Source organism: Primulina tabacum, chromosome 14, assembly GCF_025594145.1.
Source record: "Primulina tabacum isolate GXHZ01 chromosome 14, ASM2559414v2, whole genome shotgun sequence".
Classification (NCBI taxonomy): Eukaryota; Viridiplantae; Streptophyta; class Magnoliopsida; order Lamiales; family Gesneriaceae; genus Primulina; species Primulina tabacum.
In genome coordinates this window covers 24822236-24894324 of record NC_134563.1, presented here as the reverse complement: position 1 = coordinate 24894324, position 72089 = coordinate 24822236, and the positions used below count along the sequence as shown (strand labels likewise).

The 72089-nt window shown below is 36.8% G+C and overlaps 1 protein-coding gene, 2 non-coding genes and 1 pseudogene across 3 annotated transcripts; 2 read left to right on the top strand and 2 right to left on the bottom strand.

Annotated features, from left to right (window-relative positions):
* The window catches only part of LOC142524916 (uncharacterized), a 23576-nt pseudogene extending 21475 nt beyond the window's left edge, over window positions 1-2101 (top strand).
* A 31877-nt stretch (window positions 2102-33978) lies between these two features.
* On the bottom strand, window positions 33979-36154 carry LOC142523870 (uncharacterized). Its single transcript, XM_075627601.1, has 3 exons — window positions 35880-36154; window positions 35360-35753; window positions 33979-34992 (listed from the first exon to the last, which is right to left on the bottom strand). Exons 1-3 carry the CDS (start codon window positions 36152-36154, stop codon window positions 33979-33981), a joined length of 1683 nt encoding a protein of 560 aa, XP_075483716.1.
* Window positions 36000-36105, top strand: LOC142525704 (small nucleolar RNA R71). Its single transcript, XR_012815153.1, has one exon. It is a non-coding gene; the product is annotated as a small nucleolar RNA R71 (small nucleolar RNA).
* A 6471-nt stretch (window positions 36155-42625) lies between the features above and the next one.
* Window positions 42626-42731, bottom strand: LOC142525719 (small nucleolar RNA R71). The gene has a single exon (XR_012815170.1). It is a non-coding gene; the product is annotated as a small nucleolar RNA R71 (small nucleolar RNA).
* Between the last annotated feature and the right edge of the window lie 29358 nt (window positions 42732-72089).

Below are 72089 nucleotides of genomic sequence, written 5' to 3'. Positions count from 1 at the left end.
AGTTGATAACTTTGTATATCCTGTTGATTTCATAGTTTTAGATACACAACCTATCGAAGCTTGTACTACAATTCCTGTAATTTTGGGTCGTCCATTTTTAGCAACTTATAATGCTCTTATAAATTACAGGAATGGAATAATGAAGTTGTCATTTGGTAACATGACCTTGGAGCTTAATGTTTTTAATCTTTGTAAGCAACCACATGACAAAGGAGATGAAAGTGAAGATGAAAATCTTATTGAAACTCTTGTGGAAGAAAACATTCAAGAAGAGAGTACTCGTGACCAATTAGATATTTTTTCAATTGAAAGTGTTAAAGAAAATATTGAAATTGATCTTGATGATTTTATCAGGTATCACTCGTTACTAGATCAGAGAAAGAATTTGAGGCAAAATATGAGAACAAAGACAAACCACCCATATTGGAGTTAAAACCCTTGCCAGAAGAATTGAAGTATGCATTTCTTGGAGAAGATGAAACATAGTCGGTGGTAATTTCTTCCAAACTAGCAAGTGATCAAGAAGGTAAACTAGTTGATATACTTAAAAAACATAAAAATTCAATTGGTTGGACACTAAAAGATCTCAAGGGCATTAATCCACTAATTTGCACTCACAAAATTCATTTAGAAGAAAATGCTAAAACATCTCAACAACCACAAAGGAGATTAAATCCACACATGAAAGATGTTGTGAAAACTGAAGTTCTCAAACTACTTGATGTTGGGATTATCTACCTTATTTCTGATAGTAAGTGGGTAAGCCCAACACAAGTAGTTCCAAAAAATCTGGCATCACAGTGATAAAAAATGAAAAAGGTGAATTGTTAATAAGTCGAGCCCCATCTAGTTGGCGGATGTGTATCGATTATAGAAAATTAAATGACGCCACTAGATAAGATCATTTTCCATTACCATTTTTGGATCAAATTTTAGAAAAAGTAAGCAGGTCATCCCTGCTACTGCTTTCTTGATGGATATTCAGGCTATTATCAAATTCTCATTGCACTCGAAGATGAAGATAAAACTACATTCACATGTCCTTTTGGAACATTTGCATTCAGAAAGATGCCATTTGGACTATGCAATTCCCCAGCAACATTTCAAAGATGTATGCTAAGCATTTTTCGCGACATGGTTGAAAATTGTTTGGAGATTTTCATGGATGATTTAACTGTTTTTGGGAATAAATTTGATAATTGTCTTGAAAATTTGGAAAAAGTTTTAAAAATATGCGAGGAAAAATGTCTTATTTTAAATTGGGAAAAATGTCATTACATGATTACTTCAAGGATTGTTTTGGGACATGTTGTGTCATCTCATAGGAATTGAAGTTGATAAAGCCAAAGTTGATGTCATTGCCAATTTACCCCCTACAAAAACCATTAAAGAAATTCGCTCATTTTTTGGACATGCTGGATTTTATAGGAGGTTTATAAAGGACTTTAGTTCAATCTCTAAACCCATTTGTAACCTCTTAACAAAAGACACTGCATTTGAGTGGACTCAAGAATGTCAAAATGCTTTTGATAAAATCATTCGACATTTATCATCAGCTCCTATCATGGAACCTCCTGATTGGTCTTTACCACTTGAAATCATGTGCGGCGCGAGTGATTATGCAGTCGGTCCAGTATTGGATCAAAGAAGAAACGGTAAGCCTTATGTGATATATTATGCAAGTAGAACTTTAAACAATGCTCAAATGAATTACTCTACAACTGAAAAAGAACTACTTGTTGTAATATTTGCATTAGATAAATTTCATTCTTATTTGATTGGATCAACGACTATTGTGTTTACTGATCATTATGCTATTAGATATTTGTTGACCAAACAGGATGCAAAGCCACGACTGATACGATGGATTTTGTTCGCTCCAAGAATTTGACATTGTGATCAAAAATAAAAAAGGAACCGAGAATGTCGTAGCCGATCATTTATCGAGACTAGTAACAGGATCATCTTGTGAAATGACACCAATTAACGATAATTTTCCTGATGAACATCTATTTTCAGTTACTACTACACCTTGGTTTGCTAACATAGTAAATTTTCTTGTGACAGGAAAAATGCCACCGCAATGGAGTTCGCAAGATAAAAGAAAATTTTTGAATGAGGTAAAAAACTTTTATTGAGATGATCCGTATCTGTTCAAGTATTGTCCAGATCAAATTTTTCGACGTTGCATACCCGACAATGAGGTAAGTAATGTAATTAAATTTTGTCATTCAGAAGCATGCGGAGGACATTTTTCTTAAAAAAAAAATGGCTGCAAAAATCTTGCAATGTGGATTTTATTGGCCCACTTTGTTTAAAGACACCCACGAAATCTGCAAGATCTGTGAAAATTGTCAAAAATTGGGTGCGATTTCAAAAAGAAACATGATGCGTTTGAATCCTATCATTGAAATCGAAATCTTTGACTGTTGGGGGAATCGATTTTATGGGACCTTTTCCACCGCCGTTTGGATACTTGTATATTTTAGTTGCAGTTGATTATGTTTTCAAATGGATAGAAGAAATTCTATGTCGAACAAATGATCATAAAATCGTTATCAAATTTTTGAAAGAAAATATTTTTAGTAGATTTGGAATTCCTCGAGCCATGATAAGTGATGGAGGAACTCACTTTGTTATTAAGCCATTTGCTTCATTAATGAAAAATATGGTATTACTCACAAAGTAACTACTCTTTATCATCCTCAAACAAATGGACAAGTTGAATTAGCTAATAGGGAGATAAAGCAAATTTTGGAAAAAACTGTTAACCCAAAAAGAAAAGATTGGTTTCTGCGACTTAATGATGCACTTTGGGCATATCGAACAACTTTTAAAACATCATTGAATATGTCTCCATATAGGTTGGTTTACGATAAACATTGTTATTTGCCTGTGGAATTGGAACATAAAACTTATTGGGCGATCAAAACTTTTAATTCAAGCATGGATGATTGCAACAAATTGTGCAAATTGCAACTTAATGAACTTGATGAACTCAGAAATGACTCGTATGAGAATTCAAGGATTTATAAAGCAAAAATCAAATCATTTCATGATAAAACAATTCATAGAAAATTTTTTGAGATTGGTAAAAAAGTTTTGCTTTATAATTTTCGACTTCATATATTCCTAGGAAAATTAAGATCAAGATGGATATGCCCATATGTTGTAAAACATGTATATCCTTATGGAGCTGTGGACATTGAAAATCCTAAAAATGGTGATGTTTTTAAAGTAAATGGACAAAGGCTTAAACCATTTTTAGAAAATGAAATCTTTCAAGAAGAGTTTATTTCCCTTTCTGATCTTTGATTTTTTTTTTGTGTTGTATTTAATTTTGTTTGTTTTTATTTGAGGTTTCCTTAATCTTTTTATTTTCTTGGTTAAATGGCGGATATCGGTACTCCGTGACTCTCATAGTCGGTTAAATCAGTTTCCCACAATTGCTGATACAAAAATAAAAAATATATAATTTCTTTTCTTTTCAAAATAGATGAAATTCTCTCAAAAATTTGTAAATATTTTCCCTTTGTTTATGAAAATGTTCTAAGAAAAATTTATGCAGATAGGTGTGAAAGATTGAGATTGCTAATGCAAAAAGGAATTCCAGAAGATATTCGTCTTATAATAGAAGCTAAGGTCTGATTAAGGAGAAGTTTCACAATCATTGTTCATTCGGTATTTGCCTAGATTAGGAAAAAACAATTATGCGAAAAAACGAAGGGCCAAAAGGTTAGGGGTCTGTCATAAGTGTGCAAGATGGACTTGTGACAAACGATGCATATCTTTGGGATGTGTTTCCAATAACAGAGAAGATATAATTAGTTTCATTAAGAATGGGCTGAGTAAGGAGTCTTTAGATAACATCTTATTGACTCTTGAGACGCATTATAGTGGACACGCGCATATTGAACTTCTCCGTTTCTGGAAACAATTCCAAGATAAGCGTCATAGTCTTGGGAATCCGACTAAAAAAGACCATGTTTGTCCAATTTATAAGAAAATTGGATGGGAAGCATATCCTTGACTCATAGAAGGCGTTGAAGCCGTTTCTGGACGTAAAATTAGAGGAAAATTGTGAGTCACAATCAGACTACTGTTTATATGCATGTGTATCAGTATTGTTTTTACTACTTATTCTGCTTACATGCTGTGACCCATAGTTTTGTCATGATAACATATTACCCTATAAAATCTCTCATCTTTCTCTCTATTTTCGCAGATAAAAAAAGAAAGTAAAAACATGGATGGATCCTCTGCACAAACATTGAAAAATATTTGTGTATTTTGTGGATCGAGTCCTGGAAAAAATGAAGTGTTTGTAGAAGCAGCGAATAATTTTGGAAAGATATTGGCTGAGAGAAAAATTCACTTGGTATATGAGGGAGGTAATATTGGGTTAATGGGATCTGTTTCCACATCTGCTCATCTTGGAGGTATTCAGGTTTTGGGTATTATAGCTGAAGGAAATATTACAGAATTTACGATTGGGAAGGAATTAAAAGTCTCTTCTATGTATGAAAGAATCACCAAAATGATGGAAAATTCTGATGCTTTTATCGCACTACTAGGTGGTTTTGGTACATTAGAAGAAATTTTTCATACTGTTTTTTGGGCACAACTTAATATCCATAATAAAATGTGGGCTTGTTGAATATCAATAAATATTATGACACTTTGTTGACATTTCTTGAGAAAGCTGTGGAACATAATTTCATTTCAGAATGTTCACGAAGGATGCTCATCTCTGCTTCGACTGCTGACCAATTAATTGATGATTTGGAAGCTTTTGTTTATAAGCCTGATCTGATGATAACAAAGATCAATTGGTCGCAATCAAATAGTAAGAAAAGAAAGTTGGATAATTGATTCAAAAGTCGTGGATTGGTTTACGTTTGTTTCAGTTTGTTATCTTCAATAAAATTCCTGGTGATATCTCTTTCATTATGTACTCTTTATTAATAGTTATTTTGACATTAGGGATAATGTCATATTCTGATTGGGAGAAGAACAAACTTATAAAAAAAAATTTATATAAAAATATTATTTTAAAATAAAACCATGTTTATTGTTTGTATCTTAGTAATTTTTGCAAAAATATCATTACATTACATGTTTGAAAGGTTTAAATTAGAAAATGTATTAATCTATCTAAGAATGTTTAAATTTTTATTTGAAAAAAAGTCAATTTTAATATTCTGATCACTATAAAGATATGATTTATGAAATTTTTTTGAATGATTAACCATTGTGATAAAATCAGTTATTAAAGTATATGGCCCAAGATATACCTGATAAAAGTGCCTAAAATTTATAAACTCACATATATTTTGCGAGTGAGTGGAGAGGATTGAGAAAACAGCTTGCGAGCCTTTATTGATCATCAGAGAGGCTATCTATTGTTTAGATCTTGAGTTCTTATTTTGAAAAAAAAAATGATATTTTCTGAAAAAAAGATAAAAAAAAGAAAGATGTTGAAGATCTATGTAATTTTTAAGTTATATGCTACGACCCATTTATCTCTCATAAAAATTTTAAAAAAAATAAAGAAAAAAAAGAGAGAAATTTATTGTACAAATTAAATAAATATGTGGTCAAGAAGCATAAACTTAATCTGATTCCATGATGTTAAAAAAAAAAGATCAAGAAAAAAATATATAATAAGAACAACTAGATTTTGAATCAATGGATTTCCTATCTTTTGATTAGTTTGGCTCGTTTGTCTGTCTGGATTCTATAAACCATTTTCCTGAGCATTTATCTGTATTCCAACTCCATGAGAGAAATTGTTCCCATAAATTGAAACATTTATTAACCTGTGAGGATATGGAGTTGAGACTCTTACTAGGAATTTCATAAGACCATGTACATTTCACTACCTGAAAATAAGCTTTGAATTGATCACTTCAGATTATTTCATAAATTATAAATATAATGATCTTGATATAAGTTTGACAGTTTTCAAATCTAATTTAAACACTTGGATAGTTCTGATAACATTTCTATTTAAATTAATCAATATGTTTTGTGTTGCTATTAACGCTTAAATTGCTAGGACTAGCAAAAAGCTGGTTGAGGAGTGTGATAAAGATAAAAAATTATATATCAATTAAATATTTTATGATATAAACTTATAGTTTTTGTTTTATTAAATGTTTAAATATTATATGTTTTATAATAAATTGTATAAAATATAAGTTGTTGTGTAATTATAAGTTTTTACTATTTTTACAGGTTCGATAAAACAAGAATAACCTTGGCGTTGCAAATGTGATTAAGATGATTCTTGGACCTGTAGAAATTTGATGTTAATATCTAAAATATTTGTGGCAAGCATGAGATAAAAATCTTCTCACAAATAAAGTTACCAAAGAAGTGACTGTTTTATCATTTGGTATTTTAATAAAGTTAACATTAATAAAAATTATTGAATTCCACTTAATAAAATGGTTCCAATAAATCAAAACTCCAACTTAAAAGTAGGGTGTAATAATGCTTAAAGAAATAAATATAACATAAACAATAAATAATGGTTAAATAATATAAAATATAGAATCTTACTTTTGAATAACCTTATTATCATACCAAGAGTTTCACCTTTTCATCTCAACTTTGGGAAGTTAGCTACTCATTATTCAAAGTGTAAAACTTTGAATATGAAATTAACATGCTAATTATATTTAAATGAAGAAATAAAAGAAAAACAAAGAGAGAAATATTATGAACTCAAAGGTTTGTTCATAAAATGAGGGATATCTCAATTCATTACAATGCACCCCTATTTATAGCCAAATTTGGGGAGACAACCACAAATAAAATATTATTTTTTTTACACATAAGTCTTCATTGGTGTTCCAAGAAATTATATTTTAATACACATTACTTTTGAATATCTTCTCATCTGAATTTTCTTCTCCACATAAAACAAAACATGTAGATAATTGAGTGGATTTCAATAATTTTCATTAATGTTAACTTTATTAAAATACCAAGAGTGATCCTTAATCTCAACTAATTAAATTAAAATTTGAACAATTAAAAATTACAAATTAAAGATTCAAACAATTAAACGAAAAAGACAAAAACGAAAAGACATTGTAGTGGACTTGTAATTACCTTAGCTTCCCTGCGGATACGATATTCGGACTCACCGAATTATACAACTTGTGGACAACCTGCTCTTGGGAGTGCAACAATCAAAGTCGCATCATTTACCGGGGTGGAGAGGTTCTCGGCCTACGTTCACCGTCTTCCAAACCCGTTCATAATTTGGTCACAAGACATTTAGCATAACTCAAAAACTTAAAATATTTTCTTTTGCATGTCGAACAAACTTACTTGACGTTGAGGGATTCGTTGGATCTCGCTTGGGGCCACTGCTGCACATACTAACATGAGTTCAAACACTTATCTTTCATAACTTAGACGTATTAGTCATGCTCACACCTAAAAATGACAAATTTCCTTATGACGTTCTAAATCTCTCGGGACTCGACCTCGTTTAATCATCGTACTAAATCATGACATCAAACCCCAAAACAATCCCTAAAAAAATATTAATTTTAAAATTTTTTTATGGAGGACAATGACCCTTGTGTAAGGGTTCGGGTACGGGTCCGGGTAGATGCTGGAATTCCACATTTCAAAGGAAACAAGGGCATGGACCCCGTGTCAGGATTCGTGTACATGCTGGAATTGTAAATCAACGGAGAAACACTACACTTATGGCTTATTCCTCTTAACTCGATCATACGGACAGTGAACCAACGCCTCGAGACCCATCCTAGGACGCTATGACAATGATTCAAACCCATACAAACGTCCCAAACGATGACGCACACCAAACAACGCAACACAACCCTTAAACACGACATTTTGACACCAAAACACATCATACGACTTCTAATGCAATCAAGTGCCTATCGACGCGAACTGACAAACCAAAAACCATCCCAAAATCATACTCAACATACTTAAATGCAGCAGCGATCACCTGTGATCCCCAACGAAGCCTGTAAAAATAAAACTTCAAGAACATGTCAAGAACACCTTTTCAGAAAATTGCAGTTTGATCAGTCCCAAAAAAACGAACATAACTCACTCATTTCTTATCCAAAAATTTCGAATATACTGTCAAATCGAAGATATCAAAAGTTCTACGTATTTTATGTTGAAAGTGTTTCCATAAAATCGACTGAAAAGTCGCAGTATTTAAAATGACAGCAAATTTTGAGTTTCCAGATCTAAAATCGTTTCAAAATCGATCCAACAAATTTTTGCTCAAACTTTGTACAACATACATGAATTTTTACACATAATAAATATAATAACATATAATAAAACAAGATCGATGCAGAAACAAAATATTATACATGCTTTTGATTTTGAAAGTTACCGAAACGAAGATACCGAAGCGGAACGAGTGCGAGGGTTGATCTGAGACGAATGTGACACGATTCCTTGAATAAAAGTGGACGAAAATATGCTGGAAAAATGTAGAGGATAGGGCGGCTGCTAGAACTCCAAGAACCCTAAATTTTCTTTTAAAATAATGAAATGAAAGTGAAATGAATTGTCTGTGGGTGTAAACCGTGTAAGTGTGTGTGTGTCTAACGTGTGTGTTTTTAGATTTAATTAGGGGTAATAAAATGCTTAATTAAAAATAAAAAATGTTAATTAAAAAGTTAATCCTCCCTACTTTTACAAAATCTCATAGTTAACAAAATAAAACACACAAATGCTAACTTTAAAAGTTTTAAAATTCCAAAATCACTAAAAAAATAATATAGGCTTTAAAATGCTAAAAAATTAATAAATCAATTAAAATGTCCCATTCTTAACTTAAAATAAAATATCATATTTTAAAATTGTCAAAATCGTCGCCGGTCTCTTTTCCTCAATCCCGCATTGAATAATCGCCTGAAACATGAAACTCAAGAAAACATTAATGTGCATCACATAAAATAAAAATTATTTTAAACATAATTAAATAATTTAACAATTTAAATAAATGCATGGGTTTTACGTGTACTGAATTTGGACTCTACAGTTCCTCCCTCACTTAAATAAATTTCGTCGTCGAAATTACATCTTACCAAACAATTCCGGGTAGTGATTTCTCATATCTGCCCCGGTCTCCTAAGTGGCCTCCTCCACTGATTGATTCAGCCACTAAACTTTGACCAGCTTGGTCACCTTGTTCCGAAGACTCCTGCTCCTGTCTGTCTAGGATTTGGACAGGTCTTTCCTCATACGACAAATCTGGAGCAAGCTGCAACGGCTCATAGCTCAAAAAATGCGAAAGATTCGCTAGGTACTTCCTCAACATCGAGACGTGAAACACATTGTGTACACCGGCAAGATTCGACGCTAGGGCTACACGATAAGCTAGTGTCCCAACTCTGTCAAGAATTTTGAACGGTCCAATAAATTTCGGACTAAGCTTGCCTCTCTTCCCAAATCTCATAACACCCTTCATAGGTGCTATCTTTACAAAAACGTGATCACCTACGGCAAACTCAAGATCTCTTCTTTTTTTGTCAGCATAACTCTTTTGACGACTCTGGACGGTCTTCATCCTATCTCGGATCTTGACCACCACATCTTCAGTCTGCTGAACAATCTCTGGACCAAGTTCTGATATCTCACCTACTTCATCCCAATGAATCAAAGATCTGCACTTCCTCCCATACATTACCTTGTAGGATCCATACCTATAGATGATTGAAAGCTGTTGTTGTAGGTCAACTCCACTAGAAGTAGCTTTGATTCCAAATTCCCGTGGAAATAGATCACACAAGATCTCAACAAATCCTCCAAAATCTGGATCACTCGCTCAGACTGGCCATCTATCTGCGGGTGAAATGCTGTACTGAATAGCAACTTCGTCCCCATGACTGCATGTAAACTCTTCAAAAAGGACGATGTGAATCTCAAGTCCCTGTCGGACACGATAAAAACTGGGATTCCGTGCAATAGAACTATCTCCCTTATATAGAACTCCGCATACTGCATCATAGAGAAAGTCGTCTTCACTGGCAAGAAGTGTGCCGACCTAGTAAGTCGATCCACTATAACTCAAATAGAATTGGATCCTCTGACTGACCTCGGTAAACCAACAATGAAGTCCATGGTTATATTCTCCCACTTTCACTCGGGGATAGGGAGCGGCTTAAGCATACCTGCTGGCCTCTGATGCTCTGCCTTTACCTGCTGACAAGTGAGACATTCAGAAACAAATCGCCGGATGTCTCTCTTCATACCTGGCCACAATACTGATTCTGCAAATCCTTGTACATCTTGGTACCTCCTGGATGAATTGAATACGGAGATGCATGTGCCTCTGTCAGAATATCCTCTCTGATTGAATCAACACTAGGCACCCACATCCTTCCTCTGTACCTCACAATACCATCGGACACTGCGAAGAGTACACTGCCCTTGGCTTCATCCTTCAGTCTCCATTTCTACAACTACACATCTGAAGGCTGACCTCTACGGATTCGGTCAAACAAAGAAGACTGGATTGTCAAATTAGACAGCGTAGGAGCTCAGCCCTTAGGATAAACCCATAACCCAAATATCTGAATCTCTGACTGCAGAGATCTTTGTACTGACAGTTGTGCTACGACTGCAACCTTTCTGCTCAAAACATCTGCCACAACATTAGCTTTCCCCGGATGGTAGCTAATCTCACAATCGTAGTCTTTCACTATATCTAACCACTGTCTTTGTCTCATATTCAGCTCTTTCTGCATCAAGAAATACTTGAGACTCTTATGATTAGTAAATATCTGGCATTTCTCGCCGTACAAGTAATGTCTCCATATCTTCAACGAAAAGACAAAAGCGGCTAACTCAAGAGCATGAGTCAGATAATTATTCTCATGCACTTTCAACTGTCTGGAGGCATAAGCTATGACCCGACCATGCTGCATCAACACTGCGCCTAACCCGAGCTTAGATGCATCGGTGTACAACACGAAATTGCCTTGCCCTGCTGGCATGGCCAGCACTGGTGCTGAAATAAGAGCTTGCTTCAACGTATCAAAGCTCTTCTGGAACTCTCCAATCCATATGAATTTAGCATTCTTCTTAGTCAATGAAGTTAGTGGCACTGCAATTGAAGAAAATCCCTGAATAAATTTCCTGTAGTAGCCTGCTAAGCATAGGAAACTACGGATCTCTGACGCATTCTTCGGCTCAACCTCATTCCTTAACTGTTGCCACTTTGGCTGGGTCCACCTCGACACCACTACTTGTAATAGCCAAGCTTGGTGAACGGTACGGTTTAAGATTTAATATATGTTTATGGACTATTTGGTTAAGTTTAAGTATAGTTTTGATGTTAAGAGTTGCGATTTATGGTTTATAGTATTGTTGGTTATACGTGTTATGTGGTTTTATTGTATCGTCGTTGCGATTTAATTCATGGTAATTTTTATACTGAGCCAATTGGTATGAGGCCAATTGTAGTGGTTAGATAAGACATAGAGGTTCAACTTTCATGTTGAGAGTGTTGCGGAATTATGAGGAGAAACAGCGTTGCGATTTGATTTTAGTTGCAAAAGTTTGTTGTTGGCTAAAGAGGTGACCGCACCTACGGTCAGTTAGACACCGCACCCGCGGTCCAAGAGGCAGCGCACCCACGGTCGTTCCTTACGGATTTTTGTATGTTGTCCAGTACACTCAGCGCACCCGCGGTGCATGTACAGTAAAAGCGTGTTTTTGAGATTTAAGTGATATAAGACAAGAGTTGGATCATTATTTCCTCATTCTCTCCACTCTTCTCGGTTTGGAGCTCAAGGAGGAAGTTAGGGTTCTCAATTTCTTTCTTTCCTTTCTTTGATTCAAGCTTATTGTTGGATTATTGAAGTGAGAACAAGGTTCTTTTGGGTTCAAGGAGATAAGGTAAGCTTGTAGTTTTGTTTATTCTTGGATTGATGTTGGGAAATCATGGGTTTGTTGATGGTGTTGATTTTATGGCTTTTATGGTATGAGTTTGTGATTATTGGGTTGTTGATGGTTCTATTCATGGTTTATTGTTGTAGGAATTCAACCAAGAGTTTAGAATCAAGGTTTCCAAGTGCAGTAAGTGGAATTCATTTCCTTGTGCTCACATGATAATATATGTATGGTGTTTCAATGGTTTTATTATGTTATTCCCTTCCATTTGATTCATGCTATGTATTAATACACTTTGTTGTGTATTAGAGGCATTTTTATGTCTCAATTATGTCAAAGGGAATACAAAAGAAAAGAGTATGCAAAGTGTTTGGTTTAATGCCTAAAAGAGAGTTCAAATGATTTATTGGATTGATAGATACATAGTCAGAGATTGCATGCAATTAGTTGATCAACGACCATAGGCTTATATCCCAACAGAGTATCGAATTATATCGATGGGATATAGGTACAGAGACAGAGATACTATTTAGATATCAATCCATCAGAGAAAAGAGAAATATCTTCGTTATTGTTATTCATGCTATGATATTTATGTTTCAGAGTTGATGGTATTTAATGTTTTCAAAGCCATGTTTTACAAAGTATGATATGTATCCATTGTTATGTAAGAGTTCCACTTGCTGAGTTTTATACTCATTTCAGTTAATCATGTGATGCAGATAGGAGCGACGAGCCAGGACGTTGATTGGAGCCGAGGTCATATGCATAGAAGAGGGAAGGAAGAAGGCTATTTTGCTAGCATTTTGGACATGATCAAAAACGATATTTTGTATTTTTATGATGCATTTGATTGATCATGTTTATACTTTTGATTGTAAATGATTTATGTCAAGAGAATTTTAAATCCTTCCTCCCTTCAAAGTAAAATTTTTAGTATTCCGCTATTATTTTATTAAAACGGGTCAGAGGTGTTACACTACTAGATATTATATGCCCCAAAAACGCTACATTCCCTAACTAGAATTCACACTTGCCGAATTTTGCAAACAACTTACGACTCTACAAGACCTGCAAAACTGTACCCAAGTGCTGACTGTGCTCCTCTTGGATCTTCGAGTAGGTAAGAATGTCGTCAATGAATACTATGAAGAACTGATCTAGGTAGGGCTGAAATACTCGATTCATGAGGTCCATAAATATTGCTGGAGCATTCGTTAGTCCAAATGGCATTACTAAGAATTCGTATTGCCCATACCTGGTTCTGAAGGCTGCCTTATGAACGTTTGCATCCTTTACCTTCAGCTGATGATACCCAGATCGTAGATGTTCTTAGAGAACACCGTGGCTCCCTGCAACTGATCGAACAAGTCCTCGAACCTTGGTAGTTGGTATTTGTTCTTGATCGCTACCTTGTTTAGTTCTCGGTAATCGATACACAACCTCATGCTCCCATCTTTCTTCTTTACGAAGAGTACTGGTGCGCCTCATGGTGAGAAACTAGGGCGGATGAATTCTTTATCCAAGAGCTCCTGAATCTGCTGATTGAGTTCTAACATCTCAGCTGGAGATAAACGGTACGGTGCCTTTGAAATTGGCACAGTGCCTGGCATAAGGTCGATGGCGAACTCAACCTCTCTCTCTGGTGGAAGGCCTGTGACGTCGTCTAGAAAGACGTCAGGAAAATCTTTGACAATCGGTACATCAGATATCGATGGAGTGGATAAGTCAGGTGCGGAAACAATGCTGGCCAAGAAAGCCTGACAACCCTTATGAATAAGTCTCCGTGCCTGCATACAAGAGATCATGCGAGGGAAACTCCTCCATCTATCTGGCTCAAAGAGAAACTGCTTCATGCCCAAAGTTCTTACCAACACTGACTTTTTTAGAAATCAATGAGAACACTGTTCTTCATCAGCCAGCCCATTCCCAAGATAATATCAAATTCTGGCATCGACAACACGATTAGATCGGCAAATACTAGGTGGCTTTGCAGTTCGAGATCGATGTCTCTGACCACGCTAGTAGCTGACAATTCTTCCCCTGATGGGACTGTCACTGAATAGCTCACGTCGAGTCCATTAGACTTGACGTCCAGACGATAAGCGAACATCTCCGAAATAAAAGAGTGAGTGGCCTCTGAATCTATCAAGGCCTTCGTGGCTACCCTCTTAATGAAAATATTTACTAAGAGACGTTGGTACAACACAAAACTTATGTCTTAAAATTCTAATCTTAACCTCAAGCATAGTAGAAAAATCTCTACACAAATCACCCAACAATACTAACTAGCGCACTAATAATCCCAAATAAAGATTCGAAACATGCATAGCAAAATAATGTGGTGCTGAATTAAATAATTTACCAGTCAGCAGGGTCAGTGTCGTGGTTCGCCTAATCTGCCTGCATGGCGAACACTCTACCTTGGGTTGACTTGCCTCCACTATGGGCAGTCCTTCAACATATGATAGCTGGCTCCGCATTTGAAGCATTTTCCTAATCCCATTAAACACTGTCTCGGATGCTGATGGTTGCACTTCGGGCACACTGGGTACTCACCGGGCTTCTGTCGAACCTTCAGTTGAGGAATAGGACCCTTGCCTTTCGGCGGTCCCTGAAATGCCCTCTTTCCCTACTGTCCATGGAAAGACCTCTTAAACTGAGGTCGCTGCTGTTGCTGCTACTGAGGTGCCTGATAGGGCCTCTTGCCTTGCCTATCGACCTCAATGTCCCTCTGGTCCTGCTCTGCCGCCAAAGCTCTCGACACGGCAACTGCATAAGTCGTAGGACCAGCAACTCGAACATCACGGCGCAAGATCGGCCGCAACCCTATCCATAAAATCCCACAGCTTCTCCCAGGCATCATTTGCAATCAGGGGCACAAAGTGACACCCACTCTCAAACTTCCTGACGAAGACTGCCACGCTGCTGTCTCCTTGTTGCAGCGACATGAACTCCCTGGTCAGGCGGGAGCGTACTTCTTCAGTGAAGTACTTGGAGTAGAAAACCTCCTTGAACCCATTCCACGTCAGTGTTTGTATGTTCACTGACATTGATGCGCTTTCTCACCAAAGTCTGGTGTCTCTTGTCCGAAGGAATGTGGCACACCTGACCCTGTCTGCATCCTGCAGCTCCATAAACGCAAAGATTTCCTCGATGGACTTAATCCATCCTTCCTCTATCATCAGGTCAGTAGTCCCCGAGAACTCCTTTGTATCCATCCTCCTGAACCTTTCGTAAACTGCCTCTGGTCTGGGCCTCGCCCCTGTATCCATGGTAGCTTGGTTCCCCGCAAACTGTGCGAATAACTGAGTCATTCCTGCAAGCATCTGGGCCTGCATATCTGGGGTTGGGCGAGGAGGAGTGACCCTCTAGCCATCCTGGGCTTCCCTATTCTCATCGCCTGCTTCACGCACAATCCTACGTCTGGGAGGCATACTGTTCCAACATTTACCCAACACGTAAACCCAACATGCATGAACATAATACTAATATCATAAGATGCACGTAAATTGAATTCAAACATGCACATGCTGAAATCATGACTGGATGCATATTACATGAATGAATTTAAAACTTTAAAACTCACGGACTTGGGGTGCGACTTCGTGAGCTTCTTGCAACTGGCAGTAGGCATAACCCTTTACAAGAACATCGCTCTGATACCAGCTGTAACGTATCGTACTTTTAACTATTTTAAAATTTGCGAAAAAATTAAAATTTTCTTAAATACAAAATAAACTTTCAAATTTGCATTAAAATAACTTGCTTGTCTAAAAACATTTGCAATAAAAACCACCACAACCAAGTTTGACAAAAGTAATAATCAGTTTAAACATCATAAACCATTTAATGAAAATCAGAGTATTTGAAACTACATGCATAGAAGTATTAATAAAAACATGGGCGGTCCTCAGGTTTAGCCTCCTGCGCAGTCCAAGCCAACTCATTGGTCCACACCCCTCGTCTCCTCAAAGTCATCCTCACCTGCATCGATCAAGTCTAGTGAGTCTAAAGACTCAACATTTATAAGCTGGAAATTACAAGTAATACGTAATAAAATCACACGCATCTTTAAAATAGAGCGTACATACTTGAAACTTGAACATGCATATATAAGATTGAACATACGTACATAACATAGACGTGCCATCAACGTAAAACTTTTCTTAAACATGCTTGCATCATACATACTTGAACATACATAAACTTCATCATTTTGCGTAGAGATATGTTTCAAAGCAAGTGACCCATACATAAATGGGCCTGATCAGACTAAACTAAAGTACTGGGCTGGCAGGGAATGTCACCTACCACATACTTGAGATCACCGATAATGCTTTACCGCTTTCCAATCCTGATCTAAACCCGGTCATGTTTTACTGGGGTGGAGAGGTCCTCGGCCACGTTCACCGACTTCCAAACCCGTTCATATTTTGGTCACATGACATTTAGCATACATCAAAAACTTTAAATATTTTCTTTTGAACGTTGAACAAACTTACTTGGCGTTGAGGGATTCGTTGGATCTCGCTTGGGGCCACTGCTGCACATACTAACATGAGTTCAAACACTTATCTTTCATAACTTAGATGTATTAGTTATGCTCACAACCAGAAATGACAAATTTGCTTATGACGTTCTAAATCTCTCGGGACTTGACCTCGTTTAATCATCGTACTAAATCATGACATCAAACCCCAAAACAATCCATAAAAAAAATTTTAATTTTAATTTTTTTTTTATGGAAGACATGGACCCCGTGTAAGGGTCTGGGTACGGGTCTGGGTAGATGCTGGAATTTTGCATTTCGAAGGAAACAAGGGCAGGGACCCCATGTCAGGGTACGGCTAAGGGTCCGTGTACATGCTGGAATTGTAAACCAACGGAGAAACACTACACTTATGGCTTATTCCTTCTAACTCGATCATATGGACCGTGAATCAATGTCTCGAGACCCATCCTAGGATGCTATGACAATGATTCAAACCCGTACAAATGTCCCAAACGATGACGCACACCAAACAACGCAACACAACCCATAAACACGATATTTTGACACCAAAACGTATCCTACGACTTCTAATGCAATCAAGTTCCTATCAACGCGAACCGACACACCTAAAACCATCCCAACAACATAGTCAATATACTTAAATGCAGTAGCGATCACCCGTCAATCCCCAACAAAGCCTGCAACAGTAAAACTTCAAAAACATGTCAAGAACACATTTATAGAAAATTGCAGTTTGAGCAGTCTCACAAAATTGATCATAACTCACTCATTTCTTATCCAAAAATTTTGAATTTACTGTTAAATCGAAGTTATCAAAAAGTTCTACGTATTTTATGTTGAAAGTGTTTCCAGAAAATTGACTGAAAAGTCATAGTATTTAAAATGACAGCAAATTTCGAGTTTCCAGATCTAAAATCATTTCACAATCGATCCAACAAATTTTGCTCAAACTTTGTACAACATACATGAATTTTTACACATAATAAACATAAAAACATAAAATAAAACAAGATCGATAAAGAAACAAAAGATTATACATGTATTTTGATTTTTAAAGTTACCGAAACGACGATACCGAAGCGGAACGAGTGCGAGGATTGATCTAGGACGAACATGACACAATTCCTTGAAGAAAAGTGGACGAAAATATGCTGGAAAAATGCAGAGGATAGGGCGGCTGCTAGAACTCCAAGAAACTTAACTTTTCTTTTAAAATAATGAAATGAAAGTTCAATGAAATTGTGTGTGGGTGTAAACCTTGTAAGTGTGTGTGTCTAACGTGTGTGTGTGTGTGTTTAGATTTAATTAGGGGTAATAAAATGCTTAATTAAAAATAAAAGTGTTACTTAAAAAGCTAATCCTCCCTACTTTTACAAAATCCCCTGATTAACAAAAAAAACATAAATGTTAATTTTAAAAGTTTTAAAATTCTAAAATCACTAAATAAATAACGTAGGCTTTAAAATACTAAAAACTTAATAAATCATTTAAAATGCCCCATTCTTAACTTAAAATAAAATACCATATTTTAAAATTTCCAAAATCGTCACCGGTCTCTTTTCCTCGATCACGCATCGAATAATCGCCTGAAACATGAAACTCAAGAAACATTTAACGTGCATCACATAAACATAAATAATAAAAAACAATACATTTAAATAAATCATGCATCTCTAAAAATTATTTTAAACTTAATTAAATAATTTAAGAATTTAAATAAATGCATGGATTTTACGTGTACTGAATTTGGGCTCTACACTCTGCATCCCAATCTCCGTTTTCATTTTGACAAATTTCTCAGAAGATATGTCCAGCTTAAGCTTCGGTAGCTGAACACTCTTAGCATTGAAAATCTTGAATTTGGATGATCTCTCAGATGAGTCACCACTTAAGCCATTGACTTTCAGCAGATAACTGAGTTGTACGGCAAATCCCTTAGACTGCTTAGAGGATTGAAACATATTCTTCAGTAGGGTGAAGATGATCTCCTTCCAGTTCATCATTTTGCCAGTCATGATGGCAGTCATGACTTGGAATTTCTCCAAAGTAAGTGCAGCAAAGGATCCTGCCTTTGCTAGAAGCCCTTTGGCCACAACATCTGCCAGCAGTTGGATTTTCGACTTCAGTTCCTTCTTTGGATCGGAAACATTGATTTTCCGATCGTCAGCCGATAGTAGAGTTTGCATCTCCTCAACATAAGAAGATTTGACCTCAGAGAATTTTGCTACCCCATCAGTTGGCAGCTGAAAGAGGTTGCTGAAGGAATCTTCTTCTATCATCACCAGCTGACTGTTGACAGTAATAGTGATATTTTTTTCAGCAGAAATGAATCCATTGGCATAAAGATCTTGAATCTCCTTACGGTAGATTTCTTGGTAAGAAAGTCCCAGAAATGGCTTCAATCCAGCAGCTTCAATCTTGATGAACACACTCTTGATTGCCTCGTCCTGAATAGACAGGACTGAATCGAAGTCAATAGCCATAGCATTCAACAGATGTGCGGGAACCTGGTTTGCCATTGAAAAGTTGATTTTCTGCGTGACAGAAAGCTTAGAATGTTGATTTGCTCTGTAGGTTGAAATTGCGCGTAAAGAAAGAAGAACTGAAATGGGGCGGGGATAAGTATGTTTGTATGTGACTGTTCAGATTTTTGGACATGTGTCAGTCCATGAAAAATTAAGTGACATCGTGTGTACGTGTGATTAAAGCTTGTGTAGAATTTAAGTGGACTACGTGGGGCCACTATTTAAAATACTATTCATTGAAAGATGTACATTAAATGTGTAATTAACATTCACATCACTTATTATGGAATATTTATCGATTTATCAGTAATTTATTGGAGAAGATCAGTTAGGTCAGCAACTGAGTGACCAGTTATGAGCTGAATCATTTCAGTTAAAGACCAACTGACTATTGTCTTCTCAGTTTACCATTTATATTTGATATTCCCCCACAATAAATGCATATAAATAAAAGAAGGGTAAGAGAAACTTAGTCTGGATCAGTTAAGTTCATTTTGGTAACTGATGACTCTTCGTCTTCCTTCTGTCTCTTTAAGGGCTGTCTATAAATAAGACCATTGTTATTTGATAATAGTATCTAAACACTGATGGATTTTTCAATCAGTTCCAACGTCCCTCATTCTGCATTGACACCTCATCAGTTTGGATAAACTGAAGAAGGCTCTTGAAAAGTTCGTCTTTTCAAAAGTCATGTCCACTTGGACCAAGGTTCATGACCTCCAATCAATTCATAGTGATGAGTTTCCTGTGAGAACCCGAGATTTTTCGATCTGAAGCGAATCGTGTAAGAAATACAAACTTGAAATTTAGCTTAAACTAAGCTCAACAACTTTCATTGTAACTATAAAACTTAAATATGAACTTAGTTTTTCAGCTAACTTAACTCGATGAAGTAGCTCCAAAGCGCGGAGATTAGCTTAACAAGAAGCCAAGCTGCAAGTAACTGCATCCACTGAAGAGTCGTCACTAGAAGAGTAAAACCCCAGCTCAAGAACTCGATCTTTCAGCTCAAAGAAGCTCAACCATGCTTGTCCTAAAAGAACCAAAAGGAGAGCTAAATGAGGAGCTAAAGGTTAGGACAAACTTAATATGCAAGAGATGACCTTTGAGTTAAAACATGAAGGAGCTAAGGGAAGAGCTAAGAGACCAGGACACATTAATGATGCAGGAAAAGACCTTTGGTGCTTGAGTTACCTTTGACCACCATTATGAGCACAATTACTCCATTCTTGGAGGCCAAGAATTCGGCCATGAGGTAGATGAAGGACCAAAATTTTTCTATAAAAACTACATCAAGGTGGAAGGAAAAATACTCCAAAAAAGGCACCAAAAATTTAGGCCCTTACCCCCCATCAACTTCTAAGTTTCGGCAAAGGCCATCAAGGAAAAGGAGAGAAGGCGTTGTGCCGTCCAAGTGCTCAAACAATAAGTCGAAGTGCTGCCGAAATTTCGAAAGAAAACCTCGCTCAAAAGTCTGAGATTTTCGAAGCATACTCTCAAAATAGGTAAGTGAGCTTTTGTTATGTACTTTCTCATATTTTTAACTTTGAATATAAATATCATGACATGCAAGTGTGTGTCCTTAAGTTTCGAAAAAGTCAGTCTGTTCTTTTAAAATTTCGATCGATGATATGCACTGTTTGTTCTTCGAAATTCTTTGATTTCGCTGTATCCGTCTGAAATTCTGATAAGTTCTGTCTGGTAAATCTGAATTTTGTGTTGTACTGTTATGAATTGATTTGAAATGGGACAAAAATTGTGATTCTGTCTGGCCCCCATTGGTGGGTATAAAACCATGTTCTGTCTGGCCCCTATCAGTGAGTATAAAACTGTGTTCTGGCCTCACCCCTTAGAGGACTAACATATTGGGAAAAATTTGACCATGGAAATGAGATGAGTAACAGTGTTGTGTCTATCTGTGAATTGTTATGAATGATCTGATTTGCTTCCGAACTGCTCGGAATCATCTGATAACTTCTGTCTCATATTCGATTCGTTTCTGTTATGATAAGTAATAATAATACGATTTGAAAGATTGTTAAAGAAATGCTTTAAAGATTAAGTTCTATATGTATCATTGGAAAATCGATCGACCCCCACTTGCTGAGTATTTCCCAAAACACTCACCCCTTGCAAAGTTCAGATAAAAATGAAGAGCAACTGAACGAGGAGGAAATAAAGCGTTCTAGGGATGGTGATCGAAAGACAAGTTCAAGAATCGAGATTTTATTCCTTTCTTCTGTTTCGTTTCCGCAAAAACTCTGATTTAATTTTCATTCGATTGTCATTGTAAAGAGAATATTTTATATGGAAAAGACTGATTTTTGGCATTTAGATACGAGGATTAATTGTTTTCAAGTAATTTTTAAACAATGTCGGATGTCACCGACACTTCGGACACGGGGCGTGACATTTCTTGCTACTACTAAGCAGAGATCAACTGCAAAGAAGTATAAGATACGTGCTGAAGTCGATCATATTTCCGAGCTTGTTAAAGATGATGTGATGATTCATCTTATGCTCATGAAGGAATGGTATGTGCTCGAAAGTATTTCTTCTTCAGAAGCCTTCACGAGATTTGATTAACTTATGATTTGTCTAACAGATTGACTGTTTTGCAAGATGCCACTGTTAATGAATTTACGATTAACTTATGACCCAAAAAGAAGAACGTCTAAACTAAAACCCAAAAATCAACATAGTCCAATTCCACCACAAAGCCAACATGCGTTGCAATCATATAATTTTTTATTTCATATCGTATCACGTATAAAAATTCTAGAGCATATAAATCATATATTATCATAAAACTATTAAACATATGATTCATGTACTTATGCAGGTATCATCATGAAAATCGTATAAAGTATGTTAACTTACAGATTGAGACTTAACGAATGAGTATCAATTCATTAACTTATGATTTGACTAACAGTCATGATTTGACTAACTGGTTGACTATTTGGCAAGATGCCGCTGGAGAAGAAATGGATCGTGTAACTTGGTTTAGATTTTATCAATAAAATTTTTTTCGATTCATTGTTCTTTCCTTATCTACAAATGAATTGATATCAGTTGACAAGTAATTATCTGACAATAACTAACTGAACAGTTATTATTTAAATAAAAATGACAACTGATAATGACTAACTGAATAGTTATAAAAATGTCAACTGATAATGACTAACTGAATAGTTATGCGAAAGAGAATGACAACTGACATATCATCATCAAAGATTAAGATAAATCTATTAAACCAAGAATATTGCGAAAATGAGAAAACTTAGTCTCTGATAATAGTTTGGTGAAGATGTCAGCTGCTTGTTATTCAGTTGAAATGTATTCCATCCTTATTGCTTTCTTCATAGCATGATCTCTGATGAAGTGATGCCAGTCATCAATGTGCTTAGCCATGGAGTGAAGAACTGGGTTGTATGTAATTGCAATCATGCTTGTACTATCACAAAATATTGGTGATTCTTTTTCAATGACTCTATAGTCCTTCAGTTGTTGCTGAATCCAGATCAGTTGTGCACAGCAGCTTCCAGCAGCAAGATTTTATGCTTCAGTTGTGAAAGTTGCTATGGATGTTTGCTTCTTGCTGAACCATGAGATCGGTCTGTCTCCTAGAAACTGACATGATCCACTGGTTCTTTTACGATCTAGCTTACATCCTGCATAATCTGCATTTGAATATCCAACTAAATTGAAAGAAGAATCCTTAGAATACCATAAACCCATAGATATTTTAAAATACGTTTGGCAGGTGAAAAATGCGATTGCTTAGGATCTGCCTGAAATCTAGCACACATGCAAACAGCAAATACAATATCAGGACGACTAGCAGTTAGGTACAATAATGAACCTATTAAACCTCTATATAATGTCGTTTCAACTGATATTCGCCCTTGATCATTGTCTAGTTTGATTGATGAGCTCATGGGAGTACTTGCAGCTGAACATGTTTCCACACAAAATTTCTTAAGTAATTCCTTCGTATATTTGTCTGACTGATAAAGATATCAGTTTCCAGTTACTTCACTTGCAGACTGAGGAAAAATGTCAGTTCACCTATCATATTCATCTCGAATTTTTCCTGCATTAACTTGGCAAATTTCTCACATAATTTGGGATTAATTGACCCAAAAATAATATCATAAACATATATTTGCACAAGTAAAATGTGATCATTTTTAGTGAATTTGAACATAGTCTTATCAACTGATCCAACAATAAAATCATGATCAGTTAGGAATTTTGAAAGAGTTTCATACCAAGCCCTTGGAGCTTGTTGAAGACCATATAAGGATTTGTTCAAATGATAGACATGATCAGGAAGAGAGTGATTAACAAAACCTGGTGGTTGTTCCACATATACTTCTTCCTGCAATTGATCATTCAAAAATGCACTCTTTACGTCCATTTGGTAGACTTTAAAGTTCTTGAAAGATGCATAGGCAAGGAACATTCTGATTGCTTTCAGTCTTGCAACTGGTGCATAAGTTTCATCGTAGTCTATTCCTTCTTCTTGCATATACTCTTGTGCTACAAGTCTTGCTTTGTTGCACACAACTGAACCATCTTCGTTCAATTTGTTTCTGTATACCCACTTTGTACCTATAATGGTTTTAGAAACTGGTCATGGAGCTAAGTTCCATACATTGTTATGGGTAAGCTGATTTAGTTCTTCTTGTATTGAATTTATCCAGTTAGGATCAGCAAGAGCTTCATCAGTTTTCTTAGGTTCTAGTTGGGAAACAAAAGCAGAATGAACAAATAAATTAAACATTTGATTTCGAGTTCTTACCAGATCAGATAGATTACCTATCACCAATTCTGGTGGATGTGATTTCTTCCATCTGTATTCTGTATTTGTTGCATCCATCTCAGCAACTGCTTCAGTTGGCAACTGAATGTTTTCTTCAGCTTCAGTTTCTGCTGTATCAGTTGGTAACTGATTTTTATCATTTTGCTCCACCAACTGATTATCAGTAACAATTTCTTGTTTAACTGATTGATCCAACATTTCTGGTTCTGGTGTTTGAAAGATGTTACGATTAATATGATTCTCCTCTTCATTATAATCCTCCAAACTGATATCTATAAATCGATCAACTAGCTCAACTGGATCAGTTGGCTTATCAGTTAGCACAAATTCATCAAATACAACATGAATAGACTCTTCTACATTCAAAGTGCATTTGTGAAAAACTATGTAAGCTTTGCTAACTGAAGAATATCCCAGAAATATTCCCTCTGCAGATTTAGCATCAAAGGCTTTTAAATTATTTTTGCCATTTTCAAGATTAAAACACATGCAGCCGAATAACTTGAAATAAGAAACCACACTTTTACGTCCATGCCAGATCTAATACGGTGTTTTCACATGATTCTTGTTAATCATTGATCTATTCTGAGTGTAACATGCATTATTTACTGCTTCTGCCCAAAATCTTTGAGAAATACCAGAATCAACAAGCATTGTTCTAGCAGCTTTGAGGTTTCGATTTCTTCTCTCAGCTACACCATTTTGCTGAGGAGTTCTTGCTGCTGAGAGCTCATGCTTGATTCCAGCATTTTCTAAAAATTGTGAAATATTTTGATTGATGAATTTAGTCCCTTGATCGTACCTTATTTGATCAATCCCAACTGATTTTTCATTTAAAAATCGTTTAAAAATCTTAATCAGTTGTGCAGCAGTTAGGTCTTTTGATTTGAGAAAAATAACACAAGTAAATCTTGAAAAATCATCCACGACTACTAGAGTGTATTTCATTCCCCTTAAACTCATGACTGGTATAGGACCAAAAAGATACATATGTAGCAGTTCTAAGCATCGGAAAGATGATTTACAACACTTGTTTTTAAATGAAGATCTTACTTGTTTACCAAACTGACACGCTGAACAAATTTTATCTCTTGAAAAATCTATTTTGGGCAAACCAGTTACAAGATCATGGTTACTCTGATAGGCAATAGATTTAAAGTTTAGGTGGTTCAATATCTTATGCCACAACCAATTTTTTGAAGATTTGGAAGCTTTAAGACAAACTGGTGCATAAGGTTGTTCAGTCCAACTGACTTTGTAAGTATTCCCACAACGATTGCCAGTTAGGATGACTTCATCAGTTGAGTCTCTAACTGAACAAGTTTGTCTGTCAAACTTAACTGAGAATTTATTGTCGCATAACTGACTGATACTAATCAAGTTATACTTCAAATTCTCAACTAATAAAATATCTTTATCATAAAATTACCATTGATAAGATTACCCTTATCCACAGTTTTATCTTTGGAGTTGTCTTTAAAACTGATGTTTGGACCAGTGTATTTGATCAGTTGTGAAACACCCAACTCCCATGACATATCATTTTAAAGGAATAACATGTGCGGAAGCATTGCAATTAAAAGGGAAAACTCAAATAATTAAAATTTTTCCATGACTTATTCATAAATAAGCTTATCTAAATAACCATTCCACATAAATGGTTTCAAAAACCCCATTCACTATATATAAAAGTATTGGCACAATGAAAGTGTTTAAACAACCGCATACATTAAAACATGAGCCAATCAACTTATGACTACCATTGTTTTAGTCAAAAGCCAAAATAAATATTTTGGTGCCAAAAGTTTCCCCTTCCTTTGACATATGACTTCATTCACTTCAAACAATCCCGGTCACTTCTGCTTTTCACCTGCATCACATGATATAACTGGAATGAATTTATAAACTCAGTAAGTAGAAAGCTGGGCAAAACAATGAATAAACATAGAATTGAAGCAACATGGTTATGACAATGAAATAACATGACTATGACAATGAACAACATGGTTATAGCAATGAAATAAATAATATACCATCTTCAATGAATAAATGTAGAATACAATATAGATGGTATCTTATGGCGTAGATTAAAGCAAGTAATTGATAGTTCTGCGACCTGCGACCTGTGACCTGTGGCATGACATAGGCCCTTAATGAACCTATCATGATGAAGGTGCATCCCTCACATTTTTGATATTTATATAAAAAGGAATACTTTACATAGGCCCTTAATGAACCTATGTAAAGTATACCTTTTGATATAAATATCAAAATATTGAGGGATACACCTTCATCATGATATGGGCCAATAACATGTATATAAATACTATCAATTCTTTACTTTAACCATAGAAACTTCATTGAGGCAATTTCGCAAACACATTATGGGCATAGAATTGTCCTTAGCTCCTTTAGCAATATAATAAAGGAATTTACTAAAACAATGAATGAACAACAACATTTATAACAACAATTGTTCAATGGAAGGATCAAGTACTCAAGGAACATGGCTTTTATACATAAAATCATGTGAGCATTTGAAGGGAAAGCTTCTACTTACAACCCAATATGCAATTGATTGCTAGGATGATCTTGAAGTTTTTCCTACAATATAATACAAGTATTCAACCATAAATCATCACCATTAATCAAATGAATCAACCAAACCAACTTAAACTATCAAATCCTCAAACCCTTCAAACTCAAAGATATAAAATCCTTACCTTGGAGCTTGGAAATTTAACAGAAGAAACTAAGAATTCTCCTAGAAACCTTGAACTTGAAGTGGAGAGATTGAAGAAAAGAAAATCTTGTAGAACAAAGGAGATTGAACCGTTTGAAGAGAAAATAAAAGGGTAGAAATGGGTATAAGTCTCTAGAATAGAAAATATAAGCATTTCAATCCATCAAAAACGCATTTTCAAAAAGCACTCTCGCCCCGACTAAAGTGGCACCGCGACGCCCGTGCTTCGGCGCCTGCGGCACTGCCGCCTGATCCCAAGGGCACCAGCAACGCTGCACCTGCACCTAAAAACCATCACCAATCCACCTAGAATCCATCCTCTTCCAATGCCATGCAATATCAATGCAACTAAACATCCAAATACATCCCCAAATCATCCATAGAAACCATCACAACTATAACTCATCCCCCTCCATAACCATCACCAACTATCAAACATAACACCAAAAACAATAACCATTCTTTAACATAATCATAAACAATAACCATTCTACAAATCTCAACCATCAAACCATCAATCAAATCCCACCATTACACCTTCACAACCAAAACAACTAACAATACCATAATACAATAACCAAAAATATACAATAACCATAACAATAACCATAAATCCAAAACACCAACTCAAAGAATACATCATTGACAATATAATGATAAAAAGGTTGGGATATTACAAGTTGGGATAGCAAACTTGCATCCCCTGTCATATGACGCGAGCATCCACTGTCCAGATACCAGAATGATTCTTTGTTTGTACCTGTCACCTGCTATCACACACAATATATAATCGTGGTACCCACAACTATTTGGGTCATAAACTGATTAGTCCTTTAGGAACCCAGACTTGGACAAGTCTAACTGACTTTCCAGTTGTGTGTTCCAGATAGTTTTTCTCGGCTTGTGTGTGCTTGGTGTGTAGTGTGCAGATGAAGCAATATGAGTTTTAGCCTTTTTCAACTGGTTATTCAGCCGATATCGTTTCTGAACTAGCTTGCTGTTATAGTAATTGGAGTAGCCATTTGAATAGTTCAAGTACTTATTACTGAACCTTTTTGATGACTAACTTTGTGGGTCAGTTGAAATTTTTGGGCTATAACCAATACCATATCTTCTAGCCTTGTTCTTATTTTCAATAGGCTATATAACAGGTTTACTTGGCTCTAGTTGTTCTTGTATCACAATTGATTTTACAAAGTGGATATATTTCCCTTTGTTTGTATTTAGTTTTGGTTGAGTATCACTGGTGGAATTTTCATCTTGAATGATGAACCCTAAACTAGTTTTATCAGTAACTGATTTTTGTTTCTCTTGTATTTCAGCTAATGCAATAGATGATTTTTTCCATGCTTTAATAAGCTCAGTTTGCTTTGAATTTCCAAGAATCAACTGCTAAATCATTGATTGATTCTTGCCTCCTTTAGCATTGAGCTCAGCAATCTCCCTTTTAAGACTCAACAGATCAACTGATTCATCAGTTTCAGTTTTGTTGTCCATGGGATCAGTTTGCTTTGCTCTGGCATTCTGAAAAGATAAGGCAAGCTTGTGATATTCATTTACCATGTCATGAAGTGTAGAAATGAGTTCATCACGTGTGAAATCAGTTGAGCTAAAGTCAAATACCTGTTGACTGATTGACTCCAGTTCTGTGTCATTAGCCATTAGACACTTGACTTCTTCATCGTCGTCATTAGAGCAGCTCAAGCTCTCAGAATCTGAATCATCAATGTCAGATTCTGCCCATTTAACTTTCTTTCCTTAGCTAGAAGCACCTCATGCTTCTTTCTGTAAGATTTCTTGTCATCTTTCGATCTTCTTTTGTGCTCATAGGATTTCTTTCCGTTCTCAATTGAGCCACGACTGTCCTTCTTAGCCTTGGGATAGTCAGCAATGAAATGACCAATTTTGCCACAGTTGTAGCAAGCATTAGGTTCTTCTTTGGAATGATTCTTCTGATACTGTCTTTGGAAATTTCCTTGGTTTTTTCTCATGTATCTTCAAAATTTTTTGACGAATAATGACACAGCATCGTTACTTAACTGATCAGCAGATTTGTCAACTGAACCAGTTGTCTTCAGTTTGACAGCTGTTAAGGCAGTTATAGCAGCTGGTGTAGAAGGTTCCCCTTCTCTAATTTGCAACTCAAACTAGTAGGCTTTTAAGTCAGCAAACAACTCATGAAGTTCGACCTTGTTCAGGTCCTTTGACTCTCTCATTGCCATGGTCTTAACATCCCATTTCTTGGGAAGACCTCTGAACACCTTCAATTATACCTCTTTGTTTGAATACACCTTTCCGAGTGCATTCAGTTCGTTTATAATGCTGCTGATTCTTTCATCATACTCAAGCATGGATTCACCATTCCTCATCTTGATGTTGTCAAACTTTTGAACAACAACAAATAGCTTATTCTCTTTGGTTTGCTCATTGCCCTCACAAAGTTGTATCAGTTTCTCACATATTTCCTTGGCAGTTTTGCACATTTTTATCTTGCTGAAAGTGACTTTATCCAGCGTTTTGTATAGGATGTCTTTAGCCACATTGTTCAGATTGGCTTTTCTCTTATATTCAGCTGTCCATTCATCTCGGGGTTTTTCAATACGATGTGGTGCCCCATCAGTTATGGTCACAGCTGTGTTTTCCTTCAATATCTTCATGGGTCCGTGTGTGATCACGTACCACATGTCATCATCTTGTGCAGCTAGATGATCCTGCATTATGATTTTTCAATCATCAAAGTCTTCTCTGGAGAACATTGGGATTTTGTTGAATGAAGACATATTGATCAGTTTGTATATGGAAGTATTCTAGACTAGATTCAACAGCTCTGATATCACTTGATATGATCGGTTAAGGGTGAAAGAGTGTTTAGAAGACGGTTGAATAAACACTCACAATTTTCAAAACCTTTTCGACTGATGAGTCAGTTTAGTGATAAACTGATACACGGGAATCTTGTAAGTCAATATCAATCAGTTAACAAATAATTGTGCGAAAATAAATTGACTGATAGATAGAATAAAAACTGAAATAATAAGACACATGATTTTATGGATGTTTGGAGATTTCAAACACTCCTACGTCACCCCTTCTATCTCAAGGATATGATATATACTAAAAGAGTTTGATCGATACAAACACTTGTACAGACCACCCACTTCAGTTCTATACTTAACAATGCCAAACTGAAACTCTTAAATACAAACTAGTTTACAGAACTCAATAGAACTGAATAAATCTAATACAACTGATCTCTTCTAGATCGAGTAATACAGTTTGTGTTGAAAGCTCAAATTATAGCCTAGAAGCTATGAATGTATACAATGAGCGTGAACTTTTCTGTTTACAAAAATTTCAGCAGAGTAACTGAATAAATTTCAAGTGCTCAAGAATTCAGATGTTCAAATGATTCAGTAGTTCGAGAGTTTTTGAGAGAGATGTCTTCAGTTGCTCTTCTCTGCTATTTGTTGACTTCCCTCCAACGGTAATATTAAATACAATTTGAACCTTTCTATCCGTTGCATGCCACATCAACATTCTTCTGACAGTCGTAAATTGTAGCGCTTTATGTAATGCGGCGATCCCACTACTTGTTGCAGTCAGCTTTTGTTGGTTGAATGTCTTAACTTGATGACGTGTTCAGTTGAGGGATCAGCTGATTGAATGTAGTTCAGAAACTAACAACTGTTTGTAGTAACAGATCAGTTCCAACTGATCAGTCAGTTGTCTGCTTAGTTCAGTTGCCTTCGAAAGTCTGTGTGTTTTTCTTCAGTTAATGGCAACATGTTTTGTAACGTCCGAAAAACCAACCTACGTAAACCACATGCATGCAAAATTATTTTAATTGCTTAATTGTTTTATTTAATTGCTTTTAAATGCTAGAATGTTATTTATTATATGAATAAATTTACGATTGCATAATTAAATGATAAAAAGACACGATTTCATGAAATTAAGGATTTTACCCGAATATTCGATAATAGGCAAGGAAAAGGAGACCGGAGACGACCAAGACAAGAATATGTATTTTTATTTAAATAATGGCAAGGCTTCATAATATGATTAAAAATGATTCAATTTTTTCTAAAAATGTGGGATTTCGAATTATTTTACAAGACGAGATAGATTTTTCCCGGGAAGCCTGTTTTGGGCAAACAAAGAGTTTTAAAAGATCAAAAATATTATTTTATGGAAACTAATTTTATAAAATTTTATTATTTAATTAATTAAGTGTTATTGGACCCAATTTAATTAATTTAAGTAGGCCCAATTACCCTTAAGTTTGCAAGCCCAAACCAAAGCCCATTTAACTTGTTAATTAATTATAAATATGCTATCTAGGTTTGCAAACCCCATAATTCTTCACCTAAACCAGCCTAAACACACTCACACACACAACATAACTTTCAAAATTTAGGAGGAGAGAAAAGCTTGTGTTCTTCGTCGTCCGGTCGTCCAACGTCGCACCCTCGCTGAAGATCGTATATTCGAGCGTTATAAACGCAAAGACACGTTTTCTAAACTCCTTTAAACATCATACAAATCATAATATGTGTGTTTTAATTGTTTATGTATGAAAAATATTGGTAGTTTTATTATTTTACGACGGGATACGTATTTTTTAAAGTTTCAACGATTTTACGTTTATTTGAAAAATGTTTTGAATCCAACGGACACGCTGCCAATACATGATAAAAATATGATTTAATTATGATTGAAACATGATAAAATCAATAGGAATTAGGCTGGAACCATAGGAAACAAGGGAAGAAAGTAGAACTGTGAGTTGGGGTTGGCTTTGTGTGCATGCTATGGTTCAAGGGGCTCGATGGTTTTGCATGGGGCCTTGGGGCTCGACCAGGTCTGGGGGTTGGGTCCTAAGGGACGTGTGATCGAGCAAAACTTGCACACTGGAATCCTTAATAAAAATATAATTTGTATGCTCAAAAATTAATCACAAGTCCACGATGTCAAGTAATAGTATAATGTACGTTAGTACGAGTATCGTTCCACTGAAGACTGTATTTGACAATTATTATTTCAAGTTATCAAATCTTTAGCAACGAAAATTTGATTGATTGATTATTACTACTATGATCAAATAAACATGCAAATAAAAATATTCAGGAATTAAATGATGAGATATAATATCTGGAATGGTTGATTTAAAATTCAATGAGAAATGAATTTGTTGGGAATATCGGTTCACCTACCCCTCGTTAATTAATTAATTCGTTCAATAGTGATTGTATGCTTCCGATAGGATTTCCTATTCAATTAATCACACTCTCTCTCGAGCTATGCCAAACTAATTCTACTCATTGAAGTAATTAAATGTCTTTAATTATTTATCAAGAGTGAATTGCATGTCGATCTATGAAATCCTCTAGTTTTCGACCCTTAGGACTATAACTATCGGTGCGTATCCAATTTCATATATCTATGTAAATTGTAGATCCACAGATTATGTTACTCGTTCCTATCACAAGCTATTCTCTCGAATTCACTCGCAATATAAAACGTTGTTAAAGTTAGCTACGCTCTAACAACACAATGAAAAACAGTAACACATTCAAGAATAACGCAACAATCGAAATATAAATTAATTAAATCAGAGTCTGGGGTAGGATCCCCTTAAATCCCAACAAATATTTAAAAGTTAGCTACTAGAATTCATGGTAAAAATAAACACAACAATGTTTAAGAGATAAAAACTAGATTAGAAATACTAAACTAGACGAGATCTACGAAGAACTGTGCTCGGAAATCTTCGAATCTTCAACTCCAAGCGTAAACTCCAAGCTTTTCTTCCTCCTTAGACTTTTTGGCTGATGAATGATGATGTATTTTTCGTGCAATCTACCCTCCATATCATGCACATTCAGAATTAAGGGAAGAAATCGTCCAATAAATCTTCCCAAAATTACAAACGCGCCCGGGCGGACATAAGTTTCCGCCCGGGCAGATGACCTTCGCAAATCTTGTATTTTTATTTTTCTTTGACGCGCCCGGGCGGACATAAGTTTCCGCCTGGGCGGATGACCTTCGCAAAAAATCCTTCTCTCACGCCTTGGAGGCACCCGGGTGGACATGAATGTGCGCACGGGCGGATGACTTTCGCATATCATAGCATTTTTTTCGGTTTATTCGCAAATCTTCCATATTTTTACACACGAGACACATGAGTAATGATAAAACATAATATATGCCAAAATAACACAAAATGCATGCAATGTAAACGATAAATGCAACACAATGAGCTATAACATAATAAGAAAAACACGTAAAACCCACCTATATCAACCCCCCAATATTAACCTTTTGCTCGCCCTCGAGCAAAATAGGTGAGATGACAAAATGGAACATGACACAAAGTAGCTCGACAGTGAATTCATAGTCATCAACTAGCCTCAACGAAACTCAACATATTCCCTTGTCGATCAATGCAAAAGCACAATTCTTCACACTTTCTTTTGGTCTAGACATTGTTTCAAATAAAACCTGAACGTGTATGTGTGTGTCATTAGTCCTAGCATCATAAATGACAGAGGGATCCATTCTCAACCATGGTCAGAGATTTAAATAAGTCTGTTAGTGTAAATCTTACTCTCCTTTATTCCTCTGCACTCAGTAATCACCAGCAGCAGTTTTTTTTTTTGACTGAATTGGAATAAAGTAATAAAAGGACTAAATTAGAGCATTTCATCTCAGATTCAAATCCATGTGTTTTACATTTTTAGCCAGGAATATGATTTCATTCCTTTATTCGGCTCTTTAACACCTTACATCTCCAACTTTAGCAAGGAATAGGATTTCATTCCTTTACTTCGGCTCCCCCACACCTTACATCTCCAACTTTCTCTTTTTTTATGCTGCTGATAGATACTTCGATTCAAGAGAATATCGTCAAGTTCAATTTACACCTTCAAACATCTTCGTTCCCTACTTTAGTTTTAAATTTTCACCATCTTATCATGCATGCTTCTAGTTCTAACATTTGTGCAAAGAGAGTTCAGTATTTTAAATGAAACTTAATATCTTTACCGCAGTATGTACTAAAGGAGTGCGATTATACGACAGACAGGGCATGTCTCATCACCTCTTAATCATCATTGGCTAACAAGTGCTACTTCTAAAACTGTCGGCTGACATACACAAATGAAAAAATGACTAAAACTAAAAGCCCACAAATAAAACCAACAAAGCAAAAAATGAACACATAAAACAACACCCATGCACCCCCCAATACTAAAGTCGAGCAGTGTTCCCAATGCAACAGACGATAGAAAAAGAGATAGATAGTGCAAAACAAAATGGATGCAATATAACCTAAGCATGCAACAGAAATAGAAATAAATAAAATGATCTAAACGAAATACAAGAAATAAAAAAAAACATAAGTGACTCCCCTCTCAATTAATCATCTTTCTCGTACTCCTCCGGGGGAATGACACCAGCTTCAAATTCTACATGAAGGAGTTTGATAGTTTCTGCTTTTACTACCTCTTGCATCTTTGGATTCAATCTTCTCTGAGGTTGCACAATGGGGTGAGTACATTTCTTCCATTAATATCTTGTGCATACAGACTAACGGATTGATCTCTTTGATATCCACCACTTTCCATGCAAATGCACTCTTGTGCGCTAGATAGACGTATTTCAGATGTGGGGGTAATGGCTTGAGCTCCAGAGTTGGTGGCTCCTCTAGGCTTGACTTCTGAGGGATCAAGTCTCTTCGATCCCTCAAGTCCTCAAATCTCATCCTTATCGGCCTCTTACATTGCTGGTTGTCATTGAGGTATGCCACTATTTTGGCTTTCTCTGCATCCAATTCGTCTTCTCTTAATTCAGTAGTGAGAGTGGCTTCCAAAGGGTCCCTAAGAGCATCCTGCACACAGTTAGACACAAGAGAATCAAAAGCATCAATTCTATAACAACTATCAGAATGCAGTATATGCTTAAGTGCCTTAAAAACGTTAAAAGTAATCTCCTTTTTTCCCACTCTCAATTTCAACTTTCCTTTCTGCACATCAATTAAAGCCTTGCCAGTTGCAAGGAACGGTCTCCCCAAAATCAAAGGCATCTCCATATCCTCCTCCATGTCGAGCACCACAAAATCTGCAGGAAAAATGAATTTGCCCACTTTCACTTGCACATCCTCAATAACTCCTCGTGGATACTTGACAGATCTGTCTGCTAGTTGTAAAGACATCCTTGTTGGCTTATGTTCTCCCAATCCAAGTTTCCTAAACACAGACAAACGCATAAGATTAATACTTGCTCCAAGATCACACAAAGCTTTCTGGAAAACAACATCACCTATCATGCAAGGAATAGAAAAACTCCTTGGGTCTTTTAGTTTCGGTGGGATTTTGTTTTGCACCAAAGCAGAGTAATTTTCAGTTAAGTTCACCGTCACGTGATCTTCCAATTTCCTCTTATTAGCCAATATGTCTTTCAAAAATTTAGCATACTAGGCATTTGCATCAAAGCATCGGCAAAAAGAATAGTGATATACAATTTTTTAAATACCTCAAGAAACTTACCGAATTGTGCGTCAAGTTTTGCTTTTTTCAGTGCTGCAGGGAAAGGAGGAGGTATAACAATTTTAGACTGTGCAGTGGGTGCTGGTGCAGAGTGAGAACTTACCTTTGGATGTCTCAGTCTGTTCATCTGGTACTGGACTATTTTCTTTTTTCTCTAGACTCTAAAATTTTCCCACTCTTCAACTCTATGGCCTTCACTTGCTCCTTTGGATTGGTCTCTGCTTTACTTGGCAAGGTGCCCGGCTCTCTACTTGCTATCATCTTCGCTAACTGCCCAATCTGAGACTCTAGCACCTTTATTGATGCATCTTGGTTTTGGAGTCTGGTTTCGGTAGATGAGATGAACTTAGACATCATCTGCTCCAAATTGGACTTCTCTTCCCTAGGAGGATCAGATCTGTACATCGGTTTTTTCCCGCATGGTTGTCCTCCTTGTGGTCGATTCTGACTGCTTTGACCACCCCATGAGAAGTTGGGAGGTTGCCTCCATCCAAGATTATATGTGTTTGAGTACGGATCATTCCTTGGACAGTTTTGGACTCCCACTTGATTCACAGGTGCCCCTTCTGGCGCAAAGAAAGGACCACTATCTTGACAGTCCTTAACATAGTGTTCTCCTCCGCTTTTTTCACAAATTATCTCTTGAAGACGCATATTCGTGCCACCCATATTCAACCCGTCCAACTTCCTGTTCAAGACATCAAGTTGTGCAGTAATAGCGGAAAGGTCAGTTACCTGGGGAACTCCTGCACTTCTTCGCTGGTTGTTTCTTTCAGATTGAGGATGTTAGCTGCTAGCAGCCATCTCCTCCAACAACTCATATCCTTCCTCAGCAGTTTTTCGCAACAGGTTCCCACAAGCAGCAGCATCTATCATAGTACGATTAGGAGTAAGCAAGCAATAATAGAAGGTTTGAATGACTAACCCAAGTTGTAGTTCGTGATGAGGACATCTTCGTAATAGATCTTTGAAGCGCTCCCATGCCTCATATAAAAACTCTTGTTCGAATTGAGAAAATGTGGTGATGTCTGCCCATAGCTTCATGGTCTTAGATGGAGGAAAGTATTTGATGAGAAACGCCTTCGCCATATCCTCCCATGTGGTGATCGAACCTACAAGCAAACAATTTAACCATGCTTTAGCTTTATCACATAAGGAGAAAGGAAATAAACACAGTCTAACAGCATCATCAGAAACTCCATTAAATTTAAAAGTATCGCAAATTTCAAGAAAATCTGCGATATTCATGTTTGGATCATCTAGTGCAGATCCTCCAAACTGGACTGTATTCTGAATCTTCTGAATTATAACTGGCTTGATTTCGAAGTGATTTACTCGCACAATAGGCCTCACAATGCTGGGGCGTGCACCATCCAAAGAAGGTTGGGCGAAGGTTGGGCATACTCTAGCATTGGTATGCAGCGCGGCATCTCAACATGTCTATCTTCACGATGTTCCTCCTCATGCTCGTGCTCGTGCCTCTCCATCAATTCCTTTAGTCTCTGCTGTTGTCTTCTCCTGCAAAAAGTTCTTTCAATTTCAGGGTCAAACTGCTCAAGCTCCACGTCAAGTGACTTTGGCATGCACTGGAAGAGATATCTGTAATAGAATATGGAGTGTTAATTTAATAAAAATGAAACAATGCTAAAGAAAATAACTAAAAAAAAATTGTAAATTAACAGTCCCTGGCAACGGCGCCAAAAACTTGATCGAGCAAAACTTGTACTGTGGAATCCTTAATAAAAATATAATTTTGCATGCTCAAAAATTAATCGCAAGTGCACGATGTCAAGTAATAGTATAATGTACGTGAGTACGAGTATCGTTCCACTGAAGACTGTATTTGACAATTATTATTTCCAGTTATCAAATCATTAGCAACGAAAATTTGATTGATTGATTATTACTACTATGATTAAATAAACATGCAAAAAAAATATTCAGGAATTAAATGATGAGATATAATATCTGGAATGGTTGGTTTAAAATTCAATGAGAAATGAATTTGTTGGGCATATCGGTTCACCTACCCCTCGTTAATTAATTAATTCGTTCGATAGTGATTGTATGCTTCCAACAGGATTTTCTATTCAATTAAACACACTCTCTCGAGCTATGCCAAACTAATTATACTCATTGAAGTAATTAAATGTCTTTAATTATTTATCAAGAGTGAATTGCATGTCGATCTATGAAGTCTCCTAGTTTTCAACCCTTAGGACTATAAATATCGGCGCGTATCCAATTTCAGTATATCTATGTAAATTGTAGATCCACGGATTATGTTACTCGTTCCTATCACAAGCTATTCTCTCGAACTCACCCGCAATATAAAACGTTGTTAAAGTTAGCTACGCTCTAACAACACAATGAAAAACATTAACACATTCAAGAATAACGCCACAATCGAAATATAAATTAATTAAATCAGAGTTTGGGGTAGGATCCCCTTAAATCCCAACAAATATTTAAAAGTTAGCTACTTGAATTCATGGTAAAAATAAACACAACAATGTTTAAGGTATAAAAACTAGATTAGAAATACTAGACTAGACGAGATCTGCGAAGAACTATGCTCGGAAATCTTCGAATCTTCAACTCCAAGCGCAAACTCCAAGATTTTCTTCCTCCTTAGACTTTTTGGCTGATGATTGATGATGCATTTTTCATGCAATCTCCCCTCCATATCATGCACATTCAGAATTAAGGGAAGAAATCGTCCAAAAAACCTTCCCAAAATTACAACAAGCCCGGGCAGACATAAGTTTCCGCCCGGGCGGATGACCTTCGCAAAAAATCCTTCTCTCACGCCTTGGAGGCGCCCGGGCGGACATGAATGTGGGCCCGGGCGGATGACTTTCGCATATCATAGCATTTTCTTTGGTTTATTCGCAAGTCTCCCATATTTTTACACACGAGACACATGAGTAACGATAAAACATAATATATGCCAAAATAACACAAAATGCATGCAATATAAATGATAAATGCAACACAATGAGCTATAACATAATATGAAAAACACGTAAAACCCACCTATATCAACATGGGTCAGGGTTAGAAAGGGTCCTAGCATGGCTAGGACTCCTTTGTTGCAGCCTAGGAGGATTCCTTTAAAGCAAGGACTCTTCATGCGCTGGTCGAGTAGAGCAACGGCCAAGGGTGCTCGCTGCTGGGGCTGGGTGGCTCAGGGTAGGTTCATCAGGGTCCTATGGTTATGGGAAGGCACTACAAGAAAAACGCCCAACGAACACGCACCTACGACATCGGTTTTTTTGAAAAACCGTTGTCGTATATCTTTTAACAACGATTTTAATGAAAACCGTTGTCGTAGGTGCGTTTTGACAATGGTTTTGTAAAAACCGTTGTCTTTTAGGGGGTCAAAGACAACGGTTTTCTAAAAACCGTTGTCTTTCAGGGTGTTAACTACAACGTTTTTCTAAAAACTGTTGTGTTTCAACGTTTTTTTAAGGCAAAAAACAACGGTTCATAGAACCGTTGTTTTTTAGCGTGTTTTTTTGGACAATCGAAAACGGTTTTTGAAAACCGTTGTCGATTAGCTTGTTTTTTTGACAAACGACAACGGTTTAACCGTTGTCTATTAGCGTGATTTTTTTGGACAATCAACAATGGTTTTTTAAAACCGTTGTCGATTGACGTGGTTTTTAGACAAACAACAACGGTTTATAAAACCGTTGCCATATTTAGCGACGGATTTGGCGTGGTTTCTGGACAAACAACAATGGTTTATAAAACCGTTGCCAAATTAGCGACGGTTTTAGAGAAACCGTCGATACTTATTGCAACGGTATTAGATAAACCGTCGCTACGGATAGCGACAGTTTTAAGTAAATTCGTCGCATGTTTAAAATTAGCGACATTTTTACAACCCCCGTCGCTAAACTTAGCGACAGTGTGGTATTAACCGTCGCTACATTGAGCGACAATTTCTATCCAAACCGTCGCATAATCAAAAAATGCGACGGTTTTTTAAAACCTCCGCTACATTTAGCGACGGTTTTTCTAGAACCGTCGCAATATTTGGCGACGCTTTTATGAAAATCGTCGCTAATTTCAAATTAGCGACGATTTAACCAAAAACCGCGCAAACTCTCTATAAATATCTCAATTTTCGGTCTATTTTCCTCCACAACACCTAAATTTTTTTTTCTCTTACACAATTTTCACTTCACACAACACTTAAAATTTTTCTCACTATTTCATAACACTTTAAAATTTTTCCCTCTTATACAATTTTATCACTTCACACAACACTTCAAATTTTTCTCATTACTTCATAAAATTTTTCTCACTACAACTTCATAACACTTAAAATTTATCTCTCTTAAACGATTTTACTACTTCACAACACTTAAAATTTTTCTCTCTCACACGATTTTAGTTTCGATTGTTAGTTTCTTTTAGATTTATTAAATTATTAAAAGAATATTTTTTTATTTTTGAAACAACTTAGCGACGGAAAGCATGATTTAAGACCGTCGCTAAAATTAGCGACGATTGTTATATGCTGACCGTCGCTAATTTTAGCGATGGTATATTAAACCTTCGCTAAGTAGCGACTGTTGTGAATAAAACCGTCGCTAATTTAATTAGCGAAAATCATCGCAAATTACACCTACCACAACGGATAAAAACCTGTTGTCGTTGAACGGACTTTCAACAACACCCTCAGTTACAACAGTTTTAAAAAGACTACGACAATGGATTTTATCCGTTGTCGTATGCCGTTTTTGTTGTAGTGAGGGGTCGGTCCAGGGGCTGGAGTGGTGTGGTTCGCTGCTGGCTCGAGCAGAAGTGGTGACCGTGAGACAGGAAGGGAACGCTCATGTTGTTTTATGATTCAGGTGCTTCGTAGCTTGGGTTCTGGTGGCTGGGCTGGTCTGGGCTGGGTCTGGGCGTGGTTCAGGGAGGGTTAGGGTCATGTGGGCTCGGTGGTGGCTCGGCTGGAAGGGTCCTAGACTAGATAGTAGTCCTTTTGCACCATGGAGACTCACGCGTAGCACATGTAGAATCCAGGACAAGTTTCAAGGTGAGTTTGAGCGAGTTAGGGTCATGTTCTTTGGCTGGGCTTGGTTAGGAAGGTGCCTAGTTGGGTTGGCTTGGGTTTGGCTTGAGGTGGCTCGGGCGTGGCTCGAGTAATTTAGGAGATGGCTCAGTGTGTCCTTATTTGTGTCAATTTCAAAAATTAAAGAACTAGAATTGAATCCATGGGTCCATGGGTATGGCTCATGACTTAGAAGGTTGGAATAAATATTAAAAATGTAATGTTTAAAATTTGAGATCAAAATATCGAGTTTTGGATTTATCCGGGATTTTATCGCCGCACGAAATGCTTATTGAATAATTAATTGAAACGCCTAGTTTTAAGCTTTTTAAAATTATGAAAAATTATATTTAGGCTTAAATAATTATTTAGAATAATCCCATGTCATTAAAAGTGAGAAAAAGATAAATTCGAGAATTTTTACGTCAAGAGGCAAAACAGTCTTTTCACACTTAGGAAAATACGAAAACGCTTGGCAGCGTCCCGAAGGGTCATAACACATGTTAAATGATATTATATGATTTAAAATGATGATTTTGATCATAATATATATTTTTATGATTTATTGTAAAGCTGTGCAATTTATACTGTTTAAAATGTTATTTTTGAAAACTGTCTTATTTTATGATTTTTAAAAAAAAGAAAAATATTTTGAGGGTTGTAAATTGACTGTGACAAAAGATATGATATATGATATATGATTTTGTGGGGATAACGTGAGGGCCAAGGCCTCAGAAGGAACCCATATACGGGCCAAGGCCCCAGAGGGACCCCGTGTATGGGAAAAGGCCTCAGAAAGACCCCGACGATCGTATTTCTACGGTGGAGCCTAGTGCACACCCCCATGGACCATGTGGAGCTAAGACTACAGTCAACCAAAGGATAAAAGCTAGTCACTTTCAAGAATCAAACTTCACCCAAAATGATATATGAATGAAAGCTTATGATTAAAATGGTTTTATGACATATGATTCATGATGATGATTAAAGCTATTTTTAGAATGATTTATTTATGCTCAAAGCTTATTTTAAATGTTTTTTTGAAGGATTTATTTATGCTTAAAAGTTATTTTAAAATGATTTTACGATTTATGATTTATTTATGCTTAAATGATTTTTAAATGGTTTATTTATGTCCAAAAGCTATTTTAAATAAAAATATGATTTTAATGCATGTGATTGTATATGTATTATTTGCTATCCATGTTTAGAACGTGCTGAGTCTTTAGATTTACTAGGTTTGTATGATGCAGGATTTGATGATATATGGGAGGTGCTGACGCTTGAGTGGATCGAGTGCAGCAGTACACACCCGAGAGCCTTTATGTTTCCGCACTAGCTTGATAGATTAATGATTTGAAGACTATGTTAATGATTTTTATGAGAGATATTTTTATGCTTAATTTTATCATTAGCCGATCTTTTTAAAGGTCGATTTAGGAAGTTTGGTTGGTCGATAATTTAGGATTTTATTTTATGCACTTGATATTTAAATTGTTAATTTATTATGATTCATGATTATGTTAAATTATTTTATTAGAATTTATGAATTAAGATTAGAAAAAAATAGAGGTCGTTTCAGTTGGTATCAGAGCCAAGGTTTTGAAAAAAAAAGATTAATTCTTGACTTGTTCATTGAGTTTTTATTTAATTTGAGTAGTCATAAACAACCACTCAAATTTCGTTGCTAAAGATTTGATAACTGAAAATAATAATTGCAAAATACAGTCTTCAGTGGAACGATACTCGTACTCGCGTACATTATACTATTACTTGACATCGGGCACTTGCGATTAATTTTCGAGCATACAAAATCATATTTTTATTAAGGATTCACAGTGCAAGTTTTGCTCGATCAAGTTTTTGGCACCGTTGCAATTTTATTTTTAGTTATTTTCTTTAGCATTTTTTATTTTTCTTGAGCTAACACTCCATATTCTATTCCAGATATCTCTTCCAGTGCATGCCAAAGTCACTTGACATGGAGCTTGAGCAGTTTGACCCAGAAATTGAAAGAACTTTCCGCAGAAGAAGACAGCAGCAGAGACTAAATGAACTGATGGAGAGGCACGAGCACGAGCATGAGGAGGAACACCATGAAGATAGATATGTTGAGCTACCACGCCGCATTCCGATACTAGAGTATGCCCAGCCTTCTTTGGATGGTGCATGCCCCAGCATTGTGAGGCCTATTGTGCGGGCAAATCACTTTGAAATTAAGCCAGCTATAATTCAGATGATTCAGAATACAGTCCAGTTTGGAGGATCTGCAGTAGATGACCCAAACACGCACATCGCATATTTTCTTGAAATTTGCGATACTTTTAAATTTAATGGAGTTTCTGATGATGCTGTTAGGTTGTGTTTATTTCATTTCTCCTAACGTGACAAAGCTAAAGCATGGTTAAATTGTTTGCCTGTTGGTTCGATCACCACATGGGAGGACATGGCGAAAGCGTTTCTCATTAAATACTTTCCTCCATCTAAGACCATGAAGCTGCGGTCAAATATCACCACATTTGCTCAATTCGAGCAGGAGTCTTTATATGAGGCATGGGAGCGTTTCAAATATCTATTACGAAGATATCCTCATCACGAACTGCCACATGTGATAGTCATTCATACCTTTCACTATGGCTTACTCACTCCTAATCGTACTATGATAGATTCTGCTGCTTGTGGAAACCTACTGAGAAAAACTGCTGAGGAAGGATATGAGTTATTGGAGGAGATGGCCGCTAGCAGCTATCATCCTCAATCTGAAAGGAACAACTAGCGAAGAAGTTCAGGAGTTCACCAGGTAACTGACCTTTCCGCCATTACTGCACAACTTGATGTCTTGAGCAGGAAATTGGACAGCTTGAATATGGGTGGCACGCTGAGCGTTTTCAAGAGATATTATGTAATAAGTGTGGAGGTAAACACTTTGCGAAAGATTGTCAAGATGGCAATCCCTTTTATGCGCAAGAAGAGCCACCAGTGAATCAAGTGGGAGTCCAAAACCGTCCAAGAAATGATCCGTATTCGAACACATACAATCCTGGATGGAGACAACATCCTAACTTCTCATGGGGTGGCAAAAACAGTCAGAATCGACCATAGGGAGGACAACCATATGGGAAACAACCAATGTACAGATCTGACCCTCCTAGAGAAGAAAAGTCCAATTTGGAGCAGATGATGTCAAAGTTCATCTCATCTACCGAAACTAGACTCCAAAATCAAGATGCATTGATAAAGGGGCTAGAGAATCAGATTGGACAGTTAGCTAAGATGATAGCAAGTAGAGAGTCGGGCACCTTGTCAAGTAACACAGAGACCAATCCAAAAGAGCAAGTGAAGGCCATCGAGTTGAAGAGTGGAAAAATTTTAGAGTCTAGAGGAACAGAAAAAATCAAGTACTGGATGAAGAGACTGAGTCATCAAAAGGTAAGTCTTCTAACTCTAAACCAGCACCCACTGCACAATCTAAAATTGTTATCCCTCCACCTTTTCCTGCAGCATTAAAAAAGGCTAAATTAGATGCGAAATTCGGTAAGTTCTTAGAAGTATTCAAGAAATTGCACATCAATATTCCCTTTACTGATGCTCTGATGCAAATGCCAAGCTAATGCTAAATTTCTGAAGGACATCTTAGCAAACAAGAGAAAATTGGAGGAACACATGACAGTAAATCTAACTAAATATTGCTCTGTTTTGGTGGAAAACAAGATACCACCGAAACTTAAGGATCCAGGGAGTTTTTCTATTCCTTGCGTGATTGGTGATATCCTTTTTCATAAAACTTTTGTTGATCTTGGTGCGAGTATTAATCTTATGTCCTTTATCCGTATTCAGGAAACTTGGATTAGGAGAACCTAAGCCAACAAGGATGTCCTTGCAACTAGCAGACAGATCTGTCAAATACCCGTGATGAGTCGTATAGGACACCCTGGTAAAGGTGGAAAAATTCATATTTCCAGCAGATTTTGTAGTACTTGACATGGAGGAAGACATGGAGATGCCCTTGATTTTGGGAGACCATTCCTTGCTACTGGCAAGGCTCTGATTGATGTTCAAGAAGGAAGTTGAGATTGAGAGTGGGCGAGGAAGAAATTACTTTTGACGTTTTTAATGCTCTTAAGCACACACTGCACACGGATGACTGTTTTAGAACTGATGCTGTGGATTCACTTGTGCGTAATTTTGTGCAGGATTCTATGAAGGACCCATTGGAAGCCACCCTCACAACTGAATTGAAGGAGGATGACTTGGACGAAGAGAAAGCTTGAAATAGTGGCATAATTTAATGCCAACCAGCCATGGAAAAAGCCAATGAGGATGAGACTGGAGGATTTGGGAGAGAGAAAAGATTTGACCCCTCCAAAGTCAAGCATCGAGGAACCACCAACGCTTGAGCTCAAGCCACTCCGCACCTAAAGTACGTACACCTAGGTGAGAATAACACTTTATCTATCATTATTTCTGCAGCTTTGACAGATGCCATGGAGGAAAAATTGTTGCAAGTTCTCAATGCAAAAAGGCATTTGCCTGGAAGGTGGCAGGCATCAAGGGAATAAGTCCATCAATCTGCATGCACAAAATCTTGATGAAAGAAAAGTACTCAGCCCCTCGTGCAACCTCAAATATGACTCAATCCAAAGATGCAAGTGGTAGTGAAGGCTGAAACTATTAAGCTTCTCGATGCAGGTATTATCTATCCTATTTCAGATAATGCATGGGTAAGTCATGTTCAATGTGTGCATAAGAAAGGTGGGATTATGGTGATCACTAATGAAAAGAATGAACTTATTCCCACGAGGACTGTTACGGGGTGGAGAGTATGTATTGACTATAGAAAGTTGAATGATGCTACCTGTAAGGACCACTTTCCCATTCCCTTTATTGATCAGATGTTGGAGAGACTAGCGGGGCATGAGTTTTACTGTTTTCTAGATGGGTATTCGGGGTATAATCAAATCACTATTGCACCTGAAGACCAAGAGAAAACAACTTTCACTTGTCCTTATGGAACATTTTCTTTTCGCCGTATGCCTTTTGGTCTTTGTAATGCCCCTGATACATTTCAGCGCTGCATGACTGCTATATTCCATGATATGATTGAAACTTTTCTTGAAATATTTATAGATGACTTTTATATCTTTGGTGCAACATTTGATGAGTGTTTGCAGAATCTGAGCTTTGTGTTGAGGAGGTGCGAGGAGACGAACCTGGTGCTTAATTGGGAGAAGTGCCACATCATGATACAAGAGGGAATTGTCCTAGGGCACAATATTTTGGAACAAGGGATTGAGGTAGACAAAGCTAAAGTAGAAATCATCAAGAACCTACCACCACCAGCTTCAATAAAGGGAGTTAGAAGTTTTCTAGGCCACGTCGGTTTTTATCGGCGTTTTATCAAAGATTTTTCTAGAATTTCCAAACCTCTATCTTCTTTACTTATGAAAGATGTGCCTTTTGAGTTTAATTCTGACTATCTGCAGGCATACGAGGAGTTTAAGGAGCGCTTTATGACGGCTCCTGTCTTGGTGGTACCGGATTGGGATCTATCCTTCGAGGTCATGTGCGATGCCAGTGATACTGCGGTTGGTGCTGTCCTCGGCCAAAGGCAGAACAAGGTATTTCACACTATATACTATGCAATTAAGACTCTAGATTAAGCACAATTAAATTATGCAACCACTGAAAAAGAGTTACTCGCAGTAGTATTTGCACTTGACAAATTCCATTCATACCTTGTTCTGTCGAAAGTAATTGTGTTTACTGATCACTCCGCCCTTAAATATTTACTTGCCAAGAAAGATGCAAAGCCACGCATACGTCGGTGGATTTTATTGTTAAAAGAATTTGATTTAGAAATAAAAGATAAGAAGGGTGTTGAGAATGTGGTAGCAGATCATTTGTCTAGATTAGAATTTATTAGTATTGACTGTGTCGATCATGCTATTAATGATTGGTTTCCTGATGAGCAGATATTTGAGGTGAAACACTGTCCTTGGTATGCAAATTTCGCTAACTTCCTTGTCACAGGCACACCATCACCAAATCTATCGTTTCACCAACGAAAGATTTCTTCTCTGACATGAAACATTATTTTTGGGAGGAACCATTTTTGTTTAGAATTTGTGTAGATTCCATGATATGAAGGTGTGTTGCAGATGAGGAGTTTGGTCAAATTCTCAACCATTGCCATGACCTTGAGGTAGGTGGTCATTTTGGACCAACAAGGACGGCACCTAAGATACTTGAATGTGGCTTTTATTGGCCAACCCTCTTTAAAGATGCTCGTTCGTATGTGCTAACCTGTGATAAATGCCAGCGGATAGGTAACATCTCTAACCGTCATGAAATGCCATTAAGTAATATTTTGAGTGTGAGGTTTTTGATGTGTGGGGGATAGACTTCATGGGACCATTTCCCAGTTTGTTCACGAAAAAGTATATTTTGGTGGCGGTTGACTATGTGTCTAATGGGTAGAGGCAGAAAGCATATGCCACTAATGATGCTCAAGTGGTCCTGAAATTTCTAAAGAAAAATATTTTTAACGGGTTTGGGACACCACAAGCAATCAATTAGTGATGGTGGCACCCATTTTTGAAACAAACTCTTTGAAAAACTTTTGAGCAAATACGGTCTCACACATAAGATTTCTACTCCCTATCACCCCCAGACGATTGGTCAAGTGGAAGTGTCGAACCGAGAGATCAAGCGGATTTTGAAAAAAGTGGTAGGTGTCAGTCGGAAAGACTGGTCAGTGAGGTAGATGATGCTCTTTGGACATATAGGACTGCTTTTAAAAACCTATAGGCAGTACACCATAAAGGTTATTGTTTGGTAAAGCAAGTCATCTACATGTAGAGTTAGAGCATCGGGCATATTGGGCAACAGAAGCACTGAACTTTAACTTTACTGATGCAGGTGAACGACGTCTTCTTCAATTGGATCCTTTGGAGGAATTCCAGAATCTGGCATATGATCTCGCACTATCATACAAGGAAAAGACAAAGAGGGCTCATGACAGGCGAATCATCGAAAGGGAATTCAAAGAAGGAGAAAATGTCCTACTCTACAACTCCCGGTTGCGAGTGTTTCCCGGAAAATTGAAGTCGCGATGGTCTGATCCATTCGTGATTTCTAAATTTTACCCATCGGGAGCTGTAGAATTGCAAGATGGAAAGGATGAGACATTTACGGTCAATGCCCAGCGACTGAAGAACTACATGGGTGGCACAGTTGAGCCACAACTTGGAATCACCTGGTTCCAAGGCAGTCCGAACTGACTTTGACCGACAGTCAAGCTCTCGTACTATAGATTGAGAACTACCTCTCTTCCCCTTATCTTCTACTTAATTGGACTTTATTATTTTAATTCATCTACTAAGTTACTTAATTGTTTGTTCGTTTGTTTTTTTATCTCTAGTTTAAAAAATAAAAATAAAAATAAAAACAAAAAAACATAAAAAAAAATTTTAAAAAAAGAATAAAGAAAAAAGATAAAAATTGGGTGAATGTTTGTGACCGAGCGGTAAACATTTACCGCTTGAGGGCGAACGCCTCTGACGGGATGAAATTTCCAGAGAGATTGGCGCTCGAGCGGTAATTTTTTACCACTCCAGCGCGCCTGAACATAAATTCGGCCTCCCCCTTCCCCTTTCTAATTCTACAAATTTTTTTTCCCTCAATCCCTAATTCTCACTTGCACTCACTCTCGTTTTTTGCAGGCAATATTCACTCCCAATATCAAGAATCAAGCACCGTGGCTCACCCTCATCCGTAAGAATCCGGTCATCTTCTTCTCTACGATCATCTTCTTCCCTCCGGTCACCATCTCCATCATCTACCACCATGGCACCCAAGAGACAAAAAGGTAATCCCGGCTCTTCCTCTTCATCTTCATCATTTGATAGACATCATTTTGTGAGTGAGGCGGCTAGGGCTAGATATGAACACGCTAAGATTCATAGAAACCCAATTGCCGAAAGGGGATTCCGTAGGCAAATGGAAGATAGATATTTAGGTCCTCTTGTGGAGTTCGGGAGGCATGGATGGGAATAATTTGGAAATCAACCTACTGCGGCAGTGGTCTCAGTGGTTCGGCAATTCTATGCAAATGCGGCGGAAGGGAAGGATGGTAAGGTTTTTGTTAGAGGTCGACTTTTACCGTGTGACTCTGTTACAATTAATGCACTATTAGAGACGCCTGAAGTTGATGACTCTCGATTTGAGGCATTGGTAGCCGATCCCAATTATGATATGATACTCGCAGCGTTGTGCCTTCCGGGCGCAATGTGGAAACCGTTGGGCGGGCCGCCAAGCTGTTTTGACGAAAAGTGTTTGAAAGCCGGAGTTGCCCTATGGTATCCATTTGTTGCCCGAAGGATGATTACGGTCTCGCATAAGAGCGAGGTGCAAAAAGAGCGGGCGGTGCTATTGTTTGCCTTGACCGAAGGGTACAACATCAATGTGGGAAAACATATAAATTCTCAGATCATAATGTGTGCTCACAACAGTCATGTCGGTCTCTTCTTCCCCACCATCATCTCGGAGTTGTGTGCAAGGGCATGGGTTGTTTTCTGGGATGACGAGGAATGGCTACAACCGGTGAAACCCATTTGTGTGGAGGACTTACAGCGGAAGAGCGCTAAACGACAAATAGACTTCCCCACTCGTGAGAGAGATGTGGGTGGATCGAGCATAGCAGCCTCACGTAGCCGGCCGCCACAGCCCTGCAGGAGAACCCAAAATGACAAAATGGATGAAGCTCTCGCCTTCATGGGGAATCAGGATTAGGTCAACTCAAACGTCAATGACCATTTTGCTTACGTTGAATCCATGATGCGCACTATGCTCGTGCACGGGGGCGTTGACCCAGGGACCATACCATCACCCCCGCCATTCATTCCCCCATTCCATTTTCAGTATGACTATCAGCAGCAGGGGAATGCTCCGGGCCAGAGCATGACTGAGGATAAGCCGTGATCAGGGGAGTTCACTGTTTCCCCTTCTTTTATTTTTTTAATTTTCTACTGCATTCTGTTTTTGGTTCTTATTGTTGTTTCATTCACTCATTTATTTTTCATTTTTGCCAATGTTCTGCATTCATATGTTCGTTTATGTGTTTCAGTTTTTTTCTTTGTGCAATGGGGACATAACACACTCTTAGTATGAGAGGATCATTTAGTTTGTGTCTTGCATGTGTTTCAGTTGATGGTGAAACAAGTGAGTTGGTAGCCAATGATGATTTTGGGTTAAATGAACTGCATGTTGCTTAGTCTTGTCACTCATTATGAATTCCCCGGTGAATTGTAAGTTTGTATATGCACACATAGTGGGTTTTGGTAGTAGTGTAAATGACAGTTGAGTTTAAAAATCTGTGGGAAAACTAGAAAAACATGAGATGCGAGTAGAACTTGAATGAATTTATGTTGACAGTCGTGACTGACCAGTGGCATACACTCGAGTAGAAAACTTTAATCCACCTGGAATAATCTTTGTCCCAATCGTGCATCGAACCTCAAAAGTCTCCCCCATAACATACCTAATATTCAAAGCACAGGGAGTATACATGAAAAAATTAGGTACAAAAAAAAAGAGAATTAGAATGTGAAGGAAAAAAAGGGGATATAAGTAGACTTGTCAAATTGGGCCAGTCCCGTCGGGCTGACCCGCCCCGCCATAAAATTTGAACGGGTTGGGTTGATAAAATTACAGTCCGTTTGGAGGTGGACCAAATGGGCTGAGCCCGTTTGGGTTGCGGGCCAAGGCGGGGTGGGCCTAAACGAGGCGGGCTGGCCCAACAAATTGGGGTAAGGGTTTTATATTTTTAAATGAGTAAATCTGCCGCAGGCCCGCATTAAATCTGCTTCTTCTCTCAAGCGAGTAAATCTGCCCGCTGCGTGTCTGCGTGAAGTGTTTCTGCTCCTTCTATCAGCAACTGTGTATGTATTTTTCATCATCGATTTTGACTGAATTTGGGGGTTTGATTTTGTTATCATTTCTCGTCTCTCTCTCATTTCTCGTTTCTCTCTCTCTATTTAGTGGACATGGCATGTGCTGCCATAGTTAGCATATGAATCAGTGTCTTTCAATTAGCCGATTCTTGGATGGCCATTTGTGGTCCTTAATACTCTGAATATTTAAGACAGCCATTAAGATGGAATTTTTTTTAGCAATGATGAGTAATATTTTTTTGAGCTTGTTCTATAAAGGTAGCAGAAATAAATTTGAAATGAATTAGGGGTTGTGGAAGTGCAAAGCTAGTAGATTTGTGGAAACACTTTATATGAAATATCAGTCTCTGAAATTAAAAATATTAAGTTCGTGAAGTTGTTAGATAGTTTGTTGGGATTGGGAGTGATTTGAGAATATGAAAATTGCTAAATCTCAGTAGCCTACTAAAGTCTTCGGATTGGGAATGATTTGAGAAAATGAAAATGGCTAAATCTCAGTAGCCTGCTAAAGTCTTGGGGAATCAAACAATGTACAAATGATCTCAGTTTTTTTTTAAAAAAAATTTATTTAGCTACTCTTTCTTGTAAAGGGGCCAAGCAGAAGATTCCATTTTTGAATGTACATTCTTTTGTTTTAAAATCGATGACTTCTCCGCAAGAATCAGGAAAAAGGGTCATATATGAAAATGAGTGTGTGAAAAAAAAGAAGCCTAATAAAGTTACATGCATGTGGTGTATTACTCTCCCCTTTGTGATTTTATTTTTCTCTCCTTTAATTTGAAATGAATCACTGGTATATTTGATTTCAGATTAAGGAATATTAGAAAGCTGGTATTCTTTATTCCAATAATTTGAAATTTAATACTTTTTGAAAAGCATTTTATTTTGTAATCAAACTCAGAATTAGTTAAGATTAAATATTAAAACATGAATATATCATGGTATGGGTTATTTTTAGCATGTTTGGATGGATGAAACAGTGACGTTCTAATGGAAATGGCATTAATTGTTCTTTAGTGGCTTTGGTCATTATTTTGCTTCCATGCTTCATAATTTGCACAATACCGAGGATTGATGTTTATCCATCTATTTTTTTTATTGTTGTTATTTGCTCGACTATTGGTTTTTATTTGCCAACAAACTTTGCAATGATGAGTAATATTTTGAGCAATGATGAGTAAATACTTTTCACTATTGTATTTGCAGATTATGGATTCTACCATAAACCAAAGTATTAACATAGATGATTCTGAGGAAATCGGAAACAACAAGCATGGTCAAGCGAAAGCTACATCAAAAAAGCCTAAAGAATATTCTGATGTCTGGAATTATTTTACGAAAAAAGAAATTGGTCAAGACGGTATACAAAGAGCCGAATGTAAGGCATGCAAGAAGGAGTATAAATGTGGGGGAAAATAATATGGGACTTCTACATTAAGGCGTCATCTTCAAAATTGCAAAATGGTAAAATTTCATGATGTTGGACAAATGATTATTGATCATGATGGGAACATGAGGTCAAAAAAAATAGATCAAAAAATTTCACGTGAGTTATTAGTTGCTGCTGTTATTAAGCATGATTTGCCATTTTCTTTTATCGAATATGATGGTATTAGAGCTTGGGTTAAATATATAAATCCTGATGTGCTTTGTATTTCTAGAAATACTCTTGTTTCCGACATTTCAAGAATCTACATGAGAGAGAAAGAGAAACATAGGCAAACTTTGGCCAACATAAAAAATAGAATTTGTTTAACTTCAGACGTATGGACCGCATGCACCAGTGAGGGATACATTTGCTTGAGTGCCCACTTTGTTGATGATGATTGGAAATTGAATAGTAAAATACTTAGCTTTGCTCATATGCCTCCTCCACACTCAGGAGTCGAATTGGCATCAAAATTGTTTGGATTTTTGAAGGAATGGCGGATTGAGAAAAAAGTTTTCTCTTTGACATTGGATAATGCATCAAGTAATGATAATATGCAAGGCATTTTGAAAGAACGACTCTCGTTGCATGATAGCTTGTTGTGTGATGGTGAATTTTTTCATGTTCGTTGTTCTGCTCATATATTGAATCTCATTGTCCAAGAAAGTCTCAAAATAGCTAGTGTAGCTTTGAATAAAATTAGAGAATCTGTCAAGTATGTGAAAGGCTCAGAGGGTAGGATGAGAAAATTTGAAGAATGTGTGAGAGCAATTGGTAACATTGACAGTGGTATTGGCTTGAGATTGGATGTGCCTACTCGTTGGAATTCAATATATTTGATGTTGGATAGTGCCATCAAACATAAAAAGGCATTTTCTTCTCTTCAATTGAATGATAATAATTATAAATATTGTCCTTCAATTGAAGAGTGGAAAAGAGGAGAAAAAATATGTGAATTTCTTGAGCCATTTTATGATACTACTAATTTGATCTCGGGTTCTTCTTATCCTACATCAAATTTGTACTTCTTGCAAGTTTGGAAGATTGAGGTTTTGTTAAATGAGAACTTGTCAAATGAAGATTTGGTGGTAAGTGATATGTGCAAAAGGATGAAAGAGAAGTTTGATAAGTATTGAAATCAATATAGCGTGGTGCTTGCATTTGGGGCTATTCTTGACCCACGAATAAAGCTTTCTATGTTAGAGTTTTTTTATTCGAAGCTTGATGATGATCCTATCAAATGCCAAGAAAAGATGTTGATTGTGAAGACAAAGTTGTACAAGCTTTTTGAGCAGTATTCTAACACCAATCAGACAAGTTCTTCACAACCAAGATCATCTTCTCTTACAATTTCACATACTCAAAGTGGAGGAGAAATTAAAAATAAAGGCAAAAGAATGTATGATGTAAGTATTAAAATGATTTATTTCTTTTCTGTTTCTTATATTCACTCTTTGGTTTGTTTTTATATATATATTGCTTTACCATAAGTTAATTGATGTAGGAAATCATGGCATATGAGAGTCAAACCATTAGAAGTGCAGGAAAATCTGAGTTAGATCTTTATTTGGAGGAACCAAAGCTTGAATTTGTATATTATCAAAATTTAGATGTTTTGGAGCATTGGAAGAACCAGAAGCATCGATACCCTTCACTCTCATTGATGGCATGCGATATTTTGTCTATCCCCATAACTACAGTTGCATCAGAGTCAACTTTTTCCATTGGTGCTCACGTGCTCACCAAGTACAGAAGTCGCATCCTTCCTGAAAAAGTGCAAGCTCTTATTTGCACGCGTAACTGGTTGCGTGGTTATGTTTATGGTAATTTCACTATTATATATATATATATATATATATATGTATATAACTTTTCTTAAATTGATATATTGACTTACTTCGTGTCTTTTAGATGCAGACGATGATTAATGTGCAAATTTCAAAACAACTTCATCCCAAGAAGGATCCAATGTTGTTGAAACTTTTGATGAAGAAACAATGGAGGGAGCTATTGTAGAGAATGAAGATTGAATTGGAGTTTAATGAGAATGGACTTTATATTATTTGTTTAGTTTTTTCATGTTTGGTTTAAGCACTTTATTTTTTATGGATTATGTTGTATGCTTTCTTAATTTCTTATTTTAATGTTTGTAAGTATTTTATGAAACTATTTGACGAAGTATATTTTGCTTGTATGTTTATTATAATAATGTTTAAAATTTTTTTCTTAAAAAATTAGCGGGTTGGCCCGCTTAACCCGCGGCCCAAGGTGGGTTGGGCTGGGTTGGCCATTTAGAGGCCCGCAAAAATGGCGGGTTACGACGTGTAGCGGGCTGGCCCGCCCCGCCAGCCCGTTTTGACAAGTCTAATCATTCCTAAAGGTTTAATAGTTGGAAATAATAAATGTGCAATACTGTCTTTAGAGAAACAATACTTGTACTCGTGTACACTATATTATTACTTGACATCGCGCACTTGCTATTATATGGAGCCTGAATTTTATTGACTTTTTACCGAGGATTTCACAGTGCAAGTTTTGTTCGATCAAGTTTTTGGCTCCGTTGTCCGGGACTGTTTATTCACAATTTTATTTTTAGTTATTTCTTTAATATTATTTTATTTCTCTTGAGTTGACACTCCGTATTTTATTCTAGATATCTTATCCAGTGCATGCCAAGATCACTTGACTTGAACTTCGAGCAGTTTGATCCTGAAATTGAAAGAACCTTCTGTAGAAGAAGACAACAACAGAGGCTCAAATACATGATGAACAGGAACGAGCGTGTGGAAGAGCATCATGAAGACCTACGAGTCGAGGAGCCAAGGCGCATACCCATGCACGTCCAATCATAGTGTGACCAACCATCAGGGGCGAACCAATTTGAGATCAAGCCAGCCATTATTCAGATGATTCATAATACTGTCCAGTTTTGGGAAACTGTGCTAGATGACCCAAACACTCACATCATAGACTTTCTTGAAATTTGCGATACTTTTAAATTTAATGGAGTTTCTGATGATGCTATTAGATTGAGTTTTTTTCCTTTCTCTTTATGTGTAAAATCTAAAGCTTGGTTGAATTGTTTGCATGTAGGTTCAATCACGACTTGGGAAGATATGGCCAAGGCATTCCATATGAAATATTTTCCTCCATCAAAGACCATGAAGTTGCGAGCGTACATAACCACCTTCTCTCAGTTTGAGCAGGATTCACTTTACGAGGCCTGGGAGCACTACAATGATTTACTGCGGAGATGTCCACATAATGAGTTGCCTCATTGTTTAGTTGTCCAAACTTTTTATTATGGTCTAATATCTTCTAATCGTACCATGATAGATTTTGCGGCCTATGGGAATCTTTTGAGAAAAACTTCGGAAAAGGAATATGAGTTGTTGGAGGAGATGGCTACTAGCAGTTTTCATCCTCAATCTGAGAGAAACAATCAGAGGAGAAGTGTAGGAGTTCACCAGGTAACTGATTTTTATCCTCTTATTTCACAATTAGAAGCGCTGAATAAAAAGATAGATAGTTTAAATATGAGTGGGACGATGATGAGCAATAAGTGAGAATTGAATGTTTTAAATGATAGAAATTTTCGATGATTTATGCTTGAACGGATATTCTTCCACTCCAATCTTTTCTCTCTAAAATCTTGTGGCTGCTGAAAAAGTTCCTTTTCTTCTTCCTTATTCTCGCCCATATGCCCTTTTCTAGCCAAACTTGGTAAGCATCCATCAGAAGAAAAAAAATCAGGACACAATTTTTTCCAAATTTGAATCCCGCTCGGGCGGTAAGATTCTACCGCCCGAGCGCCGACTCTTCTATTTTTTACCTCTTCAAAGGGCACAACTCGCGCCGGAGCGGTAAGATCATACAGCCCGAGCACCAACCTCTCTGTCAACATACTCAGGAAATCAGTCTTCGCGTTCGAACGGTAAGATTCTACCGCCCGAACGTCAGCATTTCTGCCAAATTCTCTCTTTTTTCTTGTGTCTTGTATACTTCTCCCTCGATTTCAGTTTTCCGGCCATTTCCTCTGCAAATTCATCAAGTACGAGTGAGCCACGATCAAATTCATATGCTAATTCTAAAATGAACAAAATGTAGATGAAATGAGAACACACAAAATGTAAATACACACAAAACTAATGCAATAAAACACGTAAAAATGACACATATCACTCAGATCTATACATCGGTTGCTTTTCATATTGTTGTCCTCCCTGTGGCCGACTCTGACTGATTTGACCACCCCATGAGAAATTGGGATGTTGCCTCCATTCAGGATTATAAGTGTTTGAGTATGGATAATTTCTAGGATGGTTTTGAGTCCTCACTTGATTCACCTCTGCCTCGTCTTACACATAGAATGGATTAATATTTTAATAAAAGTATAACTATTCGAAGACTACGATGCAACCATGCAGATTTAATCTTAAAAATCATTTATCATGCAAACTTAAACATAAATGTTATTTAACTTCAAAAAGTGTTTAAAAATGTAGCTTAAACATATAAACTATGTAAACATGCAGGTGATAACATTAAAATCATTTAAAACATTTAAACTTACAAACTTGAGGCTTGATGACTGAGCGTTCAGGAATTGGCGGTGGCACAACCCTTTGCAGGAAACGTTGCTCTGATACCAACTGAAACGTCCACTACTCGTTTTTCTTTAAAATGTAAAAAAAAAAATTTTGCCTTTAACAATTTCGGCCGATTATTCACATACAGGCACATATATATTTTTAAAATACTTTTCCACTATTTAAAAATAACCAACCAACATATTATTTGAAAATCTCAAAAGCACGCATATGCAAAATGTAAAATCGCATACGTCAGCCAACCTAAGCTAACATTATTTCCAAAAAAACTTAACTCTAACATCCTCTCAAAAACTCTCAAAAGCATATAAGACATAAAAATCTTTAAAGTAAACTTAAATCATAAACATTATTTTGTGGAAAAAACTAGCAACGGTCCTCGAGTTGTGTGCACCTTCAGTCCAGCTAGTTCAACCATCAAGTCCTCCATTAACATCAACGTCATGCTCACCTGCATCGATCACACATAGTGAGTCTAATGACTCAGCAAACCTTAATCATGATAGCAAGTAATACATATATATCCACGTGCAACAGTGAAAATACTTTTTATAAAATAACTTTTCATGAATATGCATAAACTTAAACATTTTCCTTTCATCATAATCCTTTCCATTCATCAATTACTTTTCTTTCCTTTAATCATATACATATAAGTTTCCCTTTTATTGAATTCAGATCTTTAATTGTGACTTTCGTATCAGCTGTAGGTCGTTAACTACATATAACCACGGAACCGAGCGGCGGAGACATCAGCGTCACTCTAACCCGTCAACTGAGACTTGGCCTCATATATCATTGTATCATCATATCGTTGTATCATCGTATTAGTCAAAATCAATTCATCTCCTTTAACCTTTCATATTTTCATCACTTATAAAAAGTCATGCATATATAATTCATTTTTTTTTTAAACCAAGCATGCAACATGTCTTTTAGCATTAACGTTTTATCATAAAATTCCATAAAAATTTAAAATAAACATTTTATCATTTATTACAGCATTCAGGGCACAGTCAGGACGTCTAACATTTTTCAGGTGTGAATGACCGTTTTGCCCCTGAAACCCTAACTTTTCCAATTTATCCTAAGACCTTAAAACGACGACCCAAATCCATCCAAACATAACATGACATCTAAAAATACACCCATAAATATTTCTTTGACGTAAAATTTAGCTCCTCGACTAATTTCCCAATTCGTATTTAAACTTATACGTACATCCCGATTTTAACTCGAATGGACTCGAAACTTAACCAAATCTTACCAAACTTGAACCATAACATATTCCCACATAACCATACCATATATAACCCAAATCATGCCAAGTCAAACCCTTGAACAAGCCTAAACCACTACTGAAAATTCTGCCCTTCTATTTTCGAACCCTAACTTGACCATACCAAGCAACCTCCGACTCCAGCCATTAACCAACAAGACCAGCCCCTAGAACACCTTCCTAGGACCATGACCATGCCCTAGGCAACCTGCTGGACCAGTCCCATTGAGCTATACCCTTGCAGTCCTCAAACCCGTCGCCTAGGGGTCTCACGCGTCCAAGCCTCACGCGATCACTCTATCCTTCGAGCCAACCCTCATGCAAACACCCTAGGACCATCCTGCAGCCCCCTTAGGTCCCCTGGTAACGCTCTAACAGCATCTAAGGCCGTGCCCCTCTAAGGAAGCGCTAGCCGAAACCCTAGCCTCCATCGGTTTTATTTTCATGCAACCCTTAACCCCTCGCGTCCAGCCCTTATACAGCATTACTTAAGCCACCTAAACACTCTGAAATTCATCCCTTTTGGTGTTCCTACCATGGAATCCCCTTCATGAAACATTAACAAGAGTTTCAAATCATGAAAACATAAGTTTTGGTTGTATAAAACGTCAAAAAAAAAATAAAAAAAAGGGTAACATATTTTTCATGCAACCATGAATCAAACATATAATATGGTGTGATAGATGAGAAAAAATGAGATTAAGGCGCGCCTTCACATAAAATATAGTTTTCCTAGGTGTTGTGTGTGTGAGTCTGAAGGAAGAAAATGACTTGGAAGACTGGTGCAAGCTTAGGCCCATTAACCTACTATAATAGGTCCATTAAGTCCATTAGTTAATATTTAAAATTTTTTGTTTAGGAAAGTTTGTGAAAATAATAGCCGAGTTCTCAAAAAGTCCATATTTTAATCGAAAATCGATTACCGATTTAAAATACGACTCGGCGTAAAAATACCTCATTTTCGAAAGTTCCATTAAAATAAACCATGTATTAAATAATTAAAATTAATTATTTAATAAAAATATTTTTCCTTTACGGTCCCCGATCTCCGTTCCTCGACCGCGTCTCGAATAACCTTTAAAACACAGTTTTTATGCATTCTAGTAGAACTACATTTTAAACATCTAAACATGTCCTACCATAATAACTTCATGCAATTAAAACAATTTAATTAAATACATAAGAATTTGATAACTTGCATGCATGTGGTTTACGTGGACATTCAAATTTCCAAGACATTACAATTCAAATCATAATATGTGTGTTTTATGTTTTGAAGCATGAAAATTATATCTCTCAAATTATTTAACTATTGGATGATTTTTCAAAGTTTTGACATTTATACGCATATATGAGTCATGTTATGGATTACAAAGGGTACGCTGCCATTAGAGCATGATTAAGGGATGGGAACAAAGACGTTTAGGTACGAAACGAGGCCGAACCTTGCATGGATATGGGAGGATGGACCTAGGGTTTGTTGGATTTACTTGGATTTCACGGCTAGGCTAAGAGGGCAGCGCCTGGGTTCGGTGTGGGCTATGTTGAGGGGCTAGGAAGAGTATTAGAACAGCTGGACTCTGGTGGTCGAAATAGTGAGGAAACCACAAGTCATGAATGAAGGGCGCGATCGAGGGTCGCTCGTGCATGGGTGCGCATGGCTCGGCTTAGGGCTAGGGGCTGGGAGATGGTGCACCGGCTCAAGGCTGGGTCAGGAAGGGTCCAAGAAGGTTTGGTGCAGCCTTGGTCCAAGGTGGCTCAAGGGTGGTTTGGGCTTTTGGAGAAAAAGTGGGTTAAGGGTGGCTAGGGTTTTGGTTTTTGCTAAGGAGAAAGTTATGGGCTCGAAACAAGGTTCACGGGGTGTGGTTAGTGGCTCACGGGGGTAGTTTAGGTGTGAAAAGCTTATGTTTAAAATTTGGAAAGAAAATATTAAGTTTCGAATTAACTCGGGACTAAAACGCTTCACGGTTTAGTTAATAAGCAAATAAATTGAAAGGCTCGAGTTTACGTCTAAGAAAAATTTTAGAAGTCAAATTTAAGCATATATGATGATTTGGGATAGTTTGATCAAGCAAACAGCAAAGTTTGTAGTCAAAATCCGAGATAGGATGAAGACTGCACAAAGCCGACAGAAAAGCTATGCCGATAAGCATCGAAGAGAGTTGGAGTTTGCAGTGGGTGACCACGTAATTGTGAAAGTAGCACCCCTGAAGGGTGTTATGAGATTTGGTAAGAAAGGCAAGCTCAGTCCGAGGTTCATAGGGTCGTTTGAGATTTTTAAAAGGGTTGGAACACTAGGCTATAGAGTGGCGTTGCTACCGATGCTAGCCAGAGTACATAATGTGTTCCACTTCTCGATGTTGCGAAAGTACATGTCGAACCCTTCACATGTACTAAATTATGAGCCGCTGCAGTTCACTCCGAATATGTCATACGAGGAAAGACCTACACAAATCCTGAGAAGACAAGAAAGAAGACTCCGAAACAAAGTCATTTCAATGGTCAAAGGTCAAATGGCTAAATCACTCGGAGGAGGAAGATACTTGGGAAACCGAGAGGGATATGAGGAGCCGCTACCCGAAGTTATTCGGTAAGTTTAAATTTAGAGGACGAAATTTCATTAAAGGGAGGGAGGAATTGTAAGGTCCAAAATGCTATAACGTAATCTCACTGCATGCGAATCTAGGGAAAATAGAAAATGAATAATTAAATCATTTTAACTGCATGAATTTAAATTACTGTGCATGCTTACATGTTTAAAATGAACTTTTCAACATGATGCACAAAACTATGTTTTAAAGGTTATTCGAGATGCGATCGAGGAACGGAAATCGAGGGCCATATGAAGGAAAATATTTCTATTAAATAATTATTTTTAATTGTTTAATATATGGTATATGTTGTGTAGTATTTTTGAAAATAAGGTGTTTTGAGGTATTTTTATACGCCGAGTCGTATTTTAAACGGTATTCGATTTTCGACGAAAATATGATCTTTTCGAGAACTCGGCAAATATTTTCACAATCTTTCTTAACAAAATATTTTAAAAAATTAATTAATATGCCAAATGAGACTAGTATATCATGTTAATGGGCCTAAACTTATACTAGGAGTTTTAATGAATAAATAAAAGCCTAAACCCTAACCCACACCTCATAACTCACGCCCCACCCCTCACAAACACACTAGGACTCTTCCTAGCAGCACCACACACACCCCTCCGTCAATGCCCCTCAAATCGCCAAAACGTTTTCGTCCGTAATAAATGCAAAGGCATGCCTTAATCTCCTTTTCTCATCTATCATACCATATTATATGTTTAATGCATGTTTGCATGAAAAATAGGTTACCCTTTGGTTTATTTTCGTTTTTATGCCATGGCTTGCCTAAAACACGTGCTTTTATGTTCTAAAACTTGGGTTAATGATGCATAAATGTGCTGCCATCGTAGGGCTATGAGAAGGGATGTTTTTCCACATGATTAAGGGTACTTAAGTGTATGTTTATGGGCTGGACAAGATAAGGAAGGAATAAGAACGAAAATAGACTCCTTAAGGGCTAGGGTTCTTCGGCTTGGAGTCCTCAATGGCCAGGGTCCCTATGAAACGTCTGCCCTTTTTTTTATTGCTTTAAAAGTACTAGAATTTTTTTTTTTACTAAAAGCACTCAACTTTCGGCCATGTACATTTACCACATGAAAATATTTTTATAAAATATTTTATCCTTTAAAATAAAACATCAACCAACTAGCATTTTAAAAAATCAAGTGAAATAGTCATAAAAATAAAATCATCGCATGTTTTACCAAAACTAAAAAGCAGTAAATTTGAAAATATAGCTCATACTAAACCTCTCAAAAATCTCTCAAAAGCATAAATAATTAATCGTAAATGCGGAAAAAGTATAAGCGCTAGTCCTCGGGTTGTGTGCGCCTTCAGTCCAGTCAAATCATTCGTCAAGCCCACCCTCAACCTCACCTGCATCCATCACACCTATTGAGTCTAAAGACTCAACACACCATAATTTTGGTAACAAGTAATACGTAATACAGTCAACATATAACAGTGAAAATTACTTGTACTTAAAATATCGTTTTCATTAAGTTGCATAAATTTCAATCATGAACATTTTCGTAAACCTTTTTATGATGCATGAACTTTAAATAGAACATTTTCATAATGATGCATCAACTTTAAGCATAAACATTTTCATGACATGCATCACGTAAACCTTAACCTTTTCCATTCTTTTTCCTCAACATGACATAATATAAAACATTTTTCATGATCATAAACATTTTTCCTTTTCCTTTTCCTTTGTTGAATTCAGATCGTTAATTGTGACTTTCCTCAAACCTCAAAAATTCGATGGATCCATCTACATGAAACCGCAGTACTGGGCGGCGGGGGACACCAGCAACACTCTCACCGGTCAACTGGGCCCTGGCCTATCCTCTTTCGAATAGAATACGATCGTCGGGGCTCCTTCTGGAGCCTTTTCCCATAAATGGGCTCCTTCTGGGGCCTTTTCTCCTCACGACATTCTCATTCTTACCGTTACCTCATATTCGCAATAATAGAAATACGATCGTCGGGCTCCCACTCGGACCGTCACCCTTACGATATCTCTAAAATTATCGAATTAGTCACAATTACTTCACTTCCTTCAACGTTTACATTCTCATTACTTTATAAAAATCATGCATAACATATAATTTTGCCTTTTGAAACCAAGCATGCAACATGTCTTTTAAATGTCTTCCTTAAATCATAGAAATCCCATAGACATGTAAAAATCATAATCTAATCATGAATATTTCATAAACATTTAAAAATAATCATAATATCATAAAAATAGCCTTTAGAGCACTGCCATGACGTTTACTAATTTTAGGTGCAAAAAGACCGTTTTACCCCTGGACGTAAAATTTCCCATTTTTGACATTTTCTTAATTACATTGACTCTAACATGTCCCAAATAATTAATTAGGCCTACAAGAATTTTCTCATTTTTTTATTTAACTTAAATAGATGACTTTTAATTTAATTCTTAAATATAGCATATTACGGTATTTTAATCTTGAATTAAACCAAACATTAATATGAAATTCCCAAATTAAAAACTTAGACTTATAAAAATTATTTAAGCTTAAACCTAATTTTTCATAATTTTATAAAGCATAAAACTAGGCGTTTCAATTAATTCGTTAATTAGCGTTTTGTATGGCGATTAAATCCCGAATAAATCCAAAAATCGTTATTTTGATCCCAAACTTTAAACATAAAATTTTTAAGATTTATTCTACCCTTTCAAGTCATAAGCCACCCTCGTGGACCCATAGATTCAATTTTAGTCTAATTAAATTCGAAATTGACACCTTCTCGAACACACCGAGCCATCTCCTAATTTACTCGAGCCACGCCCGAGCCACCTTGAGCCAAAACCTAGCCAACCCACCTAGGGATTCTCCTGACCAAGCCCAGCACGGAAAACCAGCCGTGGACTGACCAAAACACTTCTGGAACTTGCCCCAATTCTGCCCGTGTGTGTGTGTGTGACCCCTAAGAATCTAAGGACTCCTAGCAAATCTATGACACTTCCAACCAAGCTCCGACCGAGCCAACCTCACCCTAACCAACCCTGGACCACGCCCAGACAAACTCCAAGCTCCAACACCCAGCAGCGAAGCACCTGGATCAGAAAACACCAGCTGCGCACATGCTGCCTCCAAAGTGCTCCCCTCACGTTTTTGTGTTTGGCTCGATCCAGCAGCCACCCAAGCCACTCCAGACCCTGCCCCAACCTGGGACCATCTCCCTGGGACCCTGACCGACCACCTAGACCAGTCCAACCCGAGCCACAGCCCCTGAAACTCCCGAGCAGAACCTGCGCATGCTTTGGGGGAGAGTCCCACTTCACGTGGACTCTTCCCCAGCCCAAGGCTCGAGCCCTAGCCCTTCTAGGACTCTTCCTAAGACCTAAACATGACCCCTAGGACCCAACCACCAGGCCTGGTCGAGACCCAAGCCCCCATGCAACACAAACAAACCTTGCACCTTACAAAACCCAAACAAAACCTACGGCCCCTTTTCCTGTTTAACTTCCTTCGGTTTCAGCCTGTTTTTCTTTATTATTTAACATGTTTTTTGGCTATAAAAAATTCAATATTAATACCCTATCCATGGCAGTCCCTTAAACAAAATAAAAACATATTTTTGGAACCAAATAACACAAGTTTAACACCTATATGCACATAGTTACGAAAATAAAATTGTGTGTCATGTTTTCTTTCAAATCATGATCAAATAAATATTATGGTGTGATAGATGTTTGAAAGAAAGAAATATGGCGTGCCTTTACGTTTTAAACGCACGAAAACGTTGGCGATTGAAGAACGACGACGATGAGACGATGGCTTGATTTTTCCCTTGAATTTTCAAAGTTTCTCTTCCTTTGCTTGTGTGTGCCATGAATTGGAAGTGTTTTGGAAGAATAATATTTAGAAAAGAGGCGTGAATATGAGTAGGGTTTTAGGTGATTTACATTTTAGATAGCTAATTAAATTACTAATTAGGCTTAGGCCTATTAAGCCACTAAATTAAGTCTATTAGTCTTAATTAAGATTTAATAAATCATTATCAAAGTTTTTGTTTAAATAAATTTGTGAATTTATTAGCCGGGTTGCCAAACTCGCATTTTAAATGAAAAACCCACACCGATAAAATTTACGTCCCGGCGTATAAAATCACCTCAAAACCTCTTATTTTCAAAATTTTGAAAAACCATCAACTATATATTAAATAATTAAAAACAATTATTAAATAAAAAAATTTTCCGTTTTTCAGCCCTCGATCTCCGTTCCTCGATCGCAACTCGAATAACCTTTTAAAAATACATTTTAATGCAACCATGTAGTACAATATATCTTAAACATGTAGATATGCACAACATAATTAATCCATGCAATTAAAACATTTAATATACACAAAGAATTTAATCACTCGTATCCATGTGGTTCGCGTGGACTCTAGAATTTTCGGGACATTAAAATCTTTCCCCCTTAAATTGAATTTCGTCCTCGAAATTCGCTTATCCTTGATGATCAAAAGTTTAGACTTAATTCTAGTATCCCAAAAATCCACGCTTCTGCTGCGCTACCCTGATCAAACTTAAGTTCTAGAATGTCCTTACGTCCAATTATCTTAATTAAATTTACCTTCTAAATCTTTATTTGCAAATCGCAACTTAAAACGACCCATGATGACTTGGTTCTATTACTATAATAACCTCGAATTTCAATTTTTCTTACAATTACCAATATTCAAAATGGATGACCATCCTTATCGTATATTACTTTCCTTATTTTATACCCAAAATGTTCATCAACTTATCAAATTTTAATCTTAAAATCCCAAACGCATCCGCTAATGCTTAGATTTTTCAAGCCTAATATTGTTTTATCCTTAAAACCCTTGATTAACATTCCTTATAATATTATAACCAAGATATCCCAAGGTTCCAAATATTCTTAAAAGTCTAAATCATCAAACACTCTTATCAATTAACCCATTCAATCATCACTTATTGATAAACTAGTCCCCAAATTTCGTAATGATTGCAAAATAAATTCTTAATTTCCTCAAAAATTATCCTAATTGGTCCTTAATTTCAAAATCCTATGATTAACCCATAAGTTCTTAACATTCTTAATTCTCCTCTACGGGTTTTCCATAACATAAATTTCGATAATTTAAACTTATTTACCCAAAATCAATTGATATAACCAATTTTACCTTTCATCAAAATTTAAAATCCCAATTTATACATTTTCTTACTCCCAAGTCATTGTAAATCCTCGAATCATTATTTCTTATGAGTAATTCACAAAAATTATTTCGACTAGTAACCATGAATCAAAAAAATATTTTCTTAGAAATTTTACATGTCCCAAAAGCGTTCATAATATTCACGATTAGCTTAGCCCAAAAATAGAACATTAATACTAAACACAAAAATCAACATAATACAATTCCACCACAAAGCCAACATGCATTAAAATCAAATAATTTCTTATTTCATATCTTCATGCAGGTAACATCATACTGAATCATATAAAGCACGTAAAACTTAAAACTTTGAGACTTGACGACTGATCTTCCCGGAGCTGATGGTGGCACAACCCTTTACTGGACCTTTGCTCTGATACCAACTGAAACGTCTGCCCTTTTTTTTATTGCTTTAAAAGTACTAGAATTTTTTTTTACTAAAAGCACTCAACTTTCGGCCATGTACATTTACCACATGAAAATATTTTTATAAAATATTTTACCCTTTAAAATAAAACATCAACTAACTGGCATTTTAAAAAATCAAGTGAAATAGTCATAAAAATGAAATCGTCGCATGTTTTACCAAATCTAAAAAGCAATAAATTTGAAAAGTATAGCCCATACTAAACCTCAAAAAAATCTCTCAAAAGCATAAATAAATAATCTTAAAATCTTCAACATAAATCATAAATCGTAAATGTGGAAAAAGTAGAAGCGCTGGTACTCGGGTTGTGTGCGCTTTCAGTCCAGTCAAATCATTCGTCAAACCCACCCTCAACCTCACCTGCATCCATCACACCTAGTGAGTCTTAAGACTCAACACACCATAATCTTGGTAACAAGTAATACGTAATACAATCAACATATAACAGTGAAAAATACTTGTACTTAAAATATCGTTTTCATTAAGATGCATAAACTTCAATCATAAACAATTTCGTAAACCTTTTTGTGATGCATGAACTTTAAATAGAACATTTTCATAATGATGCATCAACTTTAAGCATAAACATTTTCATGACATGCATCACGTAAACCTTAACCTTTTCCTTTCTTTTTCCTCAACATGACATAACATAAAACCTTTTTGATGATCATAAACATTTTTCCTTTTCCTTTTTCTTTGTTGAATTTAGATCGTTAATTGTGACTTTCCTCAAACCTCAAAAATTCGATGGATCCATCTACATGAAACCGCAGTACTGGGCGGCGGGGGACACCAGCAACACTCTCACCGGTCAACTGGGCCCTGGCCTATCTTCTTTCGAATAGAATACGATCGTCGGGGCTCCCTCTGGGGTCTTTTCCCATAAATGGGCTCCTTCTGGGGCCTTTTACCCTCACGACATTCCCATTCTTACTGTTACCTCATACCGTTATCTCATATTCGTAATAATGGAAATACGATCGTCGGGCTCCCACTGGCACCGTCACCCTCACGATATCTCCAACATTATCGAATTAGTCATAATTACTTCACTTCCTTCAACGTTTACATTCTCATTACTTTATAAAAATCATGCATAACATATAATTTTGCCTTTTGAAACCAAGCATACAACATGTCTTTTAAATGTCTCCCTTAAATCATAGAAATCCCATAGACAATTAAAAATCATAATCTAATCATGAAATTTTCATAAACATTTAATAATAATCATAATATCATAAAAATAGCCTTTAGAGCACTGCCATGACGTTTACTAATTGTAGGTGCAAAAAGATAGTTTTACCCCTGGACGTAAAATTTTCCGTTGTTGGTATTTTCTTAATTCCATTGACTCTAACATGTCCCAAATAATTAATTAAGCCTAAATGAATTTTTTTTATTTTTTTATTTAGCTTAAATAGATGACTTTTAATTTAATCCTTAAATATAGTATATTACTGCGTTTTAATCCCGAATAAAACCAAACCTTAATATAAAATTCTCAAATTAAAATCTTAGACTTATAATAATTATTTAAGCTTAAAAATAATTTTTCATAATTTTATAAAACTTAAAACTAGGCGTTTCAATTTATTCGTTAATTAGCGTTTTGTGTGGCGATTAAATCATGAATAAATCTAAAGCTCGTTATTTTGATCCCAAACTTTAAACATAAAATTTTTAAGATTTTTTCTACCCTTTCAAGTCATAAGCCACCCTCGTGGACCCATAGATTCAATTTTAGTCTAATTAAATTCGAAATTGACACCTTCTCGAACACACCGAGCCATCTCCTAATTTACTCGAGCCACGCCCGAGCCACCTTGAGCCAAAACCTAGCCAACCCACCTAGGGACCCTTCTGAACAAGCCCAGCCCATAAAACAAGCACTGGACCGACGAAAACACTTCTGAAACTTGCCCCAATTCTGCCCGTGTGTGTGTGTGTGACCCCTAAGCATCTAAGGACTCCTAGCAAACCTAGGACACTCCCAACCAAGCTCCCCCCGAGCCAACATCACCCTAACCAACCATGGACCACGTCCAGACCAACCCCAAGCTCCAACACCCAGCAGCGAAGCACCTGGATCAGAAAACACCAGTTGCGCACATGCTGCCTCCTAAGTGCTCCCCTCACGTTTTTGTGTTTGGCTCGAGCCAGCAGCGACCCAAGCCACTCCAGACCCTGCCCCAACCCGGGACCATCTCCCTGGGACCCTGACCGACCACCTAGACCAGCCCAACCCAAGCCAAAGCCCCTGAAACTCCCGAGCAGAACCTGCGCAAGCTTTGGGGGAGAGTCCCACTTCACGTGGACTCTTCCCCAGCCCAAGGCTCGAGCCCTAGCCCTCCTAGGACTCTTCCTAAGACCTAACCATGACCCCTAGGACCCAACCACCGGGCCTGGTCGAGACCCAAGCCCCCATGCAACACAAACAAACCTTGCACCTTACAAAACCCAAACAAAACCTACGGCCCCTTTTCCTGTTTCACTTCCTTCGGTTTCAGCCTGTTTTTCTTTATTATTTATCATTTTTTTTTTTGCTATAAACAATTCAATATTAATACCCTATCCATGGAAGTCCCTTAAACAAAATAAAAACATATTTTTGGAACCAAATAACACAAGTTTAACACCTATATGCATATAGTTACGAAAATAAAATTGTGTGTCATGTTTTCTTTCAAATCATGATCAAATAAATATTATGGTGTGATAGATGTTTGAAAGAAAGAAATATTGCGTGCCTTTGCGTTTTAAACACACGAAAACGTTGGCGATTGAAGAACCACGACGATGAGACGATGGCCTGATTTTTCCCTTGAATTTTCAAAGTTTCTCTTCCTTTGCTTGTTTGTGCCATGAATTGGAAGTGTTTTGGAAGAATAATATTTAGAAAAGAGGCGTGAATATGAGTAGGGTTTTAGGTGATTTACATTTTAGATAGCTAATTAAATTACTAACTAGGCTTAGGCCTATTAAGCCACTAAATTAAGCCCATTAGTCTTAATTAGGATTTAATAAAATATTATCAAAGTTTTTGTTTAAATAAATTTGTGAATTTATTAGCCGGGTTGCCAAACTCGCATTTTAAATGAAAAATCCACACCGATAAAATTTACGTCCCGGCGTATAAAATCACTTCAAAACCCCTTATTTTCAAAAATTTGAAAAACCATCAACTATATATTAAATAATTAAAAACAATTATTTAATAAAAACATTTTCCGTTTTTCAGCCCTCGGTCTCTTTTCCTCGATTGCAACTCGAATAACCTTTTAAAAATATATTTTAATGCATCCATGTAGTACAATATATTTTAAACATGTAGATATGCACAACATAATTAATCCATGCAATTAAAACATTTAATATACACAAAGAATTCAATAACTCGTATCCATGTGGTTCGCGTGGACTCTAGAATTTTCGGGGCGTTACACCCTAGATGCTGTTAAGGTGTGACCAGAAGACCTAAAGGGCCAGTAAGATGGTTCAAGGGTGGTCTCATATGGCTTGGCTCGAGGGCTGGTCTAATCGCAAGAAGGTAGGGGACGCGCATTCATTTCCAATCGGGTTTGAAGGGCTGGGCTGCTAGGTCCTTTAGGCTTGCTCCAGTAGAGTCCGTAGGGGTCCAGTAGGGTCCTAGGGTGGCTGCACGGTGGCTGGTGCTAAAGTTACACAAGCTAGACGGCGTGCAAGGCTTCTATGGCACGGTTTGAAGGGCTGAGCGCGTTAGGGCTGGAAGGTTCAGTCCAGTAGCTTATCTAGGGCACTTTCATGGTCCTAGGGTTGATGGTTAGGGGATGGTCATGAAGGTTGGGGCCTAGGAGCGAAGGGATGCATGGCTTGATCCAACTAGGGTTTTCGAGAATGTAAGGACAAGGTTCAGTAGCGGTCTAGGCTTGATCGAGGGTGCTAATTGGCTTGAATTGGGCTGAATATGGTTTAGTTAGGTTTTAATAAGCTTTGATTAAAATTTGGTAAATTTTGATTAAGTTTCGAATTAAAAGTCAAAATCGGGATATACGTCTAAGTTTAAAAATGAATCGAGGAAATTATCGAAAAGCTAAATTTTAAGCCTAAGGAATATTTAAGTGAGTGTTTTAAAGTAATAAGATAAGTTTGGAATGATTTGGGGCATCGTTTCGATGTCTAGGAATAATTATGGAAAATTAAGCGTATTGGGGTAAAACGGTCATTTTACTCTCTAAAATTGTTATACGTCTTGGAAGTGCCCTGAATGCTGTAAATAATGTTAATATGTTTATTTTAAATGTTTATGAAATTATATGATGAAATGTTAATGCTAAAAGACATGTTGCATGCTTGGTTTAAAAGAAAAATGATTTATATATGCTTGAATTTTTATAAGTGATGGAAGTATGAAAAGTTCAAGGAGGTGAAATGATTGTGACTGATACGATGATATGTAAGGCCAAGGCTCAGTTGACAGGTAAGAGTGTCGGTGATGTCCCCGCTGCCTAGTACTGTGGTTACACGTAGATGGATCCATCTACCTTCAGCTGATACGAAAGTCACAATTTACGATCCGAATCTAATAAAATGAAAACGTATACGTATATGATGAAAGGAAATATGATATGATATGATGAAAGGAAATATGATAGGATGTGATGTTTAAGTTTATGCATGTTCATGAAAAGCTATTTTAATTAAAAGTATTTTCACTATTGCATGTGAATGTATATGTATTACTTGCTATCATGATTAAGGGTTGCTTCAGTCAATAGACTCACTAGGTGTGATCGATGCAAGTGAGCATGATATTGATGAAGGACTTGATGGTTGAACTAGCTGGACTGAAGGTGCACAAAACCCGAGGAATGTTGCTAGTTTTCCGCACTTATGTTTTAGACTTATGCTAATGATATAAGTACTTTTAAGATTTTATTGCTTATGATACTTTTGAGGGGTTTTGAGAGGATGTTAGAGTTAAGTTTATATTCGAAATAATGTTAGTTTAGGTTGGTTGACGTTTTACGATTTAGGTTTCGAATTACATTTATTTGGATTGTCAAATAACAGTTGGTGGTTTATTTTTAAATGGTGCATAAGTAGTTTTAAATATATTTATATATATGTGTATGGGTTCATCTGAATAGATGGATAAGGAAAAAAAATTTAGTACATTTTAAAGAAAAACAAGTCGTGGACGTTTCAGTTTGCATTGTGTGTCTGTGCATTTCATCTGCATTTTGTTCGTTTTAGAATTAACATATGCATTTGATCATGGTTAACTCGTACTTGATGAATTTGCAGGTGAAATGGCCAGAAAACTTGAATCGGGGGAGAATGATACAAGCCACAAGAAAATGGAGTGAATTTGGAAGATGAGGAGGTGCTTAGACGATAAAATCTTACTGCTCAGGCGCAAAGATGGATTTTCGAACAGAAGAGTTGGCGCCCAGGCGGTAGAATCTTATCGCTCGTGCTACCGCCTGGGCGCGAAATGTGCCTTTTGAAGATTAGAGTACAGAGGACTCAGTGCTCGTGCGAGGTAATCTTACCGCTCGATCATGAGAGCTGCACGAAGAAGGAAAAAAGACAGAGGAGTCCATGCTCAACCGCCCGAGCGGGACTCAAATTGGAAAAAATTTCGAGGATGATTTCTTGCCTTCCGCGGGATGCTTGCAAAGTGGGGCTGCAAAGTTGGCATATGGGGAGTATAGGGGATGAAAAACAGACATTATTCAGTAGCCATAAAGTGTGGAAGAGAAAAACAACTCTTGGAGTTGAAGAATTGAAGATTTTCGAGCAGCGTTCTTCGTATTTTCGTCACGTCTAGTATTTCTAGCTTAAAATTTCTTGTTTAAATATTTTTTTGCTTAGTTTGATCATGAAGTCTAGTAGCTAACTTTCATTATTTGTTGGGATTTAAGGGGATCCTACCCTGAAACCGTGTTTAGTTAATATATTTATAGACTTTCGATTTACTCTTGATTGTGCTATTATTTTCATTGTGATGTTGAAGCGTATCTAACTTTAATAACGATTTCATATTGCGAGTGAGTTTGAGAGAATAGCTCGTGATAGAAATGAGTACCATAGTCCGTGGATTTACAATTTACATAGAAATATGAAATCGTATACACGTCGATAGTCAGAGTCCAATAGGTTAAAAGCTAGAGGATTTCATAGAACGACATGACATTCACATGTGATAAATAATTAAAAAAAATTTAATTACTACACTGTGTTAAGTTATTTTGGCATAGCTCGAGAGGACATGTTCAATTGGTTAGGAAATCCTATCGAAAGCGTGGATCATTGTAGAATTGAATTGATTAAATTAGCAGGGGTAGGTGAACCGAGACTCCCTAAAAATTCATTTCTCATTGAATCTTTACTCAATCATTTTTGCTTATTTAATTCATCATTTCATCTGTGAATCATTTCGTTGAGTTTTAT

Bases quoted from the DNA above. Each gene is read 5' to 3' on its own strand.
- LOC142523870 (XM_075627601.1), bottom strand. From the start codon at position 36,154: ATGGCGAAGGCGTTTCTCATCAAATACTTTCCTCCATCTAAGACCATG. The intron at 35,754-35,879 runs GTTGGAGGAGAT...TGTCTTGAACAG, and splicing joins GCTGAGGAAGGATATGAGTT to GAAGTTGGACGGGTTGAATA. The intron at 34,993-35,359 runs GTGCTAGAGTCT...GCAAATGCCTAG, and splicing joins ACCAAGATGCATCAATAAAG to TATGCTAAATTTTTGAAAGA.